General features: G+C 41.9%; 2 protein-coding genes across 3 annotated transcripts; both read left to right on the forward strand.

The window, feature by feature from the left end:
• The first annotated feature begins 9,864 nt into the window (after nt 1–9,864).
• Nucleotides 9,865–12,565, forward strand: LOC121536212. The gene is made up of 5 exons (XM_041843483.2): nt 9,865–10,224; nt 10,332–10,412; nt 10,653–10,771; nt 11,872–12,055; nt 12,220–12,565. Exons 1-5 carry the CDS (start codon nt 10,129–10,131, stop codon nt 12,301–12,303), a joined length of 564 nt encoding a protein of 187 aa, XP_041699417.1. The 5' UTR covers nt 9,865–10,128; the 3' UTR covers nt 12,304–12,565.
• A 13,587-nt stretch (nt 12,566–26,152) lies between these two features.
• Nucleotides 26,153–56,215, forward strand: LOC121536616 (cell division cycle protein 16 homolog). Of its 2 annotated transcripts, none has more exons than XM_041844018.2 (18): nt 26,153–26,319; nt 27,630–27,684; nt 27,807–27,904; nt 28,265–28,303; nt 31,848–31,982; nt 32,441–32,600; nt 36,619–36,713; nt 37,157–37,290; nt 37,538–37,617; nt 37,722–37,771; nt 37,954–38,027; nt 38,260–38,385; nt 38,697–38,849; nt 39,887–39,950; nt 40,109–40,170; nt 49,009–49,144; nt 49,313–49,421; nt 55,346–56,215. In XM_041844018.2, the coding sequence occupies exons 1-18, from the start codon at nt 26,272–26,274 to the stop codon at nt 55,603–55,605; spliced, it is 1,878 nt and encodes a 625-aa protein (XP_041699952.2). In that variant the 5' UTR covers nt 26,153–26,271; the 3' UTR covers nt 55,606–56,215. The 2 variants fall into 2 exon arrangements, with proteins under 2 accessions (XP_041699952.2, XP_041699953.2); XM_041844019.2 differs by having other exon boundaries at nt 49,313–49,403.
• Nucleotides 56,216–72,089: the final 15,874 nt, after the last annotated feature.

The raw sequence follows: 72,089 nt of genomic DNA on the forward strand, positions 1-72,089 counted from the left end.
GTGTGTCAACAGAGACTTGCTTATTTATCGGAAGCGGTGCGTGGGTAAAATCAATGGGGAAGCCAAGCCAGTAAAATATAGCCATATTACAACCTATGTGTTGTGATAATTGCGTTGTTTGCTCTATAACATGTTAGTTCATATGCCTTGCCACTGTGAAAAATAGGCCTAAGGCCGAGACAATAAGAAGACAGTGGCAGAATAAAATCAACCACACCTGTGTTTAAACACAATCCGGAGAGCAAAATCTGTCCGGTGAAGTCCACAAAGCATACTGAATGTAACAAGCAGTTACAAGACCTACAGCATGTTCTTTTTTTAAATATTTTTTTAGGGGGTAGATCAGCTTTCATATTGCAGATAGATTGTAGCTTCCATCAACGTAATTGTCTGCATCATTTCCAATCCCCCATATTTTTTTTTGTAAATATATATTTATATACACTGCCAGTTAAAAGTTTGGACGCGCCTACTCATTCAACGGTTTTTCTTTATTTTTAAAATGTTTTACATTGTAGAATCATAGTGAAGACATAAAAAACTATGAAATAACACATATGGAATCATGTAGTAACCAAAAAAGTGTTAAACAAATCAAAATATATTTTATATTTGAGATTCTTCAAATAGCCACCCTTTGCCATGATGACAGCTTTGCACAATCCTGGCATTCTCTCAACCAGCTTCATGAGGTAGTCACCTGGAAAGAATTTCAATTAACACGTGTGCCTTTTTAAAAGTTAATTTGTGGAATTTATTTCCTTCTTAATGCGTTTGAACCAACCAGTTGTGTTGTGACAAGGTGTGTGTGTGTGTGTGTGTGTGGGGGGGGGGGGGATACAGAAGATAGCTCTATTTGGTAAAAGACCAAGTCCATATTATGTCAAGAACAGCTCAAATAAGCAAAGAGAAACGACAGTCCATCATTACTTTAAGACATGAAGGTCAGTCAATACGGAACATTTCAAGAACTTTGAAAGTTTCTTCAAGTGCAGTCGCAAAAACCATCAAGCGTTATGATGAAACTGGCTCTCATAAGGACCGCCACAGGAATGGAAGACCCAGAGTTACCTCTGCTGCAGAGGTAACTCATTACAGTTACCAGCCTCAGAAATTACAGCCCAAATAAATGCTTCACAGAGTTCATGTCACAGACACATCTCAACATCAACTGTTCAGAGGGGACTGTGTGAATTAGGCCTTCATGGTCGAATTGCTGCAAAGAAACCACTACTAAAGGACACCAATAAGAAAAAGAGACCTGCTTGGGCCAAAAAACACGAGCAATGGACATTAGACCAGTGGAAATGTGTCCTTTATTTAGAATTCAAGGCACACTTAACCAGCATGGCTACCAAAGAATTCTGCAGCGATATGCCATCCCATCTGGTTTGCTCTTAGTGGCACTATCATTTGTTTTTCAACAGGACAATGAATCAACACACCTCCAAGCTATGTAAGGGCTATTTGACCAAGGAGAGTGATGGAGTGCTGCATCAGATGACCTGGCCTCCACAATCACCCGACCTTAACCCAATTGAGATGGTTTGGGATGAGTTGGACCGCAGAGTGAAGGAAAAGCAGCCAACAATTGCTCAGCATATGTGGGAACTCCTTCAGGTCTGTTGAAAACGCATTCCTCATGAAGCTGGTTGAGGAAATGCCAAGAGTGTGCAAAGCTGTCATCAAGGCAAAGGGTGGCTACTTTGAAGAATATAAAACATAAAATATATGATTCCATATGTGTTATTTCATAGTTTTGATATTTTCACTATTATTCTACAATGTGGAAAATAGTAAAAATAAAGAAAAACCCTTGAATGAGTAGGTGTGTCCACACTTTTGACTGGTACAGTATATATTTATACACATATATATTTTAAAAATATGTTCCTTTATTATTATCTGCTAACCCTACCACCCCTCCCCTAATTGGAGTAAACTAATGAACAACAACACTTAGGCTTCTACTTCCAGCTTATACACACTTTATGGATACAATCTATTTTACAATAGTTATATTTTGTTTGTAAATTAGTCCTGTACATCCAATTAGATTTTTATTTGAAATATATTTTTAACTATTCTGTTTCACAAAAGTTCTGAACTTACATTGCATTCGGAAAGCATTCAGACCCCTTCACTTTTTCCACATTTTGTTACGTTACAGCCGTATTCTAAAATTGATGAAATCGATTTTTTCCTCATCAATCTACACACAGTACCCCCATAATGACATAGCGAAAACAGGTTATTAGAATTTTTTGCAAATGCATTAAAAATTAAAAACAGAAATATCTTATTTACATAAGTATTCAGACCCTTTGCTATGAGACTCGAAATTGAGCTCAGGTGCATCCTGTTTCCATTGATCATCCTTGAGATGTTTCTACAACTTGATTGGAGTCCACCTGTAGTAAATTCAATTGATTGGACATGATTTGGAAAGCACACACCTGTCTATATAATGTCCCACAGTTGACAGTGCATGTCAGAGCAAAAACTAAGCAATGAGGTCGAAGGAATTGTCCTTTGAGCTTAGAGACAGGATTGTGTCGACACACAGATCTGGGGAAGGGTACCAAAACATTTCTGCACCATTGAAGGTCCTCAAGAACACAGTGGCCTCCATCATTCTTAACTGGAAGAAGTTTGGAACCGCCCGGCCAAACTGAGCAATCGTGGGAGGAGGGCCTTGGTCAGGAAGGTGACCAAGAACCCGATGGTCACTCTGACAGAGCTCCAGATTTTCTCTGTAGAGATGGGGGAACCTTCAAAAGGACAACCATCTCTGCAGTACTCCACCAATCAGGCCTTTATGGTAGAGTGGCCAGACGGAAGCCACTCCTCAGTAAAAGGCACATGCCAGCCCGCTTGAAGTTAGTCAAAAGCCACCTAAAGGACTCTCAAACCATGAGAAACAAGATTCTCTGGTCTGATCAAACCAAGATTGAACTATTTGGCCTGAATGCCAAGCCTCACGTCTGGAGGAAACCTGGCACCATCCCTACGGTGAAGCATCGTGGTGGCAGCATCATGCTGTGGGGATGTTTTTCAGAGGCAGGGATTGGGAGTCTAGTCAGGATCGAGGGAAAGATGAACGTCGGTCCAGCCAGATGAGTTCTCAGTTCATCGCGCAGACAGAAATAAATATCTCTCCGGGAAGCAGAAGGGCGGAGATTTTTGTTTCACGATTAACGACTCATGGTGTAATTGTAGTAACATACAGGAACTCAAGTCCTTTTGTTCACCTGACCTAGAATACCTCACAATCAAATGCCGACCGCATTATCTCCCAAGATAATTTTATTTGGTTATAGTCATGGCCATGTATATCCCCCCTCAAGCCAATACCACGACGGCCCTCAAAGAACTTCACTGGACTTTATGCAAACTGGAAACCACATATCCTGAGGCTGCGTTTTTTGTAGCCGGGATTTTAACAAAGCAAATTTGAGGACTAGGCTGCCGAAGTTCTATCAACATATCGACTGTTGTACTCGGGCTGCTAGAATTCTCGACCGCTGATGGTGGAGAAGTAGAGGTCCAGTTGTACAAAAGGAAAACCAGCCACGTTGCCGACACCGACGTCTCGCTTCCAGACAAGCTAAACACCTTCTTCGCCCGCTTTGAGGATAACACAGTGCCACCGACGCGGCCCACTACCAAGGACTGTGGGCTCTCCTTCTCCATGGGCGACGTGAGTAAGAAATTTAAGCATGTTAACACCCACAAGGCTGCCGGCCCAGACGGCATCCCTAGCCGCGGCCTCAGAGCATGCACAGACCAGCTGGCTAGTGTGTTTACAGACATTTTCAATCTCTCCTTATCCCAGTCTGCTGTCCCCACATGCTTCAAGATGGCCACCATTGTTCCTGTACCCAAGAAAGCAAAGGTAACTGAACTAAATGACTATCACCTCATAGCACTCACCTCTGTCATCATGAAATGCTTTGAGAGACTAGTCAAGGATCATATCACCTCTACCTTACCTGTCACCTTAGACCCACTTCAATTTGCTTACCGCCCCAATAGATCCACAGACGATGCAATCGCCATCACACTGCACACTGCCCTTTCCCATCTGGACAAGAGGAATACCTATGTAAGAATGCTGTTCATTGACTATAGCTCAGCATTCAACACCATAGTACCCTCCAAGATCATCATTAAGCTCGAGGCCCTGGGTCTGAACCCCGCCCTGTGCAACTGGGTCCTGGACTTCCTGACGAGCCGCCCCCCAGGTGGTGAAGGTAGGAAACAACATCTCCACTTCGCTGATCGTCAACACTGGGGCCCCACAAGGGTGCGTGCTCAGACCCATCCTGTACTCCCTGTTAACCCATGACTGCGTGGCCAAGCACGCCTCCAACTCAATCATCAAGTTTGCAGACGACACAACAGTAGTAGGCTTGATTACCAACAATGACAAGACAGCCTACAGGGAGGAGGTGAGGGCTCTGGGAGTGTGGTGCCAGGAAAATAACATCTCACTCAATGTCAACAAAACAAAGGAGATGATCGTGGACTTCAGGAAACAGCAGAAGGTGCTGCCCACTATCCACATCGACGGGACCGCAGTGGAGAAGGTGGAAAGCTTCAAGTTCCTTGGCATACACATCACTGACTGACTAAAATGGTCCACCCACACAGACAGTGTGGTGAAGAAGGCGCAACAGAGCCTCTTCAACCTCAGGAGGCTGAAGAAATTTTGCTTGGCACCTAAAACCCTCACAAACTTTTACAGATGCACAATTGAGAGCATCCTGTTGGGCTGTATCACCGCCTGGTACAGCAACTGCGCCGCCCCCAACCGCAGGGCTCTCCAGACAGTGCTGCGGTCTGCCGAACGCATTACCGGTGGCAAACTACCTGCCCTCCAGGACACCCACAGCACCCAATGTCACAGGAAGGCCAAAAAGATCATCAAGGACATCAACCACCCGAGCCGCTGCCTGTTCACCCCGCTATCATCCAGAAGGCGAGGTCAGTACAGGTGCATCAAAGCTGGGACAGAGAGAATGAAAAACAGCTTCTATCTCAAGGCCATGAGACTGTTAAATAGCCATCACTAGCACATTACAGGCTGCTGCTGCCTATTGAAATCACTGGCAACTTTAAGAAATGGAACACTAGTCACGTTAATAATGTTTACATATCTTGCATTATTCATCTCATATGTATATACTGTATTCTATAATATTCTACTGTATCTTAGCCCATGCCGCTCTGTCATTGCTTGTCCATATATGTATATATTCTTTATTCCATTCCTTACTTAGATTTGTGTGTATTGAGTATATGTTGTGAAATTGTTAGATATTACTTGTTAGATATTACAGCACTGTCGGAGCTAGAAACACAAGCATTTCGCCACACCCGCAATAACATCTGCTAAACACGTGTACGTGACAAATAAGATTTGATTTGAGTAAAGGGTCTGAATACTTATGTACATTTGATATCTGTTTTTTATTTTTAATACATTTGCAAAAATGTCTAGAAACAGTTTTTTGCTTTGTCATTATGGGGTATTGTGTGTAGATTGATGAGTTGGAAAAAATACAATTTAATACATTTTAGAATAAGGCTGTAATGTAACAAAATGTGGAAAAGGTCAAGGGGTTTGAGTACTTTCCGAATGCACTGCATTTGGGCCTTTTAGTCCTACTGGAGCATAGTTCATGGAGGAAACTTTTAGTATCATATGGGACACGTTTTACCATTCTTTAAGTCTCATTTTAGAAGATTATTGAGCGACATACAGTGGTGCTGGGTGGCTCAGCTGGTTGAGCATGGTGCTTGCAATGCCAGGATCATGGGTTCAATTCCTGATGGGGCCATCCATTTGAAAAGTATGCAAGCATGATTGTAAGCTGCCTAAAGGTATGTCAAAACTCAATTTGTCCTTATAGCTGTTGCTCATTAGGCCCTGAGAGTTCACACCCAAGGTCAGGAATAGATCTCACACATTGTGTGAGGGTATTTTCTGCACATGTGGCTCTATGTTTAAGGAGAGTGGCTTTTCTGAGCTCATGCTGCCTGTGTCTATTCCTTGAGAGACACTGGTCTCCCATTTTTTAAAACATTTTTGTCATTTAGCAGACGTTCTTGTCCAGAGTGACTTACAGGAGCAATTAGGGTTAAGTGCCTTGCTCAAGGGCACATCAAAAGATTTTTCACCAAGTCGGCTTGGGATTCAAACCAACTATCTTTTGGTTACTGGCCCAACGCTCTTAACCGCTGGCTACCTGCCGCCCTACCTCCCCTGGCTGAAATTCACTCCCACAGTGACGCAACAGAACATTTCCACCTCAGAGACCTCTGAGGTTCAGCCTAACATAACCAACAAGATCTCACGGTTTTACCCATTTGACTTCAGATTCTGACATTTATCTACGTTTCTCCTAACGTCAAATTTCGAAGAGTTTTTAAAACCCTGTTGACTCATCCTGCTCAGCATCGCTCCATTTCTCCAAAAGTAAAACTTAGAAGTTAATGGTTAAGGTTTTGTATAGGGTTAAAACATTACGTTTAGGCATTCATTCTGAATGGTTAAGTTAAGGGTTAAGGTTTGGGATAGGAGTTAAAACCAAAAAAGAAAAAATGTGTGTCTACCACTGGAATTGAACATGGGACTTTCAGATCTGGAGTCATGGGGCTTTATATATCTGCCACCCCAATCCACAGTGATGGTAATAGCGCTCACTGTTGCCCCTAGTGGCTGGTTTTGAAGGCATTTCCCAATGTCCTCAGGACATGAACAGACATCAATCTTGAGCGATATGCCTGAACATAACATCCCCATCTCTCTCTCTCCCTACACACATGGACATGACAACATGCAAAACAATCAAACCAATTGCTTTATCTAACCTGTTATACAAAGACCCAATTTGTGAATGAAAAACATTAGGTTTTAATAAGTAACCAGGGTGAAATGACAATCAGATTCTAGCTGCTTGTCTTAAGGACCTGTATACCTGATATACTGTAGTTGGCTGTCTCTCTGGGTGTAATCATATTTAACTGCTGCGTTGTTAAGTTGCTATGCAGAAGAATCTATGTGTCAGGGCCAAGAAAACAAACAACTGCTGTGTGATTTGTGCTGCTGATGGAAATATCTTTATCAAAGAGCACATAGAACTCTACTGTGGATAATAGGTCTTTAAAGAAATAAGGAGAGGGGAGGACAGAGAGAGAGACCCACAAACAGATAACTGCCCACTTTTATTATTTTTACATTTTTACATTTTAGTCATTTAGCAGACGCTCTTATCCAGAGCGACTTACAGTTAGTGCATACATTATTTTATCGAACCCACAACCCTGGCGTTGCAAACGCCATGCTCTACCAACTGAGCTACATCCCCTGCCGGCCAAATCCCTCCCCTACCCTGGACGACGCTGGGCCAATTGTGCACGCCGCCCCATGGGTCTCCCGGTCGCGGCCGGCTACGACAGAGCCTGGATTCGAACCAGGATCTCTAGTGGCACAGCTAGCACTGCGATGCAGTGCCTTAGAACACTGCGCCACTCGGGAGACAATATATACTTCATTACCCTTATAGCTGCCATTTTAGCCAACTTAGCGGATGGCTAAGTTAGCATCCCTATGGTCTTCCTCAGACCTGAAGTAGGTTGTAAATTGGCTTTTCATGGTCAGTGGTATTGACAGCGCCTCTGGAATATGTTGTCTTATTGTGCAGAGGTTACTGGAGTTTGTGTCCCAGGTTGGGAAGAAAGAGACAGAACCCACTCTGTTGTGTGCAGAAATGCATGTCTCCCCTTACACAACAAAGCAACAAATTAGACGGGAAACATTTGAAAGCGCAAAATTCATTAATGAGTGCTCCTTCAGCAGTGTAGGGAGATGGGCTGCAGTGGGGGGATCATTAATTGGCCCTGGTTGGTGTCCATGGGGAGGTGTCAAACATTGAACATGGCCTTGTGAATCAAAGGTTTAGCTGCAGAGGAGAATCTCAAGGGATTTCCCTAATCTTTTTGATATGTTCACTGAGCGTCTGCAAAGTGACCTGGTGAAACTTCTGACATGACACTGTCATATTACTAGTATGTTATGTAATACATCCACTATTTAAATTATAGATCTGATACACACTTGTGGTTGATGTTTAGATTTCTAATGCTCAAGCATAGTTTCACTTTTATGATATTTTAAAGTAACTGTTATGCCATGCCAGTGAACTGAAGTGGTTTTAAACAGCGCCAATGGAAATAAGTCTGTTGACTTTGTGTTTTGAATCCTCAATTATTTTTAATGTGTGTATTGTTGTATTCGGCTGAGACAACTCCATCTATTTTAAATTAGTCAAATAAATAAATGTATTCATATTTGGCTATGGTTTGACAGATTTTCATTTGATGAAGAGTACAAACGCGAGTTCCACTTTTAACCAGCAGGTGGAGTTTCTGTGCCTCAATGAGAAGTTTTATCAATGTCTCAATTCAGAAATCAGAGCATCAGCCCATTTACCATTTCGGTAACACTTTCTATGAAGCCTATATGCATAATGCATTATACATGTATTCATAATGCACTATGATAGAGTAATAATGCAGTAAAAGCATAGTTATAGACGCACATAAAGACTTATAATTCTGTATACCAATACACATAATGCATTATGAATATAATCATAATCACTCATAATATACAGCAACATAGTGCTTCATAATTGCTGGCATTACGCATATGGCTTCATAGAAAGTGTTTCCATAAATGTACCACTTCACCACAATTCTTTTATTTTAAAATAATGCCATGTGTTTTGCCCAAATATTGCCCCTTTATTAGTAGCCTACAGCGGTAAAGTATTAGAGTTCAGTTTAAAATCAAGATTTGATCTGCGATTTATGACATCAATGCCTCCCTGGGAGGCTTTTGTTAATAGGCTTTGTTTACTGGGGAGTGTTGGTGCAATGTTAGTTTCCAGGTAACTGTTACTAAGGTATACTAAGGTATAACAGTTACCTTCCAGGTAACTGTTACTAAGGTATATATAATAATATGCCGTACGTAAAAATGTATGCACACATGACTGTAAGTCGCTTTGGATAAAAGCGTCTGCTAAATGGCATATTATTATTATATTATTATTATTATTATTATAAGGTTATTACTTGTTGCTCTTCAGTAAGTAGAAAACTACATGAAAACGACGTCGCCTGTTTTGATTTATAAGAGTGAGTGTAAAAATGGGTCAGTAACAATAACTTCAAAGATTTTATGACCTTAAACGGGTAATATCTTGGCCTTGCTGGCAGTCCACTTGCTGCATACTTGCATGACACATAAAAGCCAAGCAGAAATTGGTTGAATATATATCTCCAATATTTGAAATACTTGAGTATTAATGCAGTTTTCGCACTATTCCATTGGTTCCATTGTACCTGACAAGCTAAATCAAGCGCACTTCAAGTATTTCAAACATGATAAATATGTTGGCTATTTGGGTCTGAATCCAAGGTCATAACACTAAAAAGGACGGTCTCTATATTAGGTAGAAATTAAAATAGACTACAATGCCTTTCTGCCCACAGACAGAGGGGGATTTTTATACCTTCTGTATTATATCATAACCATTTAATAGAAGACTTCCAATGTAGAAAAAAAAAGGATACTTTTTTGTGGAGAATCACTTCACAAGGCTCATGAAGACGTTTATATTCTCACTCTTTCAACAGGTCCTCTAATGCCTCTCCCTCCCTTTGTGGAACTTGTTAAGCAAGCAGAATGTTTGAAGACGTTCATTCATCTCTACTCTATGCCGTTGCTGTCATGGCAACCTGGGTATGACAGGCTGAAAACAGACTGCAGTCTGTCTGAGCTTTGTATGCAGTGGCTAGACTTGAGCAAGGCAGAGAAGGCTGTGTGTGGGGCATCCGGCGGTGCTTTGCTGGAGGTAGGTTACAGTAAGTTGACAGTTGACAGTGGTTCTACTAGCTATCAGAAGTGGTAGGAAACAGACTAAAAACAACAGCACCTCTCCGAGCGAGCTCCATATGCAGTAGATAGAGAAGGCAACAGGTCAGGGATAACAGTGTAGGACAATTCTTAGGTTGACTGGAGGTTAGACTGGGACCAATAGTGCAGGTACTGCAGCCATGCAACACCAGTCATACCAGCCACTGCTTCTCACTGGAAACAAATACCTGCAACAGAAGTGGGACAAGGCCTCATATGAAATACATCTGAGAAAGGTAAGAGAAAGCTGCTTTGATGCTAAAATCAAAGGCTAACAACAATGTTGGCGCTATCCTTAACGTAGTGACAATATTCATTTAACATTGTTCTTTTTTTTGTCAAGGTCAAATCAGCGAAACCCACCATCGACACAACTGCACCTAAAACCTATGGTCATCTTGCCCTCAAAATGAAGAAACAGAAGGTGATAAAGGATCTCTAAGTCGTGTCATTTCACCATGTATCCAGCAAAGAGTCCTTTTTCTGAACTATTGAGCTGGAAATGTTCATTTTGAGAAAGCTCACCAATAAGTCTGTCCCAGGCTTTCCTTGAACGTTCCATGTTGCATATTGCAACCTTAGCAGTTGTTACCTTGTATTTTGTTGTTGCTGTTTTGGTTGGCTTTACTTGTTTTTCTCTATTTCTTAATGTTTCGCCATCAAGCTTGAGGAGCAAAGCATGTCCAAAATTCAGAGGGAAAACAACATGCTGCTTGAGAAAATATCTCGCATCATGAAGACTACTGGTCACATCGACAACAGGAACGACTATGAAAACAAAAGGTATAGTGTTTACCTCCAGTCTCTTCAGGGGTGTGGCTTTAAATCCCACTGCTGACACAAATATTAATTTGTAACAGCTAAACACTGGTGGAAAAAGTAACCAATTGTCATACTTGAGTAAAAGTAAAGATACCTTAATAGAAGTAAAAGTGAAAGACACCCAGTAAAATACTACTTGAGTAAAAATCTAAAAGTATTTGGTTTTAAATATACTTAAGTATCGACAGTAAATATAATTGCTAAAATATACTTAAGTATCAAAAGTAAAAGTATAAATAATTTCAAATTCCTTATGTTAAAGGAAAACTCCACTCAAAAATGATATATTGGTATTTGTTTCATTAGTTCATTGTTGACATAGTCCCAAAATGTTTTGCTTGTCAAAATGCATCATACGGGGATGATTTCTATATTTTGAAAGTTACAAATCTTGAAAACTTGATTGCTGACAAGCAAACATTTTGGAAATATGTCAACAATGGACTAATGAAACAAATACCAAAATATAGTTTTTGGGTGGAATTGTCCTTTAAGCAAACCAGATGGCACCATTTTCTTGTTTTTTAAATTTACGGATAGCTAGGGGTACCTTCCAACACCCAGACATCATTTATAAACGAAGGATGTGTGTTTAGTGAGTCCACCAGATCAGAGGCAGTAGGGATGACCAGGAATGTTCTCTTGATAAGTGCGTGAATTGGTGATAAGTGCTTTCTTCTGTCCTGCTAATAAGCATTCAAAATGTAACGAGTACTTTTGGGTGTATGGAGTAAAAAGTACATTTTTTGGGGGGGGGGGAATGTAGTGAAGTAAAAGTTGTCATATATAAATAGTAAAGTACAGATACCCCAAAAAACTACTTAAGTACTGTACACCACTGCAGCTAAAGCAGGTGTGGACCCACTCAACTTGCACAAGGCAAACACATTACATGTGCCATAATTGTCTAGACCTTTTGGCAGAGGCAGTAGTATGCTTACATTCAGGGAGGCTTCACCAGGTCCTAAAATGTCCATGTTCATAGACTTAGCATCCTACTGTACACCACAACTCAATGGCCAACACACAATAGAAAACCTGTTTTTCCCTTGTAATGGTAGTCTCTGCAGAGAGATGCAACAGCAAGAGTGGCTCCGTATCACCAAAGAGAACCAGTTAATCCTTCTTCGTCTGACCCAGTGCCAGCCTCACTACAGCATTAAGGACTGGCATGAGGACTGGCTCAAGACAATCAAGATCATGGAGAGCATTGCACGATATCCACGAAGAGTTAGTGACAAAAAGGTGAGTTCTGTGCATCACGTACAGGTGATTGGGAGATCTAACTAAAAACAGAAAATATTATTGAAATGTATATTAATGGCCCAATGCAGTCAAAAATGTATTTCCACACTATGAGATTGGAATAATACTGTGAAATTGTGAAAATTATGATAATGCCCTTTCAGTGTAACAGCTGTTTGAAAAGACCAACTGAGTGTGAGGAGGGGGAGGAAGAACCTGATCAACAGGAAGAGGAGGCGGGCATGTAGGAAACACCTGAGTCACCTGACACACCAAACAAAGGTCCTACATCTGAAAGTCCCTCAAAACCTGACCCCCCTCACACACCTGACACACTAAGCACATCTAGCAGACCTGACTCACCAGGCAAAGACTGAGAATAGGTTTAAGCACAAGGACATTATAGAGGGTTGAAGTAATTTTCTGGCTATTTGGTAGATTATTTGCATTTGAAAATGTATTACTGGCTTGTATTAAAGGAATGTATAACTTCTCGTATTGGGATCAGATGCCTTTGCCACCTTTATGCGAAATCAATGCATAATGCATGTTAGCTACACAATAAAAAGCGTCAGTGATTATATCATAAGAAGACGGTAAGTTGCCTTTGAAAGGGGGTGGGCTAGAACAAAATTGACCCTTTTTTAAAGACATTAGCAGCCTACCATAACTTCACAAGAAGATTAAATTAGGCTACAAGGCTAACACATTTGCACAATTAAAACTACAGTAACTGTTCATCTTTTGGTTGAGGTTTTATGGTCAAGTCAAATGCAGCCTATTATCACCAGGTAGAATACAAAACATATGTTTTATCAACACCAGCTGTATAACAACTTTAATTGTTTATGATATTGCTAGGTCCAACTAACTACTGTTTTAATATCAACACCAATGTATAACAACCTGAAATTGGTTACGACATTGTTAAAGCGGAACAATGGAACATTTTAGAAATTTGTCCAAGTACCTAAACCTGTCTGTCACAGTAAGAAACTCTCTCAGTGTCACGAGGTTATGCAGCCCTCTGATGATTCTGACAGCTTTTTGGGCACATTCTCACCACAATTCTACGAATAATTCATCATCTTTATATATCTGGCACACCTTGCTCATTTGGTTGTGTATTCTACATCACTATGAACATTTGAAGATATTATTGGGCATACTACAATTATATTTCATTCAGGTATGGTCATGTGAAATTGATCCAATAAGATGCCATTGAGTTGATTGGCGGCCATATTGGAAAAAGGCTTCTGTGGGGTTAATACATGAATCCTGTGATGGCCCTGTTTCTACAAATCTTTTAAAAACCCTGTTCTAGCTTTGTTTGTGAAATGTGGTGCTTCTATCACCCAAGTTACAATCCAAAAACATAGCTGCTCCACTACATGGAATTATATGGCTAACACGGCGAGTGGAGTTTAGACCAAAAAGCTCTATTATACATACATATATATATATATCCCAGGTGTCTTTTATACAGGTAACGAGCTAAGATTAGGAGCACACTCTTAAAGGGAGCGCTCCTAATCTCAGTTTGTTACCTGCATAAAAGACACCTGTCCACAGAAGCAATCAATCAATCAGATTCCAAACTCTCCACCATGGCCAAGACCAAAGAGCTCTCCAAGGATGTCAGGGACAAGATTGTAGACCTACACAAGGCTGGAATGGGCTACAAGACCATCGCCAAGCAGCTTGGTGAGAAGGTGACAACAGTTGGTGCGATTATTCGCAAATGGAAGAAACACAAAATAACTGTCAATCTCCCTCGGCCTGGGGCTCCATGCAAGATCTCACCTCGTGGAGTTGCAATGATCATGAGAACGGTGAGGAATCAGCCCAGAACTATACGGGAGGATCTTGTCAATGATCTCAAGGCAGCTGGGACCATAGTCACCAAGAAAACAATTGGTAACACATTACGCCGTGAAGGACTGAAATCCTGCAGCGCCCGCAAGGTCCCCCTGCTCAAGAAAGCACATATACAGGCCCGTCTGAAGAAGGCATTTCTGCAACAAAAAAAAACATTTTGATAAAAAATAAATGTTTACGTTCAAATGCTGCTCCTGTGAAGTAGTGACGTGCGAAATATGCCTAGTGTCCTGAAACGAGTCATATATTGCTATAGTTAATTGCTATAGTTAATTATAAATGCTATCAAAAATATTTTCTCAAGCAAACCGAGTTGGGGCAGTCTGGACATTTAATAGCTTAAATCGTTTAAGCTCTAGAGCGGGCTAAAGAAATCAAATAATAATGATATTAGTAACAATAATACTAATAACAAGAAAAGTACATTTCCTTAGGATAGCCTGAACATGTGAAAGTTGGTTTGGTGTCTCTAGCTAGAATGGTTCAAGAGTTACTGTTGGTGAGTGATTGTATGCAAATGTATATAGTTATATTTGATAAAGATCTGAAAGAATTTGAAGTTAGGATAGCCTGAATGTTTTAAAGTTGGTATTATAGCTTAATTGGCCAAGGAGTAGGACCATTTTAAATAGCTACCACTGTATTACTAAGTTTAATTTATGCAAATGAAAAAAATGTTTATAATTAAAATATAAATATTATAAAAACTCTGAATGTAAGCTATCTAAATTGGGTCAGTCTGAACATCTCAACGTTAGTTTGGCATTGATCGCTTAAATGGTGTAAGAGCAGTGGCGAATCCAAATACTTCCAATTCAAGCCTATTGAACTTTTATTAACTTCTTAAATGGTTATAGTTCAAAAAGTATAAATGTTATACAAATTATAAACACAAGCAATCTAAATTGGGTTAGTCTGAACATCCCAACGTTGGTTTGGCATTGATAGCTTACAGTAAATGGTGTATGAGGAGATACACGCCCAAATGTTCCAGAAAGTATTCAGACCCCTTGGGTGGGTTGCACCAACATGGTTTAAATTAATCTAGGATTAGAGCTAATCTAGGTTTTGTAAATCTAGGTTTATAATTAGTCAGAGATGTGTTGCACCACTTAATTTTAAATCTGGATCAGTAAATCTATGATTAACGGTTTTAAACTATGATTAGTGACATGTTACACCAATATGTGAGGTATTTCGTGAGTTGAAACGAAGTAGCTAGCCTACTTGACAAAAGAGGTCACAAAGTTGCTGTTCCTTGATAAAATAATAACAATGTAACGTTAGAACTACTGTAACTCCATTGTGAAAGGTTCTCATGGGTTGGCTGATTTGAAATAAAATCCATTATTTACCAGTACTAGACGGAAAACTCATTCGTTAGTTAACGTTAGCTACTGGAGCTAGCTAGTTTATAAACCAAGCTAGCTAGCATAAAATATAAATTATTATTGTCGTTACTTAAAGTTTTTTAGCCATTTATTATTTGTCCGCTAGCCACCTGATCATGGCACGTCAAAGAAGTTCACATTTCTTAGCTTATGAAAAAAACCTCTTGTCGGAGCTGATGGAGGAATTTAGTAAGGTACTGGAGGATAAAAAGACAGACAACACGACTGTCAGAAAGAAGGAAGACACCTGGGCCATTTTACGCGACATATTTAATGGATCGACACGGATTAAAGAGAAGAGTGACCCAAATCAGATGAAGGCGTGCTGGGAAAACTTAAAAGTCAAAGTCAAAAAGGATGCAGCAGAGGAGAGGCTATTTCAGACCGGAGGGGGGCCTCCGTCCAAGGGAATTGATCCTCTCTCCCAGAAGATATGCAAGATGATTCCCCAGCAGTCTGCCCCTCTCCTTAACCCCTATGATGACAACGGACAACTCGACCCACCAATATTTAGTTAATTTTATTTCCTTTCCTTTAGTTGAGCTGACACCCTGTGCCGTGGAGAAACAGCAGTGCCTGGATCTTGCACCAGCAGCAAAAACACCAGTCAGAACAAGCAAACGCCCCAGAACTGACATGAACCAAACTCATATTGATGTTTTGGAGCTGGAGAGAGAGAAAAATCTACTGCAGATTGAGATCCTGAATTTACAAAAAGAGCTCCTGCAAATTCATAAACAGAAACTCGTTCAGGGAAACAAATGCCCAATGTGTAAAGAATGCTGATCTTTTTATTTATTTAAGCAATTATTTATTAAAACAATTATTTATTATAACAATGCTTTCCCAAGCAATTTGGTGTCCTCCAGTCTTGTCCCCACTCTTGTGTTCTGGTGCTTCCAGATCCACCCTGTATGGTATTGAGAATAACAAAGTCTAAATAATTTGAATACAGATAGCCTAATTAGGAATTGTATGTGTCGATCAAAATACACTGCTCAAAATATAAAGGGAACACTAAAATAACACATCCTAGATCTGAATGAATGAAATAATCTTATTAAATACTTTTTTCTTTACATAGTTGAATGTGCTGACAACAAAATCACACAAAAATTATCAATGGAAATCAAATTGATCAACCCATGGAGGTCTGGATTTGGAGTCACCCTCAAAATTAAAGTGGAAAACCACACTACAGGCTGATCCAACTTTGATGTAATGTCCTTAAAACAAGTCAGAATGAGGCTCAGTAGTGTGTGTGGCCTCCACGTGCCTGTATGACCTCCCTACAACGCCTGGGCATGCTCCTGATGAGGTGGCGGATGGTCTCCTGAGGGATCTCCTCCCAGACCTGGACTAAAGCATCCGCCAACTCCTGGACAGTCTGTGGTGCAACGTGGCGTTGGTGGATGGAGCGAGACATGATGTCCCAGATGTGCTCAATTGGATTCAGGTCTGGGGAACGGGCGGGCCAGTCCATAGCATCAATGCCTTCCTCTTGCAGCATCAATGCCTTCCTCTAGCATTGTCTTGCATTAGGAGGAACCCAGGGCCAACGGCACCAGCATATGGTCTCACAAGGGGTCTGAGGATCTCATCTCGGTACCTAATGGCATTCAGGCTACCTCTGGCGAGCACATGGAGGGCTGTGCGGCCCCCCAAAGAAATGCCACCCCACACCATGACTGACCCACCGCCAAACCGGTCATGCTGGAGGATGTTGCAGGCAGCAGAACGTTCTCCACGGCATCTCCAGACTCTGTCACGTCTGTCACATGTGCTCAGTGTGAACCTGCTTTCATCTGTGAAGAGCACAGGGCGCCAGTGGCGAATTTGCCAATCTTGGTGTTCTCTGGCAAATGCCAAACGTCCTGCACGGTGTTGGGCTGTAAGCACAACCCCCCACCTGTGGACGTCGGGCCCTCATACCACCCTCATGGAGTCTGTTTCTGACCGTTTGAGCAGACACATGCACATTTGTGGCCTGCTGGAGGTCATTTTGCAGGGCTCTGGCAGTGCTCCTCCTGCTCCTCCTTGCACAAAGGCGGAGGTAGCAGTCCTGCTGCTGGGTTGTTGCCCTCCCTACGGCCTCCTCCACGTCTCCTGATGTACTGGCCTGTCTCCTGGTAGCGCCTCCATGCTCTGGACACTACGCTGACAGACACAGCAAACCTTCTTGCCACAGCTCGCATTGATGTGCCATCCTGGATGAGCTGCACTACCTGAGCCACTTGTGTGGGTTGTAGACTCCGTCTCATGCTACCACTAGAGTGAAAGCACCACCAGCATTCAAAAGTGACCAAAACATCAGCCAGGAAGCATAGGAACTGAGAAGTGGTATGTGGTCACCACCTGCAAAACCAGTCCTTTTTTGGGGGTGTCTTGCTAATTGCCTATCATTTCCACCTGTTGTCTATTCCATTTGCACAACAGCATGTGACATTTATTGTCAATCAGTGTTGCTTCCTAAGTGGACAGTTTGATTTCACAGAAGTGTGATTGACTTGGAGTTACATTGTGTTGTTTAAGTGTTCCCTTTATTTTTTTGAGCAGTGTATAATATTTCTTTTTACATGGGTCCCATTATGCCTGGCGAAAACCAAACACTGCATTCCACAGTAAGAACATCATACCAAAGGTCAAGCATGGTGGTGGTGGTGGTGTGATGGTTTGGGGATGCTTTGCTGCCTCAGGACCTGGACAACTTGCCTTAATAGAAGGAACCATGAATTCTGCTCTGTATCAGAGAATTCTAAAGGAGAATGTCAGACCATCTGTCTGTGAGCTGAAGCTGAAGCGCAGCTGGGTCATGCAGCAAGACAATGATCCAAAACACACAATCAAGTCTACATGAAAATTGCTAAAAAGCAACAAATTGGAAGTTTTGGAATGGCCTAGTCAAAGTCCAGACCTAATCCCAATTGAGATGTTGTGGCAGGACTTGAAACGAGCAGTTCATGCTTGAAAACCCACATGTCACTGAGTTAAAGCAGTTCTGCATGGAAGAGTGGGCCAAAATTCCTCCACAGCGACGTGAGAGACTGATCAACAACTACAGGAAGCATTTGGTTGGAGTCATTGCAGCTAAAGGTGGCACAACCAGTTATTGAGTGTAAGGGGGCAATTACTTTTTCACACAGGGGAATTGGGTGTTGCATAACTTTGTTTATCAAATAAATGAAATAAATATGTAATTGTTGTGTTATTTGTTCACTTATGTTCCCTTTATCTAATATTAGGTTTTGGTTGAAGATCTGATAACATTCAGTATCACAAATATGCAAAAGTAGAGAAAATTAGAAAGGGAGCAAATACTTTTTCATAGCACTGTCCATACATATACGCATATACATATATATATACATACATATCCTTTAAAAATATATATATTTCCCTTTTATTACTTTCCAACCCCACCATACCCTCCCTAATTTGAGTAAACTAGTGAACAACAATGCTTAGGCCTCTACTTCATGCTTATACATACTATATACATTTTATGGACACAGTCAATAATTATATTTTGTTTGTTTTTACTCCTGAACTTCCTCCGATCATTTTCATGATGTCCATCTGGTATGCTTCTATATGCCATATCTTTCTAACTGTGCTCTTTCACAAAAGCTCACAATACATAACCTATATACTTATTATGGACACAGCATGTCTTACACTAGTTATCTTGTTGTTATTAGTTGTTGTTATTAGTCCCATCCTTCAGCTCCATTCAACACCTCCCATCTAAAATAAACATTTTTGCTAAAAGTATTATTATATTATTGATCGATTGACTATGACTTTTCAGATCACCCAGTAGTGCTATCTGCAGGGTCAGCTCCATGCTTTTTACATGTTACCAATGTTACATTATATACACCTTAGGCTGCAAAATGGTTCTCAATCAAGGTTCTCCTCACAGCATCCCATTTGCATTGGCAGCATGTTGCACATGGCCATCTTCTGCATTCTCCCCAGGTAGGTCCTCCTCAGCCTCCTTAGGTAGCTCGTCTCCTTGTCTCTTGCCAAAGTTATACAGAACTGCCACTGCAATAATGATTGTCAGTGTAGTGTCCATCTTCGTGCGGAGCCCCTCTAGGCATGGGAATCTTCTTTTCCACACTCCAAAAACTCTCTCTGTGAGACCTCTTGCCAGGATATGAGAGGTGTTGTAATCTCTCTCTTTAGGTGTCTGGGGGTTTAAAAGAGGAGTCATAAGATACCCACGACAGGTATATCCATTGTCACCTAGTAGGTGGCCTTCATATGCCCCCCTTTCCAGCATTGCACACAGACGACTATTGTCAAAGATTCTGCTGTCATGGGTGGATCCTGGCCATCGAGCTACGATGTTGGTGAGCTGACCATTGTCATCACAGACAGCTTGCACATTGATGGAGCAGTAACCCTTCTGATTACGGAATAGTGCTCCATTCTCACCTTGACTTGTGGAGTCCAAAAAGGTCCCCATCCACCATCTGGAAACATCCAGTTGCGTAGAACCGTAGGGTCATCAAGAGCTGAAGTAGTGTGGGTACAGCCACGTTCCTATCACTCCCATGCTTAATGGTTGTTCCAACCTTTCTTTCCAGTTGCATTACAGAAAACTCATCATTATCTTAAAATTCAACAGGATTTAACCTGTCTCTAATTATTCCCTGAGGAACTCTGTCGTTTTGGTCTCTCCACAGTAGACATTCTGCCATTGTACAGTGAGGGAAAAAAGTATTTGATCCCCTGCTGATTTTGTACGTTTTCCCACTGACAAAGACATGATCAGTCTATCATTTTAATGGTATGTTTATTTGAATAGTGAGAGACAGAATAACAACAAAAAAATCCAGAAAAACGTGTGTCAAAAATGTTATAAATTGATTTGCATTTTAATTAGGGAAATAAGTATTTGACCCCTCTGCAAAACAAGGCAAAACCCTTGTTGGCAATCACAGAGGTCAGACGTTTCTTGTTGTTGGCCACCAGGTTTGCACACATCTCAGTAGGGATTTTGTCCCACTCCTCTTTGCAGATCTTCTCCAAGTCATTAAGGTTTCGAGGCTGACGTTTGGCAACTCGAACCTTCAGCTCCCTCCACAGATTTTCTATGGGATTAAGGTCTGGAGACTGGCTAGGCCAATCCAGGACCTTAATGTGCTTCTTCTTGAGCCACTCCTTTGTTGCCTTGGCCGTGTGTTTTGGGTCATTGTCTTGCTGGAATACCCATCCACGACCCATTTTCAATGCCCTGGCTGAGGGAAGGAGGTTTTCACCCAAGATTTGACGGTACATGGCCCCATCCATCGTCCCTTTGATGCGGTGAAGTTGTCCTGTCCCCTTAGCAGAAAAACACCCCCAAAGCATAATGATCTTGGGGTCATAGGCAGCATTCCTCCTCCTCCAAACACGGTGAGTTGAGTTGATGCCAAAGAGCTCGATTTTGGTCTCATCTGACCACAACACTTTCACCCAGTTGTTTTTTTTTTTTTTTTTTTGACATTTAGCAGACGCTCTTATCCAGAGCGACTTACAGGAGCAATTAGGGTTAAGTGCCTTGCTCAAGGGCACATCGACAGATTTTTCACCTAGTCGGCTCTGGGATTAGAACCAGCGACCTTTCGGTTACTGGCACAACGCTCTTACCCACTAAGCTACCTGTCGCCGTTCATTGGCAAACTTCAGACAGGCCCGTATATGTGCTTTCTTGAGCAGGGGGACCTTGCGGGCGCTGCAGGATTTCAGTCCTTCACAGCATAGTGTGTTACCAATTGTTTTCTTGGTGACTATGGTCCCAGCTGCCTTGAGATCATTGACAAGATCTTCCCGTGTAGTTCTGGGCTGATTCCTCACCGTTCTCATGATCATTGCAACTCCACGAGGTGAGATTTTGCATGGAGCCCCAGGCCGAGGGAGATTGACAGTTATTTTGTGTTTCTACCATTTGCGAATAATCGCACCAACTGTTGTCACCTTCTCACCAAGCTGCTTGGCAAAGGGGTCTACAATCTTGTCCCTGACATCCTTGGAGAGCTCTTTGGTCTTGGCCTGGTGGAGAGTTTGGAATCTGATTGATTGATTGCTTCTGTGGACAGGTGTCTTTTATACAGGTAACAAGCTGAGATTAGGAGCACTCCCTTTAAGAGTGTGCCCCTAATCTCAGCTCGTTACCTGTATAAAAAACACCTAGGAGCCAGAAATCTTTCTGATTGAGAAGGGGTCAAATACTTGTTTCCCTCATTAAAATGCAAATCAATTTATAACATTTTTGACATGCGTTTTTCTGGATTTTTTTGTTGTTATTCTGTCTCTCACTGTTCAAATAAACCTACCATTAAAATGATAGACTGATCATTTCTTTGTCAGTGGGCAAACGTACAAAATCAGCAGGGGATCAAATACTTTTTTCCCTCACTGTATCAGTTAAACCACCTCAAGTGGCAGTTTAGAATTAATCTCCAATCTAAATTTATGTTCTTTTTTTTTTATTGAGCAACAGGCTTATAATTAATCTAGGTTTCAAGTGAAAACTAAATTTAGATTAGAGGAAGGATTTAATTTAACCAGGATTATTTTAAAACCTAGGTTAAAAATTTGGTGCAACAACATTAATAGATAAACCTTGATTTAACCGAGTTTAAGAGTTAATCCATGATTGGTGCAACCCACCCCTTGACTTTTTCCACATTTTGTTACATTACAGTTTTATTACACACAATACCCCATAACGACACATCTTTTAGATTTTTTTGCAAATCTATACAAAAAACAAAACAAAATCAGAACCTTTGCTATGAGACTCGAAATTGAGCTCAGGTGCATCCTGTTTCCATTGATCATCCTTGAGATGTTTCTACAACTTTATTTGAGTCCACCTGTGGTAAATTCAATTGACTGGACATGATTTGGAAAGGCACACACTGGTCTATATAAGGTCTCACAGTTAACAGTGCATGTCAGAGCAAAAACCAAGCCATTACGTTGAAGGAATTGTCGGTAGAGCTCCGACACAGGATTGTGTCAAGGCACAGATCTGGGGAAGGGTACCAAAACATTTCTGCAGAATTGAAGGTACCCAAGAACACAGTGGCCTCCATCATTCTTAAATGGAAGAAGTTTGGAATCACCAAGTCTCTTACTAGAGCTGGCCGGCCCGGCCAAACCGAGCAATCGGGGGAGAAGGGCCTTGGTCAGGGAGCTGACCAAGAACCCAATGGCCACTCTGACAGAGCTCCAGAGTTCCTCTGTGGAGATGGGAGAACCTTCCAGAAGGACAACCATCTCTGCAGCACTCCACCAATCAGGCCTTTACGGTAGAGTGGCCAGATGGAAGTCACTCCTAAGTAAAATGGCACATGACAGCCCGCTTGGAGTTTACCAAAAGGCACCTAAAGGACTCTCAGACCATGAGAAACAAGATTCTCTGGTCTGATGAAACCAAGATTGAACTATTTGGCCTGAATGCCAAGCATCACGTCTGGAGGAAAGCAGGCATTATTGGGTATTGATGAGGAATTTTTTTTGTTAATCCATTTTAGAATAAGGCTGTAACGTAACAAAATGTGGAAAGAATCAAGGGGTCTGAATACTTTCCGAATGCATTGTAAGTTTATGGCACTTTTATTGCCACTTAAATATTGTTGTAGTACGAAAAGTATAAACAATATACAAATTATTTTCTCAAGCAATCTAAGTTGGGGCAGTCTGCACATTTGGAAGTTGGTTTCGTGTTGATAGCTTAAGTCATTTAAGCGCTAGAGCGAGCGGAAGAAATCCAATAATAATAATAATATGAGTATGTAAGAAATCTAGAGTTGTCCTTTGCCTTCAGCAAGCACACCTAATAAGATTATGTAAGAAATCTACAGTTGTGCTTTGCTTTGCAAGCATACCTAACTAGCTGAAACAAGTTACTTATGATTCCCAACATGGCTGCAGCTCAAGTCGACCACAAAGTCCACAATGCAATGCTCTCTCTATGGGCAGGCTGGCAAACGTAGCTACACACAATAATGCCAAAGACAATATCAGTATGTAAAGTAGCTAGTTCGCTGTAAAATCGCCTAAACAAACTGCACTATCAATTTAGGAGTCCACAATCTCACCATGTTCAACCTGCAGATCAATGTGTCTCACAGAGTTGAGTCTGGCATTCGCAATGGCAAATATACTTTTGAGGAGATGGGAAACGTTGCCCATGTTACTTCAATGGGCCGCACGGTGCATTCTGAGCAATTCTAGGACAAGGAGTGCTCTCATTCAAGGAGTGAATGGGAGTCTATTGGGCGCTAGCTCAAAAACCCAACATTAGCACACATTTTATCAACAAGAAGTACATTACAAATATTTTCCGAGATGTGAGATAATTAACTTGCAATCTGTAATATCGTATATCTTTGGAATCGTGACATTACGTACTTTCGAGGAAAATAGGCACGTTTCTCTACATATATCGGTTTCAAAACAACAGGGAAATGGGAAATCTCTGACTTCAGTGCGTTCAAAAGAACTGGGAACTCTGAAAAAAACGAGCTCCAACAGGAAAAATCGATTTGAACTCGGAATTCGGGCCACTTTCTTGAACTCCGACTTTCCGACCTGAAGAACACTGACGTCATAATTTTACCTCGTATTTTTCAGAGTTCCCAGTTGTTTTGAACTGACTTTGAGAAGGGATTGCATGACATTAGCTTAGCAACCGCGTGACTCTTGACAATGTTAACGTGATTGGTCGACAGTCTGCTGGGTGGGGCGTTATACGTTCCTTCATTAATTGGATTCCTATCTCCTTTCTATAATATCTCTGACAAATTCACCATGCAATGCACCCTGGACTAAAGAGGCAGACAAATAGGAAAAATGTGCTAGACCTTCCATTCAATTCCAAATTTCTTGAGTAGGAATTACACAAAAATAGGATTAATGGGTCATTCGAGAGAAGACATCCTCCTGAGTTATGACATCGGCCAGTACTGAAATCTGACATGTATGATAGACGTTTTCACAATCTAAAAGCAGTATTCCTATTAACTTCCTTCTTCATCTTCTTCTTCTTCTTCTTCTTCTTCTTCTTCTTGTGGGTTTTATGGCAGACTACAACCCAAAAAGGTGTATTGTCACCACCAACTGGACGGGTTGAAACAAAAACAAGGTAAAAAGAAAATCCATAAGTGATAGGGAAACTAACTTAATCCACCCAAATAAAAATAGTACATTGACAAAACAAAACTCCCACTTCTTCTTTCTTTCAATTCTCCATATCTCCCTTCACATGCTCTAGGGCCTGAGAGGGTGGTACAGCTTGTGACAATATTCCATATAACTCCTTCGCCGAGAAATCTTTCAGCCCCAGGAACCACTCCGCCGCTTCCACATTGATTTCTATCTTCCTGGACCTTCTCTCCACCTTGGCAGTGCCATTTATCACCATAGTTAAAAAGGCCACAAAGTCCACCTTCTTAACCTCTAAAATGTCAGGATCCTGCTGGTGAAAGGCAATCCCTGCAGCCTGCAGTGAAGGCCTATCCACCACCATGGACTCTATAAGTGCACCATTCAAACCCTCAACCATTTTAACAGCTGCTGCATATGATATGCTCTGGATAGCCCTGATTTTGGCCACCTCATTCTCTTTCACCCTTGTTGGGCATTCGAAAGATGTGGCTTCATGGTTCCCACCACAATTGTAACATATTCATCACTTTTATAACACATAATATTATATTTTCCACAACTTGGACATCTCAGCGTTTCCCTTCTGCAAACACTTGAAACGTGACCAAAAGCTTTACAGTGATCACACTGCATTGGTCTTGGGATAAATGCTCCGACTCTGTAGTTAATATACCCTAACTGCATTTGAGTAGGGAGAGACTCCATATCAAAAAACAAAAAACAAGATAGACTTCACTTTTTCTTTATTCACCACACAATTCATCCGACGTCATCAATCACTCCAGGAATATTTTTCATCTCTTCAACATCTACTTCCCACAAGACTCCAGATATAACCCCCTTGAGGGGTGCCCTGTTCATAAGAGACACACATGACACTTCAAACGTATCAAATCGGGTGAGACGCAACACACGTTTCTTCTGATCCTCAGAAGCACAAAAAATCTAAACCAGCCCACCTCTCGTGATCCTCACAGCCTTCACTCTACCCAGCACTCTCTTCACCAGTTTGAATATCTCAAATGGATTCCTCAAGATTGGTAAAGATCAGCTGCTCTTCATTTACAAACCGTACTCCTACTAGATACGAAGTGACATTCTCATCACTGTACTCTACTTTGCTCCGTTTTCCATTCTTTTGGACAATATTCAAATTCTCCTTGATTCTACCGCCATTAGATTCAGAATCCACTTCATCATCCCCTTCCGCCATCTTTTTTCCCTCCATCTTTGCTACAACCACCCCTTTCTTCTTCCACTATTAACTTCCAGTGTAGTGAGAGCGACTTTACACAGTGCTACCTCATACCGGACGGATTTCTGTCTGCTTGAATGCCAATAACTCAGATACATATGAAAACATGAAATGACCCAGGGAATCGATAGAATATCACTCAGAGATGCACAAAAACAATGTAATATTACAAATGGGTTAACCTTTCCTTTACTTTCACCTGTGCTTATAACACAGATAAAATGGTTTTCCCCTCTTATATTTTCTACAAAAATATAAATACACATTTTCATTGGCTATCGTGTAATCAACTGTATTGTCCAAAATGTTCTCCGCCGTAATTAGATAAAATATTCATAGCATTTTATTTTCTCTTAACTAACCGGAACCCTTAATCAAAGGCTCGAGTTTCCTTGCGGAGTTTAAGTGACGCTACTGCTGCAGAAGAAGCCGCGTAGCTAGCTACCCACCCGCTACTACTAGGGAGCTAATTTTTACATGATAATGATACGCTTTGATTTGTAAAAAGCATTAGGACAATTACAATGAATCTCGACAAACTTCGAAAACGTGTACGACACTACATTGATCAGGTAAGAAACGTAGCTAGCTAGACTAGGTCGGGATAAGAAGCGAGGTAGCTAACGTTAGATAGCTAGCTAAGTTAGGTTGCCGCTGTCAGATTGCCATAATTTATTGCACCCGCTAGCTAAGTAAATGGGCTAGGTACTGTTCAGAATGACAAGTCTACAGGAACGTTATCCAGCTGTGTAAGGTTATATTTGCGATAGCATAATGTCAATAGAGCTTGCCAGCTTGTTGTCGAAGATAAAAAAATAAAAGAAAATAACCCAAGATAGACCACAGCCTGTCGTTTCCAATGGGGGTAAATTAATCATAGTGGGCATTGCGAGGTCCTATTGGCGCGTTCGAGCATTTATTTGCCTATTTCCGTTAAGTGCGTGTGTGCAATAACTCAATTCGATATAGTACTCCTTATAAACAACGCAATTAAAAAAATATAAAAAACTTTGGCAAAGGGTAGTGCACACCCTTCGTAACATATTCTAGTTTTGGGAACAGGAAACTGTACTGAGATCAAATGTTTCATCAATGAGAAAATTAGCAGAATGTTGGACAAAATCCATCTCGCTCTATTTTCCCCCCCTGCCAGCCACTGGGCTTCCTGCCATCACCATATTTGGTGGTGAGTAGAAACGCCAACCGGATGCCTCAGATTTATACGGATCATTGTTCGATCTGTGTTGTAGTCCTAAAAAACGGAAATTAGTTACCTCTGGTTCGTTCGGATTTCCTATGGGGGAAATCAATGAGGAAAGAATGGGGTTTTGGGAAAGAATAGGGTTTTGGGATAAATGCTGAAAATAAGGTCTGAGGTTAACACAGGCTTAGGAGATCTTATATGTTTTGTTCTGAGATAATATCAGTCGGTTAACATTCACTTTTATGAATTATGAAGCCTTTGTGCTTGTTTTGATTACATAAATGCTTCAAAATTCATAAAAAATTAAGACCTATTTTCGGCATTTATATAAAAAAAAAACAAAAAAAACATGAATTTCCCTTTAGGCTTTGACCAACAATTAAGCCATGGCGGAGTTAGTGCCTACAAAAAGATGGCGTTACTATTGCTCTCTATATCCAAGATGGCTAGCTAGCTAGTAACTAGTTAGCTACCCTGCTTGTGCTTGCTACTAAATCAGTGGCCTCAGCTAGCTAGCTACTATGTACTTGGAGGCTAGCCACATATATCAGGGCTTGCTAACTGCTAACTTGTATCAGTGAGTCTTGACAGCCCCTGACAGTGTCAGTTTCATACTTGTAGTCAACACATTCAGAATGTTTGGGTTCATGCTGCCTTCCCTGTCTGCTTTGTTTGCAGCAACAGTATCAAAGTGCTCTATTTTGGGCAGATAAGATTGCATCCCTGTCACATGGTGAGTGATCTTCCTGATTTGATGAGATGTAACACATGTTTTGTGATCATCTGGCTAGTTAGTATAACATGTTGGTTAGCAGGGTATCTAACTGAAGTGATGCCTTTTTCCTGTCCTTGCAGAAGACCCCCAGGATATCTACTGGCTAGCACAGTGCCTTTACCTCACCTCTCAGTACCACAGAGCCTCCCATGCCCTCCGCTCACGTAAACTAGATAAGGTAAGACTACCTGGTTGGCTTCCCCCAATTTGTTGCATGGGGACATGCAGGTAGCCTGGGTGCCTCCCTGTTTCTACACGTCTCACTGAGGGGCACTCATGCACTAGCATGCAGTTCACTAGCATGCAGAAGGACTAATGACATGTTGGATACTAGGCATATTCTGACTTGTCATTATGAGTCTGTCCAGTCTATACATTACTCTTCTATGTAGCTTTCAAAACTTTGTGCTATCCAGAGTTTATATTTTTGAAGAATAAGTATTTTTACTGGGTGTGCTGGATGTCCTTGTTGATCTGAAAAGTTGTTGTCGGTCAGCTTGTCGGTCAGCTTGTTCCTAATATTTATCTTTCATTTCAGTTGTATGGCGCTTGTCAATATCTCGCTGCTAGGTGCCACGTGAGTATTCATGTTAGGCTACTTCTTGTGATGAAATATACCTGTTCAAACTCTCCATGATCCTGTGGCCTATGGGTCAATGCACTTAAATTCAATAACCTTTCTACAGCATCCCTTTTGATTTAAACATATCGTTTCATACATGTTTGCCCATGAAATAAGTGGTAAGAAAGTGACTTCTTGGACCTGAATGCTAAAACATTCAGGAGATAAAGGTGCTCAAAGTTGACCTGTTTTACATACCTCATCATAATGTGAGACATCCATGTCTTCATTGCTGAAAAAGATAAACAGTTGACTTTGATATTATTTAAAACCTTACACACAGAGTTGTCAAACTATTTTATAATTTCTTGAAAAAAACGTTTATTTTAGCGTAAATTATCTAAAATTGCGTAAACTACGATTTTTTTCATATTCTCATATGTTATAGCTTAGACCCTATTTTACATCATCTGAGGTTTTTGTGTTGTGCCCGCCATCGGTTGAGACATGACATGCTCATGAATACAGTGTGGGTGTTATTTCATTCGTAGAAATATAATTCATAGAATGGACCTATCCCTTCAGATCACTGCAATTTTACTGAAATTGAATCAAACAAAAATAAGTTAATGCTGGATAGTAAATAATGCCGGAAAAGCCTTTGTGCAAACAAACTTCCAGAAGTAATCAATGCACTCTCCTGTAGTGGATAAATGAAAAAGCCTTTGTTACGGCTTATGCATAGCAAGAATAAAAATACTATGCAGCGTCAACTTATTTTTGTTCTGTAGCCTTTCATCCCATGATCAAAGAGCACCTCAGATTTAACTATCAACCAAATAAGCGCACCTTTCCGTGTCTCTTATTGAACATTGACATTTTATTGAAATTTAAACGTATAATTACTACCACAAAGATGGCCGCCGGTCCACTTAACTTCGAATGTCAACTTAAATGGTTGTTTGTTCTATTATCTAGATTTCTATGATTTCAATAGGTTTCCTATGGAGAATTGACAGTGTAATTTAAAACAACAGATATTCCTATTCAAGTCAACATTCTCTGATGTGTGGACCTCCAACCATCTTTGTGGTACCGTTTGAAAGTTGAAATAAAAATGGTTGTACATTTATCAGGCAAAACGTGACACCCACCCTGTATTCAAGAGCATGTTATGTCTCAACCGATGGCGGGAACAACACAAAAACCTCAGATGTAATTAGACTAAACTACAACATATGCAAAATGAAAATAATTGTTTTTTGGATAATCCCAAAAATATATATATATATATATATATATATATATATATATAAAGAAATTACAAAATAGTTTCACAACCCTGTTTGTAAGCTTTTAAATGATATCAATCTCAACCATAATATTTTTTTTTACAGTGATGAAGACATGGATGTCTCATGATTTGCAATATGGGTCAACTTTAAAGCACCTTTATCTCTTGAATGTTTTTGCGTTCATGTACAAAAAGTAACTTTCGGAGTACTTCTACAATGGACACGTATGGAATGTTTCAAATCAAAGGGGGGGTGCTGTCAAAACGTGATTTAATTCAAATGGAGTTACTCCTATGTGTCTACAACAGAAGCTTTCCGTGCCTTTTTTTGTAGTACAAAAGCTGTCAGCTCTACCTCGCTTCCCCACGTATTTTTTACCTAGGCTATACCTTTTATCTTTTTTTCTTTCTGATTTCCTCTATTTGTTTACTTTCCATACATTTCGTTATTCTCATCCTTGCAGACTTTAAATTCTATTTGTGTACCGGACTTATTTCCCAATATGGTCATTTAGCAGATGCTTCCTATCCAAAGTGACTTACAGAACTGTCAGCATTGACAGTGACACATACAGTGTCTCACAAAAGTGAGTACACCCCTCACATTTTTGTAAATATTTGAGTATATCTTTTCATGTGACAACACTGAAGAAATGACACTTTGCTACAATGTAAAGTAGTGAGTGTTCAGCTTTTATAACAGTGTACATTTTCTGTCCCCTCCAAATTAACTCAACACACAACCATTAATGTCTAAACCGCTGGCAACAAAAGTGAGTACACCCCTAAGTGAAAATGTCCAAATTGGGCCCAATTAGCAATTTCGCAACATCCCCGGTGTCATGTGTCATCGCTCTCACACTCCCTCATACTGGTCACTGGAAGTTCAACATGGCACCTCATGGCAAAGAACTCTCTGAGGATCTGAAAAATAGAATTGATGCTCTATATAAAGATGGCCTGGGCTATAAGAAGATTGCCAAGACCCTGAAACTGAGCTGCAGCACGGTGGCCAAGACCATACAGCGGTTTAACAGGACAGGTTCCACTCAACAGGCCTCGCCATGGTCGACCAAAGAAGTTGAGTGCACGTGCTCAGCGTCATATCCAGAGGTTGTCTTTGGGAAATAGACGTATGAGTGCTGCAGAGGTTGAAGGGGTTGGGGGTCAGCCTGTCAGTGCTCAGACCATACGCCGCACACTGCATCAAATTGGTCTGCATGGCTGCCGTCCCAGAAGGAAGCCTCTTCTAAAGATGATGCACAAGAAAGCCTGCAAACAGTTTGCTGAAGACAAGCAGACTAAGGACATGGATTACTGGAACCATGTCCTGTGGTCTGATGAGACCAATATAAACGTATTTGGTTCAGATGGTGTCAAGAGTGTGTGGTGGCAACCAGGTGAGGAGTACAAAGACAACTGTGTCTTGCCTACAGTCAAGCATGGTGGTGGGAGTGTCATGGTCTGGGGCTGCATGAGTGCTGCCGGCACTGGGGAGCTACAGTTCGTTGAGGGAACCATGAATGCCAACATGTACTGTGACATACTGAAGCAGAGCATGATCCCCTCCCTTCGGAGACTTGGCCGCAGGGCAGTATTCCAACATGATAACGACCCCAAACACACCTCCAAGACGACCACTGCCTTGCTAAAGAAGCTGAGGGTAAAGGTGATGTACTGGCCAAGCATGTCTCCAGACCTAAACCCTATTGAGCATCTGTGGGGCATCCTCAAACAGAAGGTGGAGGAGTGCAAGGTCTCTAACATCCACCAGCTCCGTGATGTCGTCATGGAGGAGTGGAAGAGGACTCCAGTGGCAACCTGTGAAGCTCTGGTGAACTCCATGCCCAAGAGGGCTAAGGTAGTGCTGGAAAATGATGGTGGCCACACAAAATATTGACACTTTGGCCCCAATTTGGACATTTTCACTTAGGGGTGTACTCACTTTTGTTGCCAGCTGTTTAGACATTAATGGCTGTGTGTTGTGTTAGTTTGAGGGGACAGCAAATGTACACTGTTATACAAGCTTTACACTCACTACTTTACATTGTAGCAAAGTGTCATTTCTTCAGTGTTGTCACATGAAAAGATATACTCAGATATTTACAAAAATGTGAGGGGTGTACTCACTTTTGTGAGATACTGTATATTCATAATATGTGGCTCATGCAGGAATCAAACCCACAACCCTGAATTTACCAGCACTATACTCTTAACTGAGCTGAGCCATTGGAAGCACTAACCTAGTGTTTGTGTTTTGTGCAGTATGCTGCCAAAGAGTTCCAGCAGGCCTTGGACATCCTGGACATGGAGGAGCCAACCAGCAAGAAGCTGCTGGAGCGGAGTGTCAAAGAGGACAAAAGGATACAAGAGTCAGACTGGGAGATGACCCCTGCCTCTGTAAGTCTCAGCTCTGACACAATAGGGTCCCATGTGTTTATGTGGCCCTGTAATACCACGTTTGTGTTCAAGTCTCTTACAATGGGATATTCCAGTCTGTTCACATTTATGGTGTTGTGACTACAGGTTAACTATTTGCATACTGTACTGTAGGTGACTGAGGCAGAGATTGAATGCCATGTTGCCATGTCAAAGACCCTTTGGCTGCATTTTTATGATTGGTTCCTTTCTAAGCTATAAATATTTCCTTTTGTAGTTATCACCATCATATTACTAAAGGGGTCCTGTCATTCACCCGGTAGCCACATCACCTGCCATATTCATACAAAATTCATGTGTGAGTCTTTTTTTTAAATGTCAGAAGCCCCTGGAGGCTTCCCCGATTCATGCTGCTTCAGTGTTCCTGACCCCTTGTGGTCCCTTAAACTTCAACGTCCCCCCCTTTTTTTTTTCTTCAGATCAGCAGTTCCATCTGCCTGTTGCGGGGGAAGATATATGATGCCATGGACAACCGGCCTCTGGCCACATCCAGCTACAAAGAGGCCTTGAAACTGGACGTGTACTGCTTTGAAGCCTTCGACCTTCTAACGTCCCACCACATGCTGACCGCTCAGGAAGGTGAGGCCAGAGCGAGACTGGGAACAAAAGCAGACCTAAGGGGAATGTGGAATCAAAAAATAAGACTAATGTTTTTTGCACGTGTGCAGCAGAAGTAATATACAGAGAAGCAAACTCGTGACTTTTTGGCGATATTCGCAGTTTTGATCTCAAAATATAGGTCATTCACGTGAATCGTGTAGATCCGTTAGAAAAAAACTGAATATTGCTGAGAAGTGACGAGTTTGCATCCTGCTGCACAGGAGTAATACAATGCATCACTAGCACACATGCTAGTGATGCACGGGTTGACTCATAACCTGCAGTTATATCCGCGGGCGGTCGGGTTTAGGGTCATAAAATATTGTATAGATGAAGGGCAGATGGGCGGCGGACTGGTTGATGGGTGGCGGACTGGTTGAATAAAGAGAAAACAATACATAAAAAATACATCAATGTATCATTCTTGTGCAATTTATAGGCTACATTTTTGTTAAATACAGTACCAGTCAAAAGTTTGGACACACCTACTCATTCAAGGGTTTTTCTTTATTTTTACTTTTTTCTACATTGTAGAATAATAGTGAAGACATCAAACCTATGAAATAACACATATGGAATCATGTAGTTACCAAAAAAGTGTTAAACAAATCAAAATATATGTGATATTCTTCAAAGTAGCCACCCTTTGCATTGATGACAGCTTTGCACACTCTTGGCATTCTCTCAACCAGCTTCACCTGGAATTATTTTCCAACAGTCTTGAAGGAGTTCCCACATATGCTGAGCACTTGTTGCCTGCTTTTCCTTCACTACATTGACGTTTTTTCCCATAATTTTTAGGCTATCTGGCATTAGTGCGTGGGCCTAACTGTTTTTTGTTAATACGTTTTCTCCCCGGTCCCTAAACGTCTTTACTCTGCGAAAGAAGCGGAGATGACCGATAACTTTACCGATATCAACTATATTGAAGCATTCATTCTATCAATTTATAACATTCTTCTGGTGAGCAAGGGTTTATTTTAGTCTTGTAGGGCAACATACAGTGCCTTCAGAAAGTATTCATACCCCTTGACTTATTCCAAATGTTGTTTTGTTAGTCTGAATTCAAAATGGATTAAATAAATACATCTCACCCATCTACACACAATACCCCATCATTTCAGTGAAAACATGTTTTTAGAAATTTTAGCAAATTTATTGAAAATGAAATGCAGAAATACATTGCATTTGGAAAGTATTCAGACTCCTTGACTTTTTCCAAATGTTACATTACAGCCTTATTCTAAAATGGATAAAATAATTGTTTTCCCTCATCAATCGACACACACCCCATAATGACGAAGCGAAAACAGGTTTTTAGAAAACAGAAATGCCTTATTTACATAAGTATTCAGACCATTTGCTATGAGACTCGAAATTGAGCTCAGGTGCATCCTGTTTCCATTGATCATCCTTGAGATGTTTCTACAACTTGATTGGAGTCCACCTGTGATAAATAAATTCAATTGATTGGACATGATTTGGAAAGGCACACACCTGTCTATATAAGGTCCCACAGTTGACAGCCGTGCATGTCAGAGCAAAAACCAAGCCATGAGGTGGAAGGAATTGTCCGTAGAGCTCAGAGACAGGATTGTGTCGAGGAACAGATCTGGGGAAGGGTACCAAAAAATGTCTGGAGGATTGAAGGTCCCCAAGAACACAGTGGCCCCATCATTCTTAAATGGAAAAGTTTGGAACCACCAAGACTCGTCCTAGAGCTCAAACTGAGCAATCGGGGGAGAAGAGCCTTGGTCAGGGAGGTGACCAAGAACCCGATGGTCACTCTTACAGAGCTCCAGAGTTCCTCTGTGGAGATGGGAGAACCTTCCAGAAGGACAACCATCTCTGTAGCACTCCACCAAGCAGGCCTTTATAGTAGAATGGCCAGACAGAAGCCACTCCTCAGTAAACAGCACATGACAGCCCGGTTGGAGTTAGCCAAAAGGCACCTAAAGGACTCTCAGACCATGAGAAACAAGATTCTCTGGTCTGATGAAACCAAGATTGAAATCTTTGGCCTGAATGCCAAGAATCACATTTACATCATTTAGCAGACGCTCTTATCCAGAGCGACTTACAAATTGGTGCATTCAATTTATGATAGCCAGTGGGACAACCACTTTTTTTTTTTTTTTTTTTTTAATGGGGGGGGGGGGGAGGGAGGGGTAGAAGGATTACTTTTATACTATTCCAGGTATTCCTTAAAGAGGTAGGGTTTCAAGTGTCTCCGGAAGGTGGTCAGTGACTCGTCGTGGGGGAGCTTGTTCCACCATTGGGGTGCCAGAGCAGCGAATAGCTTTGACTGGGCTGAGCGGGAACTGTGCTTCCGTAGAGGTAGGGGGGCTAGCAGGCCAGAGTTGGATGAACGTAGTGCCCTCGTTTGGGTGTAGGGTCTGATCAGAGCCTGAAGGTAAGGAGGTGCCGTTCCCCTCACATCTCCTTAGGCAAGCACCATGGTCTTGTAGTAGATGCGAGCCTCAACTGGAAGCCAGTGGAGTGTGCAGAGGAGCGGGGTGACATGAGAGAACTTGGGAAGGTTGAACACCAGACGGGCTGCAGCGTTCTGGATAAGTTGTAGGGGTTTAATGGCACAGGCAGGGAGCCCAGCCAACAGCGAGTTGCAGTAATCCAGACGGGAGATGACAAGTGCCTGGATTAGGACCTGTGCCGCTTTCTGTGTGAGGTAGGGTCGTACTCTGCGAATGTTGTAGAGCATGAACCTGCAGGGTCGGGTCACTGCTTTGATGTTAGCAGAGAACGACAGGGTGTTGTCCAGGGTGTTGCCAGGGTCACACCAAGGTTCTTTGCACTCTGGGAGGAGGACACAATGGAGTTGTCAACCGTGATGGCGAGATCATGGAGCGGGCAGTCCTTCCCCGGGAGGAAGAGCAGCTCCGTCTTGCCGAGGTTCAGCTTGAGGTGGTGATCCGACATCTACACTGATATGTCTGCCAGACATGCAGAGATGCGATTCGCCACCTGGTTATCAGAAGGGGGAAAGGAGAAAATGAATTGTGTGTCGTCTGCGTAGCAATGATAGGAGAGACCATGTGAGGATATGACAAAGCCAAGTGACTTGGTGTATAGAGAGAATAGGAGAGGGCCTAGAACTGAGCCCTGGGGGACACCAGTGGTGAGAGCACGTGGTGCGGAGACAGATTCTCGCCACGCCACCTGGTAGGAGCGACCTGTCAGGTAGGACGCAATCCAAGAGTGAGCAGCGCCGGAGATGCCCAACTCGGAGAGGGTGGAGAGGAGGATCTGATGGTTCACAGTATCAAAGGCAGCAGATGGGTCTAGAAGGATAAGAGCAGAGGAGAGAGAGTTAGCTTTAGCAGTGCGGAGAGCCTCCGTGACACAGAGAAGAGCAGTCTCAGTTGAATGACCAGTCTTGAAACCTGACTGGTTTGGATCAAGAAGGTAATTCTGAGAGAGATAGCAGGAGAGTTGGCTAGAGACTGCACGCTTTGGAGAGAAAAGAAAGAGCCAAGTGACTCCTGTTTTTGCTTTGTCATTGTGGGGTATTGTGTGTGTAGATTGATGAGGAGAAAAAAACAATCCATTTTTAGAATAAGGCTGTAACGTAACAATGTGGAAAAAGTCAAGGGGTCTGAATACTTTCCAAATGCACTGTTTAATATATATATATATATATATATATATACTGTATATATTTCCTTTTTATTAGTTACAATTTTTTTGTATAACATTTTTTGCTGCCTCTTGGGCCCCCCATGGGCCTCGGCCTGGTATCACATCGTTGGTGTTGTGACAACCCCACAAAATGTTATGTGCAGTTTACACAGCTTTTTTGTGTGTTTCTGTGCTCCTTTTTTGGCCTCACCAGTTTGCATCCCTGAAATATTGATTTGTATGTTGCTTTGTTTTATGCCAATAACGGTTTATAGATGTTTCTGTAGGGTAAATTTATTTAATTTTGAATTTTTTCCCAAACCCCTTATTTGAAGACCTTTTGTCATTTTTGTGTTTGTAGAAAAGGACTTCCTGGACTTGCTTCCTTTGAGCCAACAGTGCACAGAGGAGGAAGACGAATTACTTCACTTCCTGTTTGAGAATAAATTGAAGAAGGTATGTCCACTGTTATCCTCCATGTCAGGACATCAGTTGCGTTCAGATTCCTATGTTAAGTTTCAGTATTTTACATTGTCATGTGCAATGTTGATCATCATGTTGTGTTTCTTTATTGGAATACACAGGTCATCATATGTCACTATGGACTTTGCCCTATAGTTCAGAATGAAGCATACGATTATTTCTAAATATTACAATCACTCATATTTGGTCGATATTGGTTGTCTACAGTTGCCCCATCAATCAACCAATAATCATGGCTACAAAAACCCAGAAATGTTCTCTCTGATTTTACTAAAGTTAAGAGTGGTCATTTGTCTCAAATTAGTGTTGATTCGATTGCTAATGATGATGGTGCTTTTGTTCCAATTCCTCATTTGTTTCTCCCTCCCCTTCTCCACTTTTTTCTCCATCCATCCTTTCCTCTTTCCTTCCCTCAGTATAACAAACCCAGTGATATGGTGGTGCCAGAGATGGTCAACGGTCTCCAGGACAACTTGGATGTGGTGGTCTCCCTTGCTGAGAGGCATTATTACAACTGTGACTTCAAAATGTGCTACAAGCTCACTTCCATGTAAGTTTGATAACTGCTGGCCCACCTTAACCTTTTAACTACAACTTGAGATTTATTGGCAGTCTGCAAGCGTTAACCGGCCAAACTAACTTTTTTTTTAATTATAAGAACTGTTGTGATGTTATTCTTATGGTTTATGTTAGTGGAATATTATTCTCTCTCTCGGCTCAGTTGTGTAAAAAGGATATACGTTTCACACATCATTTGGGCCTGTCTGTAAAACCTGAATGTTTTGTGTTTCTTCAAGGGTGATGGTGAAAGACCCATTCCATGCCAACTGTTTACCTGTTCATATAGGAACACTGGTGGAGCTCAGCAAAGCAAATGGTAAGACCGTTGAAGCTTTTTTTAAAATTTGGTTATTGATGCGCATGAAAGATATATTTAACATCTGAATGTGTACCATGATTCTCCTCTTTTTACCACCACAGAACTGTTTTACCTTTCGCACAGGCTTGTGGACTTGTATCCCAATAACCCAGTAAGTATAGCCCCTGCTCTATATAGTGTAAAGTGTTGCCTGTTCTGCTATGAGTACACCCCCCAATACTAGCATCTTGCCATTCCACATATCCAAGCTCTGATTAGTACGGTATGTTTTCTTTTGTGTGCATGATTTATTCTTTGACCACTAGACAAATGGTAAACATTGTTTTCATCCAGGTCTCTTGGTTTGCTGTGGGATGCTACTATCTAATGGTTGGTCACAAAAACGAACACGCGCGTAGATATCTCAGGTACCAGATACCATGGTTTTCTTAACACCAAGCATATTTTATATTCAGCAGTCAGACATTGATATTCTATATATTGTAAATTAAAATATTTTGATTGATTCACTTCCTGCTGAATCAAATCTACAAATTTCAAAGTATTATAAAAAAAAAACATAATTGATGATTATTCACTCAGTGACAGACTAGAATATCTCTCTTATTTACACTAAGTTCCTTATGCTGTCTCCCGCAGCAAGGCGACCACACTGGAGCGGACGTACGGTCCGGCATGGATCGCCTACGGTCACTCGTTTGCAGTGGAGAGTGAACACGACCAGGCAATGGCTGCCTACTTCACTGCTGCTCAACTGATGAAGGGGTATGTACTGTTATTGTACCCAGACATCCCTTCCACAGACACAGCACCCCACACGTCCACAGAACAGCGCTGTCGTGTGCTCAAATGTAATGTTGAACACGAACACATTTGTTGGAGTGTGTTCAAAGATGCATCTTGCTAAACTGGCTAAATGCAGGGGTGCCTTAGTCATTGAAAAACAGTGAGAAATGTACAGTATCATACCAAACTGATGCATATATAATATCTTATAAGCATATAATAGCATGTACCTTCACAACCTTGCCCATTAGACTTGAAACCTAACCCTTGCTCTCATCTCTCCTGTCCAGATGCCATCTCCCTATGTTGTACATAGGGCTGGAGTACGGCCTTACAAACAACTCTAAACTGGCCGAGCGCTTCTTCAGCCAGGCCCTGAGCATAGCACCAGAAGACCCCTTTGTCATGCACGAGGTGGCCGTTGTGGCCTTTCAGAACGGAGAGTGAGTCACACACACACACATACTGAGATAATGTGTATGCATACACATGCACACACAGTGGGAAAACGTACACGTGCATACTCACACACGTGCACCCAAGAGGATATATAGCACGCATGTGCACACATGCTACACTGAGTGTACAAAGCATTAGGAACACCTTCCTAGTATTGAGTTGCACCCCTTTTTACCTTCAGAACAGCCTCAATTGTTGGGCATGGACTCTACAAGGTGTCGAAAGCACGCCACAGGGATGCTGGCCCATGTTGACTCCAATGCTTTCCACAGCTGTGTCAAGTTGGCTGGATGTCCTTTGGACCATTCTTGATACACACGGGAATCTGTTGAGTGTGAAAAACCCAGCTGTGTTGCAGTTCTTGACACACTCAAACCGGTGCGCATGGCACCTACTACCATATCCTGTTCAAAGACACTTTCAATATTTTGTCTTGCCCATTCACCCTCTGAATGGCACACACACACAATCCATATCTAAATTGTTTCATGGCTTAAAAATCATTTTTTAACCTGTCTCCTCCCCTTCATCTACACTGATTTTTAAGTGGATTTAACAAGTGACATAAAAAGGATCATAGCTCTCAACTGGTCAGACTGTCATGGAAATACAGTGAGTGTTTTGTACACTCGGTGTATAACACACTCTGCAATACCCCCACATGCATACATACACGCTTGAGGGCTCTCATCATAGCCATCAGCAAATTGGTAAGAAGAGCGTTTTCCTTACGATGGGTTTAAAACCCACAGGTGGGCCATGAATGATTCGGTTTGGGTCGTGACTATAATTTGTGGATTCTGTCTCTTTATTGAGGTTTAGCTGTACATTGCCACGCGTCCATCATAGTTGCTGGAACTGTGCCGGAAAGGACCATTTCTAAAGGAAAAATCTGTGCTGTCACAGTATGGTTGGGGTTGGCATGATAGTGTGTGGGAAAGGGTACTTGTGCCTTATTTTCTTATTTGTTCATGTGTGGGATTTGATTTTGCTGAAATGTGTTAAATTCTGCTCTTTTCAGCTGGAAAACAGCCGAGAAGTTGTTCCTGGACGCAATTGACAAGATCAAAGCAATTGGGAATGAGGTAGCTGCTCATTTGAATCGAGGAAATCTAGCCCCACGTGTACTGAATCATACTCAATCTTAAATGTGTTGAACTTAAGATCTGGCAGCCAGTTTAGTTGCTGTGTGTTTATTTTCAATGCAAACATTCCTCTTTTTGTAAAAGTTGTTTTCTTTCAGGTAACAGTGGACAAGTGGGAACCACTCCTGAACAACCTGGGTCACGTTTGTCGGAAACTGAAGTGAGTATAAAGATCCTCCCTGCAAGTGTTTACTCATCAGAACACCAGAGGGGTATGTCACGAAGCAGGATGAAGGAGTTGCGAGCTCACTTTGGTTTATTCTGAATTCAACTTGGGATAACTGTTGTCACAAAGGTGGCATCACCTTTTTAGCCAGGTAAATAACTATGGCAACTGTTGGACTCGCTGGGCTTTCCACGTGCCACATGCACACGCAGTTACAAGCCTGGTTTGATATGTGGAAGGTGATGGATAAATATCCACCTTTTGTGACCTGGATGAAGCCTGAGCTGGAATGTGGAGCTAACTGAAGCTAGCTAGCCTAAACTAATCCAGAATATTTCTAGTCGGCTTGTGACGTACCCCTTTGAGGGGATGGAACTGAACAGAATGGAAGTTCTGACTGGCATGTGCAGTGTCTCTGGATCTCTCTCCTATGACATCATCGGTGTTATCCTTGTTCTCATCTCATTTATGGGTTCAGGGTTAGGTAGGTAGGCAGGCAGGCGTTCCTCTATCTCCCAGGTACCTTATAAAGCATCGTTAAAGGACAGGGATCCAAACATTTTCCTGAGTGGTATTTCAGGTGGAGAGTCTGAGGTGATGAGAGGACTTACTGCAGGGTTCCCCAACTGAGGGCCCGCGATTTGGCCCGCGGGTGGTTTCATGAGAACAGAATTAGCGGAGGGCCTTGAAAGCTTTTCTGAACAGCACAGTCTTGAGCTGTGCCTTTAACGAGGACAGAGACTCTGCAGCCCTAGTAGTGTCTGGACGTGTGTTCCACAGCCGCGGAGCCACGCAACTGAAAGCCCTGTGACCCATAGTTTTTAGTCTGCTAAAAAGGGAGACCGACCTGGAGTAGCGAAGGGTGCGTGTTGGGCAGGAGGGTAGAATGAGGTCAGACAGGTCATTGGGTCCGGAGATATGCAGAACTTGGTAGGCGTGAACCAGGATTTTGTAGTCGATGCGTGAGCATATGGGGAGTCAGTAGAGGTTGAACAGCACTGGAGTGATGTGCTCGTGGAGGGAGGTGTGGGTGAGGACACGTGCAAAAAATGAAAAAGAATCCTCATCAATCTACATACAATACCCCATAATGACAGCAAAAACAGGTTTTTAGAAATGTATGCAACAAAAGAAAAACTGAAATATCACATTTACATAAGTATTCAGACCCTCTACTCGGTACTTTGTTGAAGCACCAATTACAGCCTCGCTTCTGCTTGGGTATGACGCTACAAGCTTGGCACACCTGTATTTGGGGAGTTTCACCCATTCTTCTCTGCAGATCCTCTCAAGTTGGATGGGGAGCGTCGCTACACAGCTATTTTCAGGTCTCTCCAGAGATGATCAATAGTGTTCAAGTCCGGCTCTGGCTGGGCCACTCAAGGACATTCAGAGACTTGTCCCGAAGCCACTCCTGCGTTGTCTTGGCTGTGTGCTTAGGGTCGTTGGAAAGTGAAACTTCACCCCAGTCTGAGTTCCTGATCGCTCTGGAGCAGGTTTTCATCAAGGATCTCTCTGTACTTTCTCTGTTCATCATTCCCTCGATCCTGACTAGTCTCCCAGTCCCTGCCTCTGAAAAACATCCCCACAGCATGATGCTGCTACCACCATGCTTCACCGTAGAGCTGGTGCCAGGTTTCCTCCAGATGTGATGCTTGGCCTTCAGGCCAAAGAGTTCAATCTTGTTTCTCATGGTCTGAGAGTCTTTAGGTGCCTTTTGGCAAACTCCAAGCGGGCTGTCATGTGCCTTTTACTGAAGAGTGGCTTCCATCTGGCCACTACCGTAAATGCCTGCTTGGTGGAGTGCTGCAGAGATAGATGTCCTTCTGGAAGGTTCTCCCATCTCCACAGAGGAGCGCTGTCAGAGTGACCGCCGTGTTCTTGGTCACCTCCCTGACCAAGGCCCTTCTCCCCCGATTGCTCAGTTTGGCCGGGCGGCCAGCTCTAGGAAGTCTTGGTGGTTCCAAACTTCTTCCATTTAAGAATGATGGAGGCCACTGTGTTCTTGGGGACTTTCAATGCTGCAGAAATGTTTTGGTACCCTTCCCCAGATCTGTGCCGCGACACAATCCTGTCTCGGAGCTCTACGGACAATTCCTTCCAGCTCATGGCTTGGTTTTTGCTCTGACATGCACTGTCGACTGTGGGACCTTATATAGACAGGTGTGTGCCTTTCCAAATCATGTCCAATCAATTGAATTTACCACAGGTGGACTCCAATCAAGTTGTAGAAACATCTCAAGGGAGATCAATGGAAACAGAATGCACCTGAGCTCAATTTTGAGTTTCATAGCAAAGGTTCTGAATACTTATGTAATTAAGGTATTTCTGTTTTTTCGCTTTGTCATTATATGGGGTATTGTGTGTAGATTGAGGATAAAAAAAAAATATCCATTTTAGAATAAGGCTGTAACGTAAGTGGAAAAAGGGAAGGGGTCTGAATACTTTCCGAATGCACTGTATTGTAGGCACTTGGATGATGCACCAACAAACAGGGTGTTACAATAGTCCAGACGGGATGAAATAAAGGATGAGTCACTCAGCTGCAGGTTGTGATAGCATAGGCCATAACCTGGCAATGTTCCATAGATGGAAAATGAGACTTTGGTCAAACTCTTGATGTGGGCCTCAAACAAGAGCTTACTGTCAAATATCACACCCAGGTTGCGAACCACACTGGAGGAGAGGACCTTGACACCATCAATATTGAGGCTGTAGCTGCTGATGTTGTTTATGATGGTGCGAGTGCCAATCTGTCTTTTTGCAGTTTAACTGTAAGAAACTCAACTGCATCCATGCATTTGATGTCCTGCAGGCAGCAGACCAGGAGTGGAGTGCAGGGCTTTTTCTTCATAGAAAAGTATTGGGCAAAGCTGTCATCAAGGCAAAGGGTGGCTATTTGAAGAATTTCAAATATAAAATATATTTTGATTTGTTTAACACTTTTTTTGGTTACTACATGATTCCATATGTGTTATTTCATAGTTTTGAGGTCTTCATTATTATTCTACAATGTAAAAAATAGTAAAAATAAAGAAAAACCCTTGAATGAGTAGGTGTGTGCAAACTTTTGACTGGTAGTATGTATGTATGCATGTATGCATGCATGCATGCACACACACACACAGTACCAGTCAAAAGTTTGGACACACCTACTCATTCAAGGGTTTTTCTTTATTTTTACTATTTTTTACAATGTAGAATAATAGTGAAAACATCAAAACTATGAAATAACACATGGAATCATGTAGTAACCAAAAAAGTGTTAAACAAATCAAAATATATTTTATATTTGAGATGCTTCAAATAGCCACCCTTTGCCTTGATTGACAGCTTTGCACACTTGGCATTTTCTCAACCAGCTTCACCTGGAATGCTTTTCCAACAGTCTTGAAGGAGTTCCCACATATGCTGAGCACTTGTTGGCTGCTTTTCCTTCTCTCTGCCGTCTGACTCATCCCAAACCGTCTCAATTGGGTTGAGGTTGGGGGATTGTGGAGGCCAGGTCATCGGATGCAGCACTCCATCACTCTCCTTCTTGATAAAATAGCCCTTACACAGCCTGGAGGTGAGTTGGGTCATTGTCCTGTTGAAAAACAGATGACAGTCCCACTAAGCCCAAACCAGATGGAATGGCGTATCGCTGCAGAATGCTTTGGTAGCCATGCTGGTTAAGTGTCCCATGAATACTAAATAAATCACAAACGGTGTCACAAGCAAATCACCCCCACACCATAACACCTCCTCCTCCATGCTTTACGGTGGGAAATATATACATGCAGAGATCGTCCTTTCACCCACACCGCGTCTCACAAAGACACAGCTAAAAAACTCAAATTTGGAATCCAGACCAAAGGACACATTTCCTCCGGTCTAATGTCCATTGCTCGTGTTTCTTGTCCCAAGTAGGTCTTCTTATTATTGGTGTCCTTTAGTAGTGGTTTCTTTGCAGCAATTCGACCATGAAGGCCTGATTCACAAAGTCCCCTCTGAACAGTTGATATTGAGATGTGTCTGTGACTTGAACTCTGTGAAACATTTATTTTAGCTGCAATTTCTGAATCTGGTAACTCTAATGAACTTATCCTCTGCAGCAGAGGTAACTCTGGGTCTTCCATTCCTGTGGCGGTCCTCATGAGAGCCAGTTTCATCTTAGCGCTTGATGGTTTTTGCGACTGCACTTGAAGAAACTTGAAAAGTTCTTGAAATGTTCCAGATTGACTGACCTTCATGTCTTAAAGTAATGATGGACTGTTGTTTTCTTTGCTTATTTGAGCTGTTCTTGCCATGATATGAACTTGGTATTTTACCAAATAGGGCTATCTTCTGTATACCCCCCCCTTCCCACCTTGTCACAACACAGCTTGTTAGCTCAAACGCATTAAGAAGGAAAGAAATTCCACAAATTAACTTTTAAGAAGGCACACCTGTTAATTGAAATGCATTCCAGGTAACTACCTCATGAAGCTGGTTGAGAGAATGCCAAGAGTGTGCAAAGCTGTCATCAAGGCAAAGGGTGGCTATTTGAAGAATCTCAAATCTCAAATATATTTTGATTTAACACTTTTTTTGGTTACTACATGATTCCATATGTTATTTCATAGTTTTGATGTCATCACTATTATTCTACAATGTAAATCATAAAAATAAAAAAAAACATTAAAACCCTTGATTGAGTAGGTGTGTCCAAACGTTTGACTGGTAGAGTGTGTGTGTGTGTATATATATATATATATATATATATGTGGCCAGTTTGAACTGAGGGGGGACACATCCAGTGATGACTGAGTTGTTGATGATTTCTGTGAAGAAAAGCACTAGAGCAAGTAAGCAGGTCCTGAAGAGGGAGGTGGGGATAGGGTCAAGTAAGCAAGTGGTGGGCCTCATTTGTCAGCTGCAATGACAGTGGTGAACATGGAGAACCTTTACTCAGGGAATGTAGGACTGGGTAGCTCAACTACCGGGGCTGGAGAGGACAGGATGGTGTTATTGATATTTTCAAGTTTGCTTTGTAAGAAGGACAGGTATTGATTGCACTGTTCTGGGGATGTTGAGGTAGCAGTTGTTCACAGGTTGAAGGAGCTTGCTCTCAGTAGAGAACAACACCCGGAAGTTACCACTGCTGTTGCTGATCAGTTGGGAGTAGTAGGATGTCTGAGCTGCATTTGTGGCCTGTTTTGTATTCTTGTTGATGTTGCTCATACATCTGCGCATGTACAGTTATCCCAGTTTTCTTATACTGTCGTTCTCGGCGACAGCCAGTTGCTTTGAGTGAGCGTAGGTCCTCAGTGTACCAGGGAGACGATTTGGAGAAAGACACCAGGCAGGTTTTCAAAGGAGAAACTTGTATTGAGCCACAGTCAGTAACTGGCAGGTAGGAGATGGATTCCTAAACTGAATGGAGTGTTTCTTGGGCCGAATAGGTAGAGGAATAGCTTGGGTGAAGGTGATGAGTTTATGGTCGGGACAGCCCTGACACATTTCCTTCCAATTTGGCCAGATCCACGCCTGTGGTACAGACCAGGTCTGGCCTTTGTTGTGGGTGACAATATCCACATACTGCTGGAGTCCAAAGTTGTCCAGGACATCAGCCAGACCAGTAGATAGACTGTAGTCAGGGGAGTTGACATGCATGTTGAAATCACGAAGCACTAGCATAGCTGGACACAAGGGGCTCAGGACTGTTAGTAGCTCAGATTGTTCAGCAAGAAAGTCAGTTGAGTTTAGGAGGCCGATTTTCAATCAGCACAGCCAGTACTGATTCAGAGCCAGTGGTTTTGTAAGCCATGCATTCAAAGATTAAACAGCTGGTACTGGAGTATACTTCACAGTGCAGTCAGTCCTGCAGATTACAGCCAATCTGCCACACCGTCCAGATGTTCTAGGACAGTCCAGGTAGGTGTAGCCAGATGGAGTGCATTGGTTGAGGAATACGGTGCCTTCAGAAAATATTCACACCCCTTTTCCACATTTTGTTGTTACAAAGTTGGAATTAAATGGATTTCATTGTAATTTATGAACGACCCTACACAAAATACTCTGTCAAAGGGGAAGATAAATATAAAATAACATTTGTAAAATATAACTCTAATATATCTTGATTACAGAAGTATTCAACCCCCTGAGTCAATACATGTTAGAATCACCTTTGGCAGCGATTACAGCTGTGAGTCTTTCTGGGTAAGTCTCTAAGAGCTTTCCACACCTGGATTGTGCAACATTTGCTGTTTTTTAATTTATATTTAATTTTAATTTTGTATTACTATTTTCAAAATTCTTCAAGCTTTTTAAAATTGGTTGTTGATCATTGCTAGACAACTATTTTCACATCTTGCCGTAGATTTTTAAGCCAATTTTAAGTATAAACTGTAGCTAGGCCACTCAGGAACATTAAATGTCGTCTTGGTAAGCATCTCCAGTGTATATTTGGCCTTGTGTTTTAGGTTATTGTTCTGCTGAAAGGTGAATTTGTCTCCCAGTGCCTGTTGGAAAGCAGACTGAACCAGGTTTTCCTCTAGGATTTTGCCTCCTATTCCATTTATTTTTAGCCAAAATAAACTCCCTTGCCGATGACAAGCATATCCATAACACGATGCAGCCACAACCATGCTTGACAATGTGAATTAGTGGTACTCTGTGATGTTAGATTTGCCCCAAACATAACGCTTTGTATTCAGGGCATTGTTCATTTCTTTGCCACATTTTTTGCAGTTTTACTTTAGTGCCTTATTGCAAACAGGATGCATGTTTTGGAATATTTGTATTCTGTACTGGATTACTTCTTTTCACTCTGTCATTTAGGTTAGTGTTGTGGAGTAACTACAATGATGTTGTTCCATCCTCAGTTTTCTCCTAACAGTCATTAAACTCTTAAAGTCACCATTGGCCTCATGGTGAGATCCCTGGACGGTTTCCTTCCTCTCCGGCAACTGAGTTAGAAAAGACACCTGTATCTTTGTAGTGAATGGGTTTAGGATACACTATCCAAAGTGTAATTTATAACTTCACCATGTTCAAAGGGATATTCCCCCCCCAAAAAATAATCTACCAATAGTTGCTCTTCTTTGCGAGGCATTGGAAAACCTCCCTGGTCTTTGTGGTTGAATCTGTGTTTAAAGTTCACCGCTCGACTGGGGGAACTTACATATAATTGTGTGTGGGGTACAGAGATGAGGTAGTCATTCAGAAATCATGTTAAACACTATTGCACACACAGTGAATACATGCAACTTATTATGTGACTTGTTAAGCAAATTCTTACTCCTGAACTTATTTAGGCTTGCCATGACAAAGGGGTTGAATACTTAGTGACTCAAGACATTTCAGTTTTTCATTTTTAATTAATTTGTAAAAATGTCAAAAACCATAATTTCACTTTTACATGATGGGGTATTGTGTGTAGGCCAGTGACACAATCTCAATTTAATCATTTTTAAATTCAGGCTGTAACACAACAAAATGTGGAAAAAGTCAAAGGGGCATGAATACTTTCTGAAGGCACTGTATGTGCTCATTGGGCTGATGCCAAGTCTGTGAAGCAGAGGAAGTCTAGACCTCTATCAGCAATGATGTCATTCAGTAGTAAGCCTTTGTTGTTGATGGATCTTGCATTTAAAAGCCCCAATTGAATTACTTTGAAAGTTGCCTGAGGAGCAGCATGCAGAACTGGCCAGTGTCCTTTATCATCCACCTCCGGTGTGCATGATGGACAGTGTTGTATTCAACTGGCCAGTGTACACAATTGATTTAGGTTTGTTCATTAGTCTGCCGCCCCATTGTCCTTGCCGTTTGCATTTTTTCCGGAGGATCCCGTATAGGCTGTTCTTCAGTTTGCTGCACAGGTTTTTTTTTCATATGTTCCAAACTTCTGAGGAATCCTTCGGTGTAGTGAATGATAGTTGGTCCAGCCTTTGGTAGATGGGAGACGAGATGAGTAAAAAAGAGATGAGATGAGGATAAACCATTTTTTTATTATAATAACACGCTGGATAGGTGCAGTGAAATGTGTTGTTTTACAAGGTCAGCCATAGTAGGACGGCGCCCCTGGAGAAAATTAGGGGTTAAGTGCCTTGCTCAAGGGCACATTGACAGAATTCTTACCTTGTCGGCTTGGGTATTCAAACCAGCGGCCTTTCAGTTACTAGCCCAACACTCTATCCGCTAGGCTACCTGCCGACCTAGGATCCTAGGAGGATCTGACTTTGTATTTGAATCCAAACAATTAGCTAGTTGATTGGAAAAGTACCGGTAGTCAAATATATTAACTAATTTAACGTTGTTGATGAAAAATCTAGAATTCTGTGTTCAATACTTGATTAGCTATCAAAAAAGGCAAAACGTTTTTATAAAAACAATGCACATAAAAACCACTTAAAATAAATAATTAAAGGGGCAATCTGCAGGTGCGTCATCCATTTTTGGACTTCTGAATTAATAAAATGTAGCCTACCTGCTGATTCTTACATTTCTCCAGCCCTATCCCTCAGCATATTTATTGTTTCAACTTCTGATTGCTGCTTTAAGGATACGTTTGTAAGAGTAAATTACTAAGGCTGCCACTAGACGCCATGGCAACCATGGAACAATATAAAAAACAAAATAAAACATACTATTTTCACCTAGGTCCGATAGGGAAGGAGTTGTTTGGTTAGATCCTTTTTTTTTGGCTCTCTGAACACACCCAGCCCAGGCAGAACTCTAGATTTGGCTCTGGAAAATGTATGCACTCACTAATTGTAAGTTGCTCTGGATAAGAGCGTCTGCTAAATGACTAAAATGTAAATGGTCATTAGGGAACTGTCCGATTGGTTGTTTTGTTCTATCCTCCAATAGGAAGTATGACCAGGCATTGGAATATCACCGCCAGGCCCTGGTTCTCATCCCCCAGCACTCGTCGACCTATTCCGCCATCGGATATGTGCACAGCCTCATGGGAGACTTCGAGAGCGCCATTGACTACTTTCATACGGTACAGTATTTTTTTTATTTTTATATATATATATTTTTTTAAATTGTCCCCTTATTTACATTTTAAATCCATAGACACAGATCCTGTGTGACACGTTGAATAAATATTGCTATGCATTTTTAATGTTATTACAGCAATTGATATGAGTTTTGCTTCTGTTTCTGACAGGCACTCGGTCTTAAGCGAGATGACACGTTTTCTGTGACGATGCTCGGCCACTGCATTGAGATGTACATTGGAGATACGGATGCCTACATAGGTAAAACTTCCTACATAGGTAAAACGACTTCCTTTGCAACCCATGCTAAAACACATTTGCGAAAAACATTTGGATGTACAGTGCATTCGGAAAGTATTCAGACCCCTTGACTTTTTCCACATTTTTGTTATGTTACAGCCTTATTCTAAAATTGATTAAATTGTTATTTTTCTTCAAAGCAAAAACAGTTAAAAAAAAAATAATAATAATTGAAATATCACATTTTACATAAGTAATCAGACCCTTTACTCAGTACTTTGTTGAAGCACCTTTTGCAGTGATTACAGCCTCAAGTCTTCTTGGGTATGACGCTACAAGCTTGGCACGCCTGTATTTGGGGAGTTTCTCCCATTCTCTGCAGATCCTCTCAAGCTCTGTCAGGTTGGATGGGGAGCGTTGCTGCACAGCTATCTTCAGGTCTCTCCAGAGATGTTAGATCGGGTTCAAGTTCGGGCTCTGGCTGGGCCACTCAAGGACATTCAGAGACTTGTCCCGAAGCCACTCCTGTGTTGTCTTGGCTGTGTGCTTAGGGTCGTTGTCCTGTTGGAAATTGAACCTTCGCCCCAGTCTGAGGTCCTGATCGCTCTGGAGCAGGGTTTCATCAAGGATCTCTCTGTACTTTGCTCCGTTCATCTTTGCCTCGATCCTGACTAGTCTCCCAGTCCCTGCCGCTGAAAAACATCCCCACAGCATGATGCTGCCACCACCATGCTTCACCGTAGGGATGGTGCCAGGTTTCCTCCAGACGTGACGCTTGGCATTCAGGCCAAAGACTTCAATCTTGGTTTCATCAGACCATAGAATCTTGTTTCTCATGGTCTGAGAGTCTTTAGGTGCCTTTTGGCAAACTCCAAGCGGGCTGTCATGTGTGTTTTACTGAGGAGTGGCTTACGGCTGTCCGCTCTACCATAATGGCCTGATTGGTGTAGTGCTGCAGAGATGGTTGTCCTTCTGAAAGGTTCTCCCATCTCCACAGAGGAACTCTGTCAGAGTGACCATTGGGTTCTTGGTCACCTCCCTGACCAAGGCCCTTCTCCCCCGATTTCTCAGTTTGGCTGGGCGGCCAGCTCTAGGAAGAGTCTTGGTGGTTCCAAACTTCGTACATTTAAGAATGATGGAGGCCGCTGTGTTCTTGGGGACCTTCATTGCTGAATACATTTTTGGGTACCCTTCCCCGGATCTGAGCCTCGACACACTCCTGTCTCGGAGCTCTATGGACAATTCCTTCCACCTCATGGCTTGGTTTTTGCTCTGACATGCACTGTCAACTGTGGGACCTTATATAGACAGGTGTGTGCCTTTCCAAATCATGTCCAATCAATTTAATTTACCACATGTGGACAAGTTGTAGAAACATCTCAAGGATGATCAATGGAAACAGGATGCACCTGAGCTCAATTTCGAGTCTCATAGCAAAGGGTCTGAATACTTATGTAAATAAGATATTTATGTTTCTTATTCTTTATACATTTGAAAACCTGTTTTCGCTTTGTCATTTGTATTTTTGTATTTATTAGAGATCCCCATTAGTTCCTGCCAAGGCAGCAGCTACTCTTCCTGGGGTCCAAACATATTAAAGCACTTACATTACATATAAAACAAAATGTATATAAAGCAGGACATCATATGACATTATTACACCACTACCTACAGTGGGGGAAAAAAGTATTTAGTCAGCCACCAGTTGTGCAAGTTCTCCCACTTATAAAGATGAGAGAGGCCTGTAATTTTCATCATAGGTACACGTCAACTATGACAAAAAATCCAGAAAATCACATTGTAGGATTTTTAATGAATTTATTTGCAAATTATGGTGGAAAATAAATATTTGGTCACCTACAAACAAGCAAGATTTCTGGCTCTCACAGACCTGTAACTTCTTCTTTAAGAGGCTCCTCTGTCCTCCACTCGTTACCTGTATTAATGGCACCTGTTTGAACTTGTTATCAGTATAAAAGACACCTGTCCACAACCTCAAACAGTCACACTCCAAACTCCACTATGGCCAAGACCAAAGAGCTGTCAAAGGACACCAGAAACAAAATTGTAGACCTGCACCAGGCTGGGAAGACTGAATCTGCAATAGGTAAGCAGCTTGGTTTGAAGAAATCAACTGTGGGAGCAATTATTAGGAAATGAAAGACATACAAGACCACTAAGCTCCCTCGATCTGGGGCTCCACGCAAGATCTCACCCCATGGGGTCAAAATGATCACAAGAACGGTGAGCAAAAATCCCAGAACCACACGGGGGGACCTAGTGAATGACCTGCAGAGAGCTGGGACCAAAGTAACAAAGCCTACCATCAGTAACACACTACGCCGCCAGGGACTCAAATCCTGCAGTGTCAGACGTGTCCCCCTGCTTAAGCCAGTACATGTCCAGGCCCGTCTGAAGTTTGCTAGAGTGCATTTGAATGATCCAGAAGAGGATTGGGAGAATGTCATATGGTCAGATGAAACCAAAATAGAACTTTTTGGTAAAAACTCAACTCATCGTGTTTGGAGGACAAAGAATGCTGAGTTGCATCCAAAGAACACCATACCTACTGTGAAGCATGGGGGTGGAAACATCATGCTTTGGGGCTGTTTTTCTGCAAAGGGACCATGACGACTGATCCGTGTAAAGGAAAGAATGAATGGGGCCATGTATCGTGAGATTTTGAGTGAAAACCTCCTTCCATCAGCAAGGGCATTGAAGATAAAACGTGGCTGGGTCTTTCAGCATGACAATGATCCCAAACACACTGCCCGGGCAACGAAGGAGTGGCTTCGTAAGAAGCATTTCAAGGTCCTGGAGTGGCCTAGCCAGTCTCCAGATCTCAACCCCATAGAAAATCTTTGGAGGGAGTTGAAAGTCCGTGTTGCCCAGCGACAGCCCAAAAACATCACTGCTCTAGAGGAGATCTGCATGGAGGAATGGGCCAAAATACCAGCAACAGTGTGTGAAAACCTTGTGAAGACTTACAGAAAACGTTTGACCTGTGTCATTGCCAACAAAGGGTATATAACAAAGTGTTGAGAAACTTTTGTTATTGACCAAATACTTATTTTCCACCATAATTTGCAAATAAATTCATAAAAAATCCTACAATGTGATTTTCTGCATTTTTTTTCTCATTTTGTCTGTCATAGTTGACGTGTACCTATGATGAAAATTACAGGCCTCTCTCATCTTTTTAAGTGGGAGAACTTGCACAATTGGTGGCTGACTAAATACTTTTTTCCCCCACTGTATCTACAATACAAAATGTTTAATACCACCATTCAACAATATCGCAACGTGTGCGTATGCGTGTGTCTATACCCTTGTGTGTGTCTCTTCACAGTCCCTGTTGTTCCATAAGGTGTATTTTTACCAGTTTTATTTTGCACGGCGCTTGAAACGCCAAGGTAGTGGGTTCGATCCCCGGGACCACCCATACACAAAAATGTATGCACGCATGACTGTAAGTCGCTTTGGATAAAAGCGTCTGCTAAATGGCATATTATTATTATTATTATTATTATTATTATTATTATTATTATTTTAAAAATCTGATTCTACTGCTTGCATCAGTTACCTGATGTGGAATAGAGTTCCATGTAGTCATGGCTCTATGTAGTACTGTGCGCCTCCCTTAGTCTGTTCTGGACTCGGGGACTGTGAAGAGACCTCTGGGGGCTTGTCTTGTGGGGTATGCATGGGTTTCCGAGCTGTGTGATAGTAGTTTAAACAGACAGCTCGGTACATTCTGCTTGTCAACACCTCTTACAACAACAAGCAGTGATGAAGTCAATCTCTCTTCCACTCTGAGCCCGGAGAGACTGACATGCATGTCATTAATGTTAGCTCTCCGTATACTTTTAAGGGCCAGCCGTGCTGCCCTGTTCTGAGCCCTTAAAAGTATTCTGGGGTGTTGTGTGTAGATTGCTGAGGAAAAGGTTTTATAAAATCAATTTTAGAATAAGGCTGTAACGTAACAAAAGGTGGAAAAAGTCAAGGGGTCTGAATAGTTTCCGAAGGCACTGTATTTGTAATATTTTTGCCAGTAAACATCAGACCTACAAGGCATTTAACTACTGTTGATTTTGCTTTTCTGTTTTGCTTTTTCCGAGTCTCGTTGCTAGCGTGTGACTTGCTGGTGAATTATGTGTTAAGAAATAATATTGCCTGAGAGAGTGTTGGATACTATGTGCGTTATGCACTGGGAGTGCGACTCGAGCCCCTGTGTCGTCTGTTAGAAAGACCCTGCAAGTCAGTGATTCACTGTCAAATGTTTAATTCCAATAAACCAGAATAATTATTTATTTTTATTTAACCTTTTTTTAACTAGGCAAGTCAGTTAAGAATAAATTCTTATTTATAATGTCGGCCTACCAATGATGAATAGTAGTTAGATGAGTGTGTAGTTTCTATCAAATAAATCATACAATGAGTTAATAACACCATAATGACAGCTGTACAATGGGAATATGCATAATAATTAGTCTGGAATGTATACATTAATACAATGTTAAACATTATGGGTGGATTGCAACGAACAGGCAGAACTTAACGTTCTGGTTAGCGCTGGATTTCTTAACATGCTAAAAGAACAGCGGGAAACTAGTAGACCACCGGTCCTGACGTTGTTACGGTGTCAAGCCGGCTTCATACTAGACAGCGGAAATGGTAATTGTCTGCTTTCACTAGAGTTGCGCATGTAGACTCGCACCGGCGTGACGTCACACCCCAGCTCGTGACTGAGGGCGCAGGGAGTTCTTCACAGACAGACTATAAGAATAAGGTGGTATTTATGATGATACACTATATATACAAAGGTATGTGGACACCCCTTCAAATTAGTGGATTCGGCTATTTCAGCCACCCAGCCATGCAATCTCCATAGACAAACATTGGCTTTCAACGTGGCAATAGGATGCCACCTTTCCAAGAAGTCAGTTCGTCAAATTTCTGCCCTGCTTGAGCTGCCCTGGTCAACTGTAAGTGATGTTATTGTGAAGTGGAAACATCTAGGAGCAACAACGGCTCAGCCGCAAAGATGTAGGCTGCACAAGCTCACAGAACGGGACCGCCGAGTGCTGAAGCGTGTAGCGCGTAAAAATCGTCTGTCCTCGGTTGCAACACTCACTAACGAGTTACAAACTTCCTCTGGAAGCAACGTCAGCACAAGAACTGTTCGTCGGGAGCTTTGTGAAATGGGTTTCCATGGCCGAACAGCCGCACACAATCCTAAGATCACCATGCCAATGCCAAGTTCGGCTGGAGTGGTGTAAAGCTAGCCACCATTGGAGCAGTGGAAACGCGTTCTCTGGAGTGATGAATCGCGCTTCACCATCTGGCAGTCCGACGGACAAATCTGTATTTGGCACATGCCAGGAGAACGCTACCTGCCCGAATGCATAGTGCCAACTGTAAAGTTTGGTAGATGAGGAATAATGTTCTGGGGCTGTTTTTCATTGTTCGGGCTAGGCCCCTTAGTTCCAGTGAAGGGAAATATTAACGCTACAGCATACAATGACATTCTAGACAATTTTGTGCTTCCAACTTTGTGCCAACAGTTTGGGGAAGGCCCTTTCCTGTTTAAGCATGCCAATTACCCCGTGCACGTGAGGTCCATACAGAAACGGTTTGTTGAGATCGGTGTGGAAGAACTTGACTGGCCTGCACAGAGCCCTGACCTCAACCCCATCTACCACCTTTGAGATAAATTACTGCGAGCCAGGCCTAATCGCCCAACATCAGTGCCGGACCTCACTAATGCTCCGCAAGTCCCCGCAGCAATGTTCCAACATCTAGTGGAAAGCCTTCCCAGAAGAGTGGAGGCCGTTCTAGCAGGGACGGGGGGGACGAACTCCATATTAAAGCCCATGATTTTGGAATGAGAGCAGGTGTCCACATACTTTTGGTCATGTAGTGTGTGTGTATATAAAGTATTTAATAGTCATGTGTCTTTTCAGGCACGGACATAAAAGACAAAGTCCGCGGGACGCTGAGCACGCCGGCGTTGATGAAGATGCTGAACACGTCGACGGAACCCAGCGACGCTCGAACCACGGTACTTCTCGAGGAGAGCGGCATCATGGCCCTAGAGACGCCGCCGTCCAATCAGGACAAGGCCTCGTTGGACACGCCCCTGCGGAGCTCGCTGCCCCTGGAATGCGACATGTACGAGAGTGACATGATGCTCGAGACCTCGATGTCCGACACCAGCACGTGAAGTCACTGATGATGTCATCGTCATAGTGGCCGGTTGCTTGGTCCCAGCCTCGGGACCAATTACAAACCAGACCGTTGGCACTTATCTATAGGTTTCTTGTCGAGTTCCCCTCTTGGGGATTTGAAGTGATGGGATTGGTATAGACTAAGCGATGGGGAAGAGGCTAAGGCAAAGCTTTTAGCATGAATTTGAGCTTCAGTCCAACTGGTTTTGTTGGAAAAAAACGTCACACTCAATACCGTATTGTAAAATATATATTTTTTGGCTGAATTAATATTGCTCAGAGTAATCCAATTGAAAGGGACCCGGGGATGTGGGGTGAGGGATTGGTTTGTATTTGTGCCTCAGGCGGGTAGTCAGAAGACAATGGGAAAAGTGGGGAAAGCAGAGACATGGTACTCGGATGCTTGACAGAACAGAATGAATGCAGCAGCAACACCTCTGAACTAACTGACTGTGTCCCCTACTCCTGCCCACTAGCAGGAACATGTGTGTTGCTTACCTGTGGATTTTTACTTTGAATAAACAAACAAAACTGGCTGAATGCAGGAGCGTTTTGATGAAAAGAATACTGGTAATTCATACAATAAACCATACATTTATCTTTTTATATTCTGTTTTTTGTGTGATCATTGCAATCTTGACGTTCTTGACGTCTCTTGATATAGTAATAATTCAAATCATTGACAGGGAGATGAAGATTATTTAATGTTTTTTAATTGGCCGTTGAGGTGTTATCATTTGAATGTATTCGTTCAGAAACAGAATATATGCAAATGTATATAATCACACTCTTTCAAAGTATACCAGTCATGCGAAAACAGTATTGAGAGGTGGAGAAAAGTTTGAGATGGCAAAGTTTTGACCTGCCCCTAGTGTTATTGATATGGTAATTATGCAGCACAATGGCCAGGCATAAGAAACCAAAGCATAGATTGTTTTCTTACCTTATCCATATACTGTTTACAGAGTTCATATATTGTATCACCTTTAACTTTTTTTTAAACAGCAATGTTTGAATTTACTATTATAAAGTTGACATTGATGGTAAATGTTACCAGTAGCAGTTGAAAATTGTTTAAAAAGGTGTGCTTGCTGAAAGCAAAGCACAACTTCAGAAACGGTTGATTATTTTTTTATTATTATTATTCTGCCTCCTGTAGCGCCAAAGCTGTATAAGCTATCAACACCAAAACAACTTTAAAATGTCAGACTGCCACTGGTGAAGTTGATACTACTAATACTTTTCACACTACAACCATATTTGCTTACATCCCAATGCATTTCAATTGCCATAGACTTTAAATGAAAAAAATGTTGGTCGTAACTAGTCTTCCACCGTTTAAGCTAGAAATGGCATTCAAACTTTAAAACGTGGTTTAAACGGCATTCAAACTTTAAAACGTTTGTCTGGAATAGGTTGCTTGTATACAGCTTTTTGAAACCATTTGTACTTTTGGATCTATAACAGTTTTAAATGTTCATAAAAGCTCCATAGACCTCAATGGGAAATATTTAGATTTGCCACCCCTCATAAACTGTTAAAGCTACTCAACAGCAAAACAACTTAAAAATGTGAAGACCGGTACTGTTGCTTGTAAAAAAAATAAAAAATAAACGTTTTGAAACTACTACTACTACAACCATATTTGCATGAATCCCAATGCATTTCAGGTGCCATAGACTTCATTGGGAAAAATTCCAGTCACAACTAGTCTTTAAACTAGTTTAAACTTTATAACGTGCAAACCGGTCTGGAGTAGGGTACTTGTATACAGACCACAACTACTGACCACAACTATTAACCACAACCACTTAGCTACTGACCACAACTACTGCACACAACTACTGACCAGAACTAATGACAACCACACAACTGCTGACCACAACCACACAACTACTGACCACAACTACTGACCACAACCACACAACTACTGACCACAGCTACAAACACCACCCCAACGTTGACATGTGCTGACTGGCTCAATTTAGATGGCTTCAACACAGGTTTCTGCTACCATTCATACTTTATAAACTATAAAGCTGGTTGTATCCCCATTCATTTCAATGGCGGAATGCAGACTTCAACATTCAAAACTGAAATCACTGCCACAAAAAATGTTGAATGTTCAAACGAACATTTTGAGCTTAAAAACACATATTGCTTATGATGATATAGTACTCACTTAGCCTACTATACTAGCCCACTATAATAACTCCACACCTACACACCACCCCAAAATAGGTCACTATAACTAACACATAGCCTTTGAAAACCCTACTACTAACGTTACTACTGCCGTCACTACTACTACTGCCGTCACTACCACTACTACTTCAAAACCATAAATACTTGTGTGCCATTCAGGGGTGTGAATACTTTCTGAAGGCACTGTACCTGTACTTCTCAAGCCCACTTGCATAGCAATGTAATAGAAAAGAGCATCTCTCGGGTTGTCTGACTGTTTGTGTGACACCATATCTTTGGAGAGCAGAGACAACACATCACACACACACTTCAAAGGTCAGATGCTGAGATGGAAGGGATGGTTGATATTTTATTTCTGAGAATTCTCCCTGTGCTGCTACTAGGGCTGGCAACTCCACTCCACTCTGTCCTCTTCCTGGTGACTAAAGCGAGACTGGATCTCTCTCTCTCTTATCCATCTAGTCAACCACTCTACTCTAGCTTCACCGCTGACAACCACTGAGTTCTCTCTCTCTCTCTCTCTCTCTCCATCCTCTCTCACACATACACGCCTACTATCCCTATATGCAAATCACCAGAGGTGAATGCTGGGCGATGGCCAATCACAGGGGTTGGTGTAGGGGTCTTGCTAGAATGTCCTTCGTTCTGTCAAAATAATAAACTTTAGTTCCATTCAAGTTCTGTTGTCCACATGTGTCCATAGCTTGCTACAATAAGAACAATGGATGCGAAATCGGTTATTGCCATGATGGGGTTCCCAGAACTCTATGATGTGACCCTTTTTATTTATAGATACACAAACAAAAATGCAGCGTGGAAGAAAGTGGCAGAAATCGTTGGTGTCCCTGGTTGGTTTCATAAAATAACATATAACTTTTATATGTCAATGTTAAATATTTCAATATTAGCTAGCAGGCTAGCTATGAACCTCAGCTAGCATAGCCTGTTGTATTGACTTCAAGACACTGAATGGCAGAAATGAAGCCAATGGATTGAGTCGAATATAATTGAACTTTGTGCAAAGTATGCAAGTCGTATATACATTTATTATTACCAAGCATGAGTTCTCCATATTGTAGCCTACTCTATTCTCTGTGTTACATACCATTCATGAGTTTCAGATATCACCTTGCTGTTACAGTTAATTGTTCTGTGAGAACATATGCTCAATCTATCAACAGTGTGGGTGTGTGTGTCTGTGTCTGGCCACCTACTATACAGTGGCTTCAGAAAGTATTCACACCGCTTGACTTTTTCCACATTTTGTGTTACAGCCTGAATTTAAAATTGATTCAATTGAGATTTTGTGTTACTGGCCTACACACAATACCCCATAATGTCAAAGTGGAATGATGTTTTTAGAAATGTTTACAAATTAATAAAACATGAAAAGCTGAAATGTCTTGAGTCAAGTATTCAACCCCTTTGTTATGGCAAGCCTAAATAAGTTCAGTAGTAAGAATTTGCTTAACAAGTCATATGTTACATGGACTCACTCACTGCGTACTAATAGTGTTTAACAGGATTTTTGAAAGACTACCTCATCTCTGTACCCCACACTATTATCTGTAAGGTCCCTCAGTCGAGCAGTGAATTTCAAACACAGATTCAACCACAAAGACCAGGGAGGTTTTCCAATGCCCCGCAAAGGGCACCTGTTGGTAGATAGGTATACATTTAAAAAGCAGACATTGAATATTCCTTTGAGCATGGTGAAGTTATTCATTACAGTTTGGATGGCGTATCAATACACCCAGTCACTACAAAGGTACAGGCATCCTTCCTAACTCAGTTGCCGGAGAGGAAGGAAACCGCTCAGGGAATTCACCATGAGGCCAAATGGTAACGTTAAAACAGTTACAGAGTTAAATGTCTGTGATAGGAGAAATCTGAGGATGGATCAATAACATTGTAGTTACTCCACAATACTAACCTAAATGACAGAGTGAAAAAAAGGAAACCAGTACAGAATAAAACTATTCCAAAACCTGCATCCTGTTTGCAATAAGGCACAAAAGTAAAACTGCAAAAAATGTGGCAAAGAAATGAATTTTATGTCCAGAATACAAAGCGTTATGTTTGGGGCAAATCCAACACAACACATCACTGAGTACCACTCTTCATATTTCCAAGCATGGTGGTGAAAACCTGGTTCAGTCTGCTTTCCAACAGGCACTTGGAGACAAATTCACGTTTCAGCAGGACAATAACCTAAAACACAAGGCCAAATCAAATATACACTGGAGTTGCTTACGATGACGACATTGAATGTTACTGAGTGGCCTAGTTAGTGTTGAGTTAAATCTGCTTTAATATTTTGGCAAGACTTTAAAATGGCTGTCTAGCAATGATCAACAACCAACTTGACAGATCTTGAAGAAATTTAAAAAGAATAATGTGCAAATATTGTAAAATCCAGGTGTGTAAAGCTCTTAAAGACTTATCCAGAAGACTCACAGCTGTAATCGCTGCCAAAGTTGATTCTAACGTGTTGACTCGGGTGTGAATACTTATGTAAATGAGATATTTCTGTATTTAATTTTCAATACATTTGCAAAAAATTCTAAAAACATGTTTTCACTTGGTCATTATGGGATATTGTGTGTAGATAGGTGAGATTTTTTTAAAAATCCATGTTTAATTTAGGCTGCAACACAACAAAATGTGGACTAAGTCAAGGGGTATGAATACTTTCTGAAGCCACTGTATATACTTACTGTCAGAAGTTGTTTGAATGTTTGCTGAAGGAAATGGTTACAGTAGCAATATTAGTTGAATGTAATGCTTGGCTATCGTTAACATCACTCACTGTTGGAAATGTTAATTAAGGATGAAAGATGGATATAATTATTTCACTGTAATAGGCTATAACCTCTAACATTTTTATTTGCTATTTTTTTCCCCATTGATAATATGTGCAATCTATCTGGGTGTTGGAAATGGCGATTTTTTAACTTGGCTCACTATCAGTGTTATTGTTATTAATTTCAAGTTCAATTTACACCATGTGTGCCTCAAAGTTTATTATCCCCAAAGTTGCTGCACATTCTCACCAGACCCAGGTTCAAATCTTTCAAATGCTTTTAGCGTGTGTGTGTGTGTTAGTGATGTAAAGTTCGGCTCGTTTTACTGACTGAACTTTTTGACTCGTTCAATCAAAATAACAAATCTTTCAACTAATTTCATTCATTTGAGTCAGTAATGCCCAGAGCACTCAGGACCCCCTACCGGCAAACAATGAACTGAAACTTTAAAAGAGTCTACAGGCCTCTCGTTCACCATACGGGGCTTATTGGAGCTATCATTTGTGACTGACACTTGTAAAAGTATTCTTTAAACAATGTACATTTGGTGATTGATAGGCATACAAATACAATTATTTCTTGATACATTTGAAACGAGGTCTAGTTCAACTGGACTAGATTCTGAACGACTCTTGGCGGAAAGCATTGCTTGACTGCCATGAGGGTGATAAGCACAATATCGTTCGCGAACTGCAGAACCACAAACGATTCATTCTCGAGTTTGAGTTTGTTGAGCAGAGGCTGTGTATGTTTTGGTTCTATAAAGTTGAAGTCGGAAGTTTACATACACCTTAGCCAAATACATTTAAATTCAGTTTTTCACAATTCCTGACATTTAATCCTAGTAAAAATTCCCTGTTTTAGGTCAGTTAGGATCACCACTTTATTTTAAGAATGTGAATTGTCAGAATAATAGTAGAGCTTGTGATTTATTTAAGCTTTTATTTCTTTCATCACATTCCCAATGGGTCAGAAGTTTACATACACTCAATTAGTATTTGGTAGCATTGCCTTTAAATTGTTTAACTTGGGTCAAATGTTTAGGGTAGCCTTCCACAAGCTTCCCACAATAAGTTGGGTGAATTTTGGCCCATTCCTCCTGACAGAGCTGGTGTAACTGAGTCAGGTTTGTAGGCCTCCTTGCTCGCACACGCTTTTTCAGTTCTGCCCACAAATGTTCTATAGGATTGAGGTCAGGGCTTTGTGATGGCCACTCCAATACCTTGACTTTGCTGTCCTTAAGCCATTTTGCCACAACTTTGGAAGTATGCTTGGGGTCTTTGAAAGGCTGGTCATGGCTCACATCAACAGCATTATCCCAGAAACCCTAGACCCACTCCAATTTGCATACCGCCCCAACAGATCCACAGATGATGCAATCTCTATTGCACTCCACACTGCCCTTTCCCACCTGGACAAGAGGAACACCTACGTGAGAATGCTATTCATTGACTACAGCTCAGCATTCAACACCATAGTGCCCTCTAAGCTCATCACTAAGCTAAGGATCCTGGGACTAAACACCTCCCTCTGCAACTGGATCCTGGACTTCCTGACGGGCCGCCCCCCAGGTGGTAAGGGTAGGTAACAACACATCTGCCACACTGATCCTCAACACGGGGGCCCCCTCAGGGGTGCGTGCTCAGTCCCCTCCTGTACTCTCTGTTCACCCATGACTGCATGGCCAGGCACGACTCCAACACCATCATTAAGTTTGCCGACGACACAACAGTGGTAGGCCTGATCACCGACAACGATGAGACAGCCTATAGGGAGGAGGTCAGAGATCTGGCCGTGTGGTGCCAGGACAACAACCTCTCCCTCAACGTGACCAAGACAAAGGAGGACTACAGGAAAAAAAAAGAGGACTGAGCACGCCCCCATTCTCATCGACGGGGCTGTAGTGGAACAGGTTGAGAGCTTCAAGTTCCTTGGTGTCCACATCACCAACGAACTATCATGGTCCAAACACACCAAGACAGTCGTAAGGGGGGCACGACAAAGCCTATTCCCCCTCAGGAGACTAAAAAGATTTGGCATGGGTCCTCAGATCCTCAAAAATTCTACAGCTGCACCATCGAGAGCATCCTGACTGGTTGCATCACCGCCTGGTATGGCAACTGCTTGGCCTCCGACCGCAAGGCACTACAGAGGGTAGTGCGTACGGCCCCAGTACATCACTGGGGCAAAGCTTCCTGCCATCCAGGACCTCTATACCAGGCGGTGTCAGAGGAAGGCCCTCAAAATTGTCAAAGACTCCAGCCACCCTAGTCATAGACTGTTCTCTCTGCTACCGCACGGCAAGCGGTACCGGAGTGCCAAGTCTAGGTCCAAAAGACTTCTCAACAGCTTCTACCCCCAAGCCATAAGACTCCTGAACAGCTAATCATGGCTACCCGGACTATTTGCACTGCCCCCCACCCCATCCTTTTACGCTGCTGCTACTCTGTTAAGTATTTATGCATAGTCACTTTAACTCTACCCACATGTACATATTACCTCAACTACCTCAACTAGCCGGTGCCCCCTCACATTGACTCTGCAACGGTACCCCCCTGTATATATAGCCTCCCTACTGTCACTTTATTTTACTTCTGCTCTTTTTTTTCTCAACACTTTTTTTTGTTGTTGTTTTATTTTTACTTTTTTGTTTAAAATAAATGCACTGTTGGTTAAGGGCTGTAAGTAAGCATTTCACTGTAATGTCTGCACCTGTTGTATTCGGCGCATGTGACCAATAAAATTTGATTTGATTTGATTTGATTGTCCATTTGGGAGACCCATTTGCGACCAAGCTTTAACTTCCTGACTGATGTCTTGAGATGTTGCTTCAATATATCCACATAATTTTCCTTGCTCATGATGCCATCTATTTTGAGAAGTGCACCAGTCCCTCCTGCAGCAAAGCATCCCCACAGCATGATGCTGCCACCCCCGTGCTTCACGGTTGGGATGGTTTTCTTTGGCTTGCAAGCAACCCCCTTTTTCCTCCAAACATAACGATGGTCATTATGGCCAAACAGTTCTATTTTTGTTTCATCAGTCCAGAGGACATTTCTCCAAAAAGTACGATCTTTGTCCCCATTAGGCTTTTTTATGGCGGTTTTGGAGCAGTGGTTTCTTCCTTGCTGAGCGGCCTTTCAGATTGTCGATATAGGACTCGTTTTACTGTGGATATAGATACTTTTGTACCTGTTTCCTCCAGCATCCTCACAAGGTCCTTTGCTGTTGTTCTGGGATTGATTTGCACTTTTCGCACCAAAGTACGTTAATCTCTAGGAGACAGAACGCGTGTCCTTCCTGAGCGGTATGACGTCTGCGTGGTCCCATGGTGTTTATACTTGCGTACTATTGTTTGACAGATGAACGTGGTACCTTCAGGCGTTTGGAAATTGCTCCCAAGGATAAACCAGACTTGTGGAGGTCTACAAATTTTTTTTCTGAGGTCTTGGCTGTTTTCTTTCGATTTTTCCATGATGTCAAGCAAAGAGGCACTGAGTTTGAAGGTAGGCCTTGAAATACATCCACAGGTACACCTCCAATTGACTCAAATGATGTCAATTAGCCTATCAGAAGCTTCTAAAGCCATGACATCATTTTCTAAAAGCTGTTTAAAGGCACAGTCAACTTAGTGTATGTAAACTTCTGACCCACCGGAATTGAGATACAGTGAATTATAAATGAAACAATTGTTTGAAAAATGACTTGTGTCATGCACAAAGTAGATGTCCTAACCGACTTGCCAAAACTATTGTTTGTTAACAAGAAATTTGTGGAGTGGTTAAAAAAAGTTTTAATGACTCCAACCTAAGTGTATGTAAACTTCCGACTTCAACGTATGTATTACAATTATACACTTCAACAGTGATTCCTGGTCCTGTGACATCAATTGTTACACATTGTAACTGCGGTAGACTAGAACACATTATTTAACTATACAGAACAAAAATATAAATGCAACATGCAACAATTTGAATGGTTTTACTGAGGTGCAGTTCATATAAGGAAATCAGTCAATTGAAATAAATTCATTAGGCCCTAATCTATGGATTTTTACATGATTTCACCCACTTGTGAGCCAGGCCCAACCACTGGGGAGCCAGGCCCAGCCAATCGGAATTACTTTTTCCACACAAAATGGCTTTATTATAGACAGAAATACTCCTCTGCACGTGGTCTGTGGTTGTGAGGCCAGTTGGATGTACCGCCAAATTCTCTAAAATGACGTTGGAGGCAGTTTATGGTAGAGAAATTAACATTCAATTCTCTGGCAACAGCTCTGGTGGACATTCATGCAGTCAGCATGCCAATTGCACGCTCCCTCAAAACTTGTGGCATTGTGTTGTGTGACAAAGCTGCGCATTTTAAAGTTGACTTGTATTGTCCCCAGCACAAGGTGCACCTGTGTAATGATCATGTTGTTTAATATTGATATGCCACACTTGTTTTCAGACTTTGAGGTTTGTCACTTCCGTTTTGAGCGTGTCACTTGTCCCCGTGCTATGCTGTTTGTTGCTGCTTGGCTACCTGCCAAACTTGACGGTTGTTACTTTTTTAAAACCGTTTAATCTATCTTCATTTAACACATTTGACCAACGTCTTAAGTATTTTTATATTTTCTACTCACTCAACTTTTTTCATTCAACTCTTTCACCCGGGACGCTTTATCCTGACATGGTTCTAATTCTAATTCATCTAATTGCAGTCGCTATACTCATAATATACAGGAGAACTATCGCCTTATGGTGAGGATAGCCGTGCTGCAGAAACAGCTTCAGACGCAATCGTTAGGCAAGGGCAATGTAAGTGTAGGAAAGGATGAAACAGCTTACAGTGAGGGAATTAAGTATTTGATCCCCTGCTGATTTTGTACGTTTGCCCACTGACAAAGACATGATCAGTCTATAATTTTAATGGTAGGTTTATTTGAACAGTGAGAGACAGAATAACAACAACAAAATCCAGAAAAACGCATGTCAAAAATGTTATAAATTGATTTGCATTTTAATGAGGGAAATAAGTATTTGAGCCCCTCTCAATCAGAAATATTTCTGGCTCCCAGTTGTCTTTTATACAGGTAACGAGCTGAGATTAGGAGCACACTCTTAAAGGGAGTGTTCCTAATCTCAGTTTGTTACCTGTATAAAAGACACCTGTCCACAGAAGCAATCAATCAATCAGATTCCAAGCTCTCCAGCATGGCCAAGACCAAAGAGCTCTCCAAGGATGTCAGGGACAAGATTGTAGACCTACACAAGGCTGGAATGGGCTACAAGACCATCGCCAAGCACCTTGGTGAGAAGGTGACAACAGTTGGTGCGATTATTCGCAAATGTAAGAAACACAAAATAACTGTTAATCTCCCTCGGCCCGGGGCTCCATGCAAGATCTCACCTCGTGGAGTTGCGATGATCATGAGAACGGTGAGGAATCAGCCCAGAACTACACAGGAGGGTCAATGATCTCAAGGCAGCTGGGACCATAGTCACCAAGAAAACAATTGGTAACACACTATGCCGTGAAGGACTGAAATCCTGCAGCGCCCGCAAGGTCCCCCTGCTCAAGAAAGCACATATACAGGCCCTTCTGAAGTTTGCCAATGAACATCTGAATGATTCAGAGGAGAACTGGGTGAAAGTGTTGTGGTCCGATGAGGCCCAAATCGAGCTCTTTGGCATCAACTCATCTCACCGGGTTTGGAGGAGGAGGAATGCTGCCTATGACCCCAAGAACACCATCCCCACCGTCAAACATGGAGGTGGAAACATTATGCTTTGGGGGTGTTTTTCTGCTTAGGGGACAGGACAACTTCACTGCATCAAAGGGACATGTACTGTCATATCTTGGGTGAGAACCTCCTTCCCTCAGCCAGGGCATTGAAAATGGGTCGTGGATGGGTATTCCAGCATGACAATGACCCAAAACACACGGCCAAGGCAACAAAGGAGTGGCTCAAGAAGAAGCACATTAAGGTCCTGTAGTTGCCTAGCCATTCTCCTGACCTTAATCCCATAGAAAATCTGTTGAGGGAGCTGAAGGTTTGAGTTGCCAAATGTCTGCCTCGAAACCTTAATGACTTGGAGAAGATCTGCAAAGAGGAGTGGGACAAAATCCCTCCTGAGATGTGTGCAAACCTGGTGGCCAACTACAAGAAACGTCTGACCTCTGTGATTGCCAACAAGGGTTTTGCCACCAAATACTAAGTAATGTTTTGCAGAGGGGTCAAATACTTATTTCCATCATTAAAATGCAAATCAATTTATAACATTTTTGACATGCGTTTTTCTGGATTTTTTTGTTTGTTATTCTGTCTCTCAATGTCCAAATAAACCTACCATTAAATTATAGACTGATCATGTCTTTGTCAATGGGCAAACGTACAAAATCAGCAGGGGATCAAATACTTAATTCCCTCACTGTATGTGCCACCAGTAAGTGCAGATGGTAGTATAAATCCCCTCACACAGTCCCCGCAGCCGGACACTTTTCTCAAGGCTTCTGGAAAGAAATGCTGTCGGCATGCTCAACCGGTGTCGCTCATTCAGCCGACAGAAACTTTCAACCGGCTCTCCCCATTAAGCAACAAGTTGGAGTTAGAGGCCGAGCCTTCTCAGGTCTCTCCTCCACTCGTTACGGGGTCTGAGCCACCGAAGCCTCCCACCATTTAGCTCGGACAAATTGAAAACCCTAGTCATTGGCGACTCCATTACCCGCAATATTAGACTTAAAAGGATTCATCCAGCGATCATACAGTGTTTACCAGGGGGCAGGGCTACCGACGTAAAGGCTAATCTGAAGATGGTGCTGGCTAATGCAAAAACTGGCGAGTGTAGAGAGTATAGGGATATTGTTATCCACGTCGGCATCTACGATGTTAGGATGAAACAGTCAGAGGTCACCAAGAGCAACATAGCTTCAGCGTGTAAATTAGCTAGAAAGATGTGTCGGCATCGAGTAATTGTCTATGGCCCCCTCCCAGTTAGTGGGAGTGATGAGCTCTTCAGCGGAGTCTCACAACTCAATCACTGGTTGAAAACTGTTTTTCTGCCCCTCCCAAAAGATAGAATTTGTAGATAATTGGCCCTCTTTCTGGGACTCACACACAAACAGGACCAAGCCTGGCCTGCTGAGGAGTGACGGACTCCATCCTAGCTGGAGGGGTGCTCTCATCTTGTCTACCAACATAGACAGGGCTCTAACTCCTCTAGCTCCACAATGAGAGAGGGTGCAGGCCAGGAAGCAGGCTATTAGCCAGCCTGCCAGCTTAGTGGAGTCTGCCACTAGCACAGTCAGTGTAGTCAGCTCAGCTATCCCCATTGAGACCTTGTCTGTGCCTCGATCTAGGTTGAGCAAAACTAAACATGGTGGTGTTTGCCTTAGCAATCTCACTGGAATAAAGACTTCCTCCATTCCTGTCATTATTGAAAGAGATTGTGATATCTCACATCTCAAAATAGGGCTACGTAATGTTAGATCCCTCACTTACAAGGCAGTTATGGTCAATTAACTAATCACTGATCATAATCTTGATATGATTGGCCTGACTGAAACATGGCTTAAGCCTGATGAATTTACTGTGTTAAATGAGGCCTCTTATCCTTGTTACACTAGTGACCATATCCCCGCGCATCCCGCAAAGGCGGGGGTGTTGCTAACATTTACGATAGCAAATGTCAATTCCCCCCCCACATTTTTTTTTAATGTGTTTTCGTCTTTTGAGCTTCTAGTCATGAAATCTATGCAGCCTACTCAATCATCGAAAAACGATATGAGGGGAGAAGGTCAGTCAGTCACCCACTCCTCCAATGACATGACATCCTCCTAGCAGCTAGCTAGCTAACGTTAGGCTCCAAGTTTTTAGCTTGCTACATAAATAGATACGCTAGCCTATTAGCCACGTTATGACTGACTTCTGATCATTGCCATTGCTAGTTTGATTGTATTAACATTCCCAGCCATAGTTGCACTTGTCTGTTTTTGTCCAAAATATTGAGTCATTGAAACTGAAACAGTGCATCCCGAATGGAGGCAGCAAACAATGTACCAGTCCAGCTGTGATTTACAACCTGATAGCAATATTTTTTGGACTACCAAGAAATGTATTGGTGAATATATTAATCATGCATTAAACTGCATCCATCTATTCTGCCAACAATGTGTTTGTGTATGTCATGGAATGTTGAGTCAAATATACCTATTTTTAAAACCTCTTATAAAGTTGGTTTTGTAGCATAAACTGGGAATTTTATATTTTTGACTGATATTTTGATTGTCTGTTTGTTTCATATCTGCAAAGTAGTTAAAACGCTGTCAGTTCCACTTTAACCCTTTTTTTGGGTAGGCACAAAACTACCTTCATACTTCCATTCATTTTTTAAAACCGGTACCGGTTACCTTCAGATGAGTCTCGTGACACTTGTGGGGGTCTAGAGCAAATTGTGGGGGTCGTAGAGCAAAACGGAGAACACCATCCTTAGTTTGTAGCCCAAACGGTTCGGACACTACAAACAGAAGTTGGCAAGTCAACTGTAGCGACTTCAGATGAGTCCCCTGACACTTGTGGGTGGCCGTAGAGAAGAACGGAGACCAATTTTGGTCTGACAAACACCGCTCTAGCTCTGCCACCTTTTCACACAGATGCGGAAGTGCGACATCGGTGGATGTGTTGGATTGAGACGCATCCAATGCAAAAACAGATATCTCTAGCTTAAACTGACAGATTTTTATGGGGATTTTTGTATTATGTTACTTAGATTGTGCGTCAATCGACTCTAGTTTATTTGTTTTAGCTGTTAGTGATAATTCCCTAATTGTTAATACATTTGTGTTTGCATCATTAAGCCTTTATATATGTTATGAATGACCAAAGGTGTCTGACTTTATAGTAAGTACAGTGTCATATGATACAAGGAATTTATGTGTGTGTTAAAATGACCAAAGGGGTCTGACTTTAAAGTAAGTACAACATCATGCGATATAACATCTTTATGGATGTGTTATGAATGATCGAAGGTGTCTAACTTCAAACTACGTAATACAGGACACTACATAAAGTGTCCATAAATAGGTTATTAATGTTCTGCTGATTTTTGAAGGTTCTCTCATGATCCACAGTTTACTGTTGGGCGTGAGAGGTATTTAAATGGGTTGATGGACCTGCAAAGCTTGCGTTTGTGTGTGTGTGTGTCAGAACCAAGATGATTTGAGGTTGTCCAACCTGAGACTATTGCAGCAGGTATTCCTCTTCTATTCCCATGCTGGAGACCAGGGCTTGATTACAACCTGTTACAATGGTGCCAACATTGTGTGGCTGATCTTTCAGCGGGGGAGTGGGTGAATGTGTCAAAGACCTGACTGGGCCCAGCACCGCACGTTATGGTTAGTTATACAGTGTATTTGTGTGTGTGTTTGTGTACTGAGCAGGGGCACAACTTTCACTGGGGACGGGGGGGACGTCCCCCCCAGTTTTATCATTGGAATGTGATACAAAACGAGGGAACAGTGTGCTTTAGGACTATGCAGATGCCTCCGAGCGGTCGGCTAGGCTGTTTGGAGTGTTTGTCCGACTGGATTAAATAATAATAATTATTATTATGTCCCCGCCACTTCTAAAATCAAAGTTGCGCCCCTGGTACTGAGCAACATGTAACTTGGTTCCAGAAAAAAGCCACTTTCAATTTCTTTATGTTGGGTGGCTTTCATCAAGGTAACTGTTTCTTGGTGTAACGTTGTCCCCAGGCTATTATGCACCAGTACATACAGTGGCTTGCGAAAGTATTCACCCCCCTCGGCATTACTTCTATTTTGTTGCTTTACAACCTTGAATTAAAATGGATTTTTGGGGGGTTTGTATCATTTGATTTACACAACATGCCTACCACTTTGAAGATGCAAAAACAAAAAAAGTTTCTTAAACAAACAAGCAATAAGACAAAAAAAATGAAAATTGAGCGTGCATAACTATTCACCCCCCCAAAGTCAATACTTTGTAGAGCCACCTTTTGCAGCAATTACAGCTGCAAGTCTCTTGAGGTAGGTCGCTATAAGCTTGGCACATCTAGCCACTGGGATTTTTGCCCATTCTTCAAGACAAAACTGCTCCAGCTCCTTCAAGTTGGACGGGTTCAGCTGGTGTACAGCAATCTTTAAGTCATACCACAGATTCTCAATTGGATTGAGGTCTGGGCTTTGACTAGGCCATTCCAAGACATTTAAATGTTTCCCCTTAAACCACTCGAGTGTTGCTTTAGCAGTATGCTTAGGGTCATTGTCCTGCTGGAAGGTGAACCTCCGTCCCAGTCTCAAATCTCTGGAAGACTGAAACAGGTTTCCCTCAAAATGTCCCTGTATTTAGCACCATCCATCATTCCTTCAATTCTGATCAGATCCCCAGTCCCTGCCGATGAAAAACATTGGGAAGGTGTTCTCGGGGTGATGAGAGGTGTTGGGTTTGCGCCAGACATAGCGTTTTCCTTGATGGCCAAAAAGCTCAATTTTAGTCTCATCTGACCAGAGTACCTTCTTCCATATGTTTGGGGAGTCTCCTACATGCCTTTTGGCGAACACCAAACGTGTTTGCTTATTTTTTTCTTTCAGCAATGGCTTTTTTCTGGTCACTCTTCCGTAAAGCCCAGCTCTGTGGACTGTACGACTTAAAGTGGTCCTATGGACAGATACTCCAATCTCCACTGTGGCGCTTTGCAGCTCCTTCAGGGTTATCTGTGGTCTCTTTGTTGCCTCTCTGATTAATGCCCTCCTTACCTGGTCTGTGAGTTTTGGTGGGCGGCCCTCTCTTGGCAGGTTTGTTATGGTGCCATATTCTTTCAATTTTTTTAATAATGGATTTTAATGGTGCTCCGTGGGATGTTCAAAGTTTCAGATATTTTTTTATAACACATCCCTGATCTGTACTTATCCACAACTTTGTCCCTGACCTGTTTGGAGAGCTCCTTGGTCTTCATGGTGCCGCTTGCTTGGTGGTGCCTCTTGCTTAGTGGTGTTGCAGACTCTGGGGCCTTTCAGAACAGGTGTATATATACTGAGATCATGTGACAGATCATGTGACACTTAGATTGCACACAGGTGGACTTTATTTAACAAATTATGTGACTTCTGAAGGTAATTGGTTACACTAGATCTTATTTAGGGGCTTCATAGCAAAGGGGGTGAATACATGTGCACGCACCACTTTTCCGTTATTTATTTTTTAGAATATTTTGAAACAAGTAATTTTTTTATTTTCACTTCACCAATTTGGACTATTTTGAGTATGTCCATTACATGAAATCCAAATAAAAATCCATTTAAATTACAGGTTGTAATGCAACAAAATAGGAAAAACGCCAAGGGGGGTGAATACTTTTGCAAGGCACTGTATAAGCCTGGGTATCAACCATTCAAAGTTGGCCTTAGTGGGAGTGTCTATGGGATTGACCATACTGAGTAAAGTATTTGTCATCAGGCTATGTCCT

This window comes from Coregonus clupeaformis, chromosome 23 (genome assembly GCF_020615455.1).
Source record: "Coregonus clupeaformis isolate EN_2021a chromosome 23, ASM2061545v1, whole genome shotgun sequence".
NCBI classification, from domain to species: Eukaryota; Metazoa; Chordata; class Actinopteri; order Salmoniformes; family Salmonidae; genus Coregonus; species Coregonus clupeaformis.

Coding starts and splice junctions, on each gene's coding strand:
- LOC121536616 (XM_041844018.2), top strand. CDS start 26,272: ATGAATCTCGACAAACTTCGAAAACGTGTACGACACTACATTGATCAG. Junction 27,685..27,806: donor GATTGCATCCCTGTCACATG/GTGAGTGATCTT, acceptor CTGTCCTTGCAG/AAGACCCCCAGGATATCTAC. Junction 38,850..39,886: donor GTGGCCTTTCAGAACGGAGA/GTGAGTCACACA, acceptor TGCTCTTTTCAG/CTGGAAAACAGCCGAGAAGT.
- LOC121536212 (XM_041843483.2), top strand. CDS start 10,129: ATGCAACACCAGTCATACCAGCCACTGCTTCTCACTGGAAACAAATAC. Junction 10,413..10,652: donor TCAAAATGAAGAAACAGAAG/GTGATAAAGGAT, acceptor TTCGCCATCAAG/CTTGAGGAGCAAAGCATGTC. Junction 10,772..11,871: donor AACGACTATGAAAACAAAAG/GTATAGTGTTTA, acceptor TTGTAATGGTAG/TCTCTGCAGAGAGATGCAAC.